This window comes from Alosa pseudoharengus, unplaced genomic scaffold (genome assembly GCF_046254945.1).
Source record: "Alosa pseudoharengus isolate Yale_2024_CS ecotype anadromous, Long Island Sound unplaced genomic scaffold, YU_APseudo_1.1 YU_APseudo_1.1_scf_12, whole genome shotgun sequence".
In the NCBI taxonomy this organism is placed as follows: Eukaryota; Metazoa; Chordata; class Actinopteri; order Clupeiformes; family Clupeidae; genus Alosa; species Alosa pseudoharengus.
The window spans coordinates 19,853,165-19,921,791 of NW_027468587.1; the positions used below are offsets into that span (position 1 = coordinate 19,853,165).

At 41.1% G+C, this 68,627-nt stretch overlaps 3 protein-coding genes across 5 annotated transcripts; 1 reads left to right on the forward strand and 2 right to left on the reverse strand.

The window, feature by feature from the left end:
• Nucleotides 1-3,878: 3,878 nt before the first annotated feature.
• Nucleotides 3,879-12,067, reverse strand: tp53inp1 (tumor protein p53 inducible nuclear protein 1). The gene is made up of 4 exons (XM_076280414.1): nt 11,847-12,067; nt 10,352-10,720; nt 6,888-7,338; nt 3,879-6,523 (listed from the first exon to the last, which is right to left on the reverse strand). Exons 2-4 carry the CDS (start codon nt 10,572-10,574, stop codon nt 6,274-6,276), a joined length of 924 nt encoding a protein of 307 aa, XP_076136529.1. The 5' UTR covers nt 10,575-10,720; nt 11,847-12,067; the 3' UTR covers nt 3,879-6,273.
• A 5,830-nt stretch (nt 12,068-17,897) lies between these two features.
• On the reverse strand, nt 17,898-36,919 carry nagpa (N-acetylglucosamine-1-phosphodiester alpha-N-acetylglucosaminidase). Its single transcript, XM_076280429.1, has 11 exons — nt 36,717-36,919; nt 34,698-35,171; nt 32,478-32,617; nt 31,342-31,450; nt 29,988-30,116; nt 29,481-29,683; nt 29,035-29,082; nt 28,460-28,588; nt 27,731-27,862; nt 24,311-24,392; nt 17,898-18,486 (listed from the first exon to the last, which is right to left on the reverse strand). Exons 1-11 carry the CDS (start codon nt 36,803-36,805, stop codon nt 18,246-18,248), a joined length of 1,776 nt encoding a protein of 591 aa, XP_076136544.1. The 5' UTR covers nt 36,806-36,919; the 3' UTR covers nt 17,898-18,245.
• Nucleotides 36,920-37,177: 258 nt separating this feature from the next.
• Nucleotides 37,178-56,699, forward strand: ndufaf6 (NADH:ubiquinone oxidoreductase complex assembly factor 6). 3 transcript variants are annotated; one of them, XM_076280421.1, is made up of 9 exons: nt 37,178-37,379; nt 40,478-40,577; nt 40,757-40,879; nt 40,990-41,046; nt 41,165-41,267; nt 43,278-43,411; nt 53,696-53,797; nt 54,788-54,844; nt 56,460-56,699. In XM_076280421.1, exons 1-9 carry the CDS (start codon nt 37,195-37,197, stop codon nt 56,586-56,588), a joined length of 990 nt encoding a protein of 329 aa, XP_076136536.1. In that variant the 5' UTR covers nt 37,178-37,194; the 3' UTR covers nt 56,589-56,699. The 3 variants fall into 3 exon arrangements, with proteins under 3 accessions (XP_076136536.1, XP_076136537.1, XP_076136538.1); XM_076280422.1 differs by having other exon boundaries at nt 37,178-37,374; XM_076280423.1 differs by lacking the exon at nt 37,178-37,379 and having other exon boundaries at nt 40,256-40,581.
• Nucleotides 56,700-68,627: the final 11,928 nt, after the last annotated feature.

Consider the following 68,627-nt stretch of genomic DNA (forward strand, 5'->3'; position numbering starts at 1 on the left):
CCGGCTCAACAAATCAACTTCATAATCAGCGTCGTAGTACCGATTAACACCACTTAAGATAACCAGGTTTTGTCAACCCTGGTTTAACAAAGTAACCCTGGGTTACATCTGGGTAGGTTAAGCTCCCTTCGTAGTACAGGCCCCTGGCGCGTGTGTGTGCGTGTGGACACTTTTGCAGTGGTGTGACCTTTTCCTGGACACCCCTCACTAGTTAGCCGGTCCCTTCACTGGTAAGCCTCAGTTCTGTTGTTTGTCGCCCCCTTTGTGTGTGTGGTGTGCTTGAGCTACACTGTATATCAGCTATCAGCTGTAATTTTAGACCTTGTTAATAAAAAAAAATAAAACATTTTACTTGGATGAAACCACATCTGTCAGTTAATGAACCTGTGTGCATATTAGACCAATTCACTATATACATTTCCCTGGGTGCAATTCCCAGGGTGGCGTAGTCGATCTTACCTGGGTCAGTACCTACGTACTACTCAACGTAGGTACTGACCCGCTGTTAGCGCTCTAACTGCAGCAACTCGAGCTAGGTAAAACCGACTGTTTCAGTTTTGTTCATACAGACAGTACTCGGTGACGTTGAGAAATGGAGATCTATGTGAAAAATCACCGGAGTTCTCCTTTAAAGGGACACCAGGCAACGTTTTAGTGTTAATTACTCATCTTCGTAAGTCGGTATATGGTTAAATGACTCATTACAGGGCGAATGAAGACTCTCTTGCCAGCCCCTACTGCCTGTAGGAAGAATATCCCGCTTGCAAGTTCAGTGTATCGTACCCGCCGACCGAAGCAGGATCAGTTTACATCCTGCATCCACAGCACAGAAGCAGGCTAACGAAACGGTAGCGATTGTTGCAAACGTGTGTATAATGCAGAACCGGCGACGAAGCAGCGAAAACCCTTGACTGAAGATGCAAAGAAAAGGAAAAGAGCTTCAGACCGAGCGAGGGGGAGTTTCGTAGAGAAAAAGCATCAGGCTTGCCTGGTGTCCCTTTAAGTTTGAGCAGTAGTTGATTTTCAAAGTTGCACTCATCCTTGGGTCGCTTTGCAGTAAACAGTAATCCAGCACAACTGAAAAGCCCCTCACAGGCAGCTGAGGCAGGCAGGCCAATGTTGAGTTGCAGAGTTTTTTTTTAGATTAAAGGGCGTCGAACTGGGGGGGAAAGTGGGAAGTATAGGGTCCCAATGGAGGAGAGGGCCCTTGAAAAGTGGAATACGGGGGGCACAACATTTTCACCAGACATTTGTAATAACTCATAATCCACACATAAAAAATCCAAACAACTCCATATGTAGAGTCATGTGTAATGAAGTGGCATAACACGGGGAAAAAGTATTGAACACGCTAAGAAAAAGCATTAAGGAAAGGGAAGGAACGAGCTGGAATCTGTAAGTAGTTAGAGAGTAGTTATCCTTTCTATCTGTGCAAATTAATATAAGCTTGGTTAGTAACCTACATATTGATGGGCTATAAAAAGGTTTTTCATTACCAAGGTGTCACACAAGAAACATTTCATGATGGATAAAAGCAAAAGGCTCTCCCAAGACCTTTGCAACCTCATTGTTGCAAAACATATCAATGAAACTGGTTATGATGCAATTAAAAACTTCAGAATCTTCCAGTAAGCAGCATGGGAGCCATTATCTGCAAGTGGAAGGAACATCACTGCATCATCAACCGGCCATGCACAGGATCTCCTCGCAATATTTCTGACCAGGGAGTCAGAAGGATAGTCAATTCCAAGAGCCAAAGACCACTCGGAGAAAGCTCTAGAAAGACTTGAAGGCAGCCAATTCAATTAAATTCAATTAAACAGTTCTGGAAGGATTCACAAAAGGGACCCCTGGAATCTGTTTAGAACAATGGGTCAAAATCACACCTGATACTGTGACTAAAGTTTTGTCATACAGGAATTGTCTTGAAGCTGTCTTTACAAACAAAGGCTTTTCCACAAAGTATTGAATAAATTTCAGTAGGCACATTCAATACTTTTTTCCTGTTAATATAATGTGTGGGGAAAATTTCGAAGACTCATTGGAAGTTTAGGCTAATTACTGGGGAAAAAAAATAAGCATTCAATACTTATTTCCACCATAGCCTATATTTATTTTACTTGAATATTTTAACTTCCAAATTAAATGTCAAAATGAATGTCAGATGAAATTTAAAGCTTGACTGACTGGATTTTGTATACAAAACATAGTGAAAACTGTCTAAGGTCACTCTCACTCTCCCTGCATGATTCAGTAGTCTATCTCATAGAAATAAACGCTGGTGCAATGTCTTTCTCCAAGAAAGCAAAGTCAGGTTACTAAGAACAAAGGCCAAAACAGGAAAAAGAGACATCAAAATGAGGGGAAACAACTGCTAATAAACTTCTTTCCAAAGAAAGGTGAGCACAAACGTCAAAACACGAAATGGTGTTTGCTTGAATATCTCCGCAATCATTAGTGCTAATACGAACAGAGACAACCCATTGAAATAGCGGAAAATACACTTTCATAGGTTAGGCTACACATGTAATCTGATGCATCTCGTGATCCAGCTCTATTTCCATCACTTTCAGAAAGACTGCATAGCGCCAGCTTGATTCATGTCCTGTTGTAGGCTATACATGCTGATCATTATCACTAGGCTAGTGGTTTAGGGCGCGACTGTTTTCGTCTTAACTTCTTTTTTACTCAAGTAATGGATGGGATTTTTGATGTAGCGAAGTATACTTCACTCAAAATGTAATCAAGTAAAATTTAAAATACCGATTTTATAAACTACTTAAAAATTACAAAATACACAGAAAAACTACTCTACAGTAACGTGAGTAAATGTATTTCGTTACTTTCCACCTCTGCTGACAATCCAGCTGTAGATGAACATAGTGAACGGGAGGGTGTAAGTCTGTAGGAGTTCTGTGACATGGAGGGCAGAGGTTATGAAGGGCTTTGAATGTCATCAACAGGATTTTAAAGTTGATCCGTTGAGAGACAGAGAGCCAGTGTAGCTCTATCAGGAGAGATGTAACATGTTGGGAGGACTTTGTGCTGGTGATAATCCGTGCTGCAGAGTTTTGAATGGGTTGGAGGCGATGGATGAGTTTGTTTGGTATGCCTGTCACTAAAGAGAGAGATGGATAGATATCCCCACAAACCTTCCACACCACAGTTGATTATGTACATCAAATCAATACATTTTTGTATTGCACATTTTCTGAAATGTTATGTATAAACATACAGTGGGGGAAATAAGTATTGACCGTGTCAACATTTTTTTCAGTAAATATATTTCCAATGAGGCTATTGACATGAAATGTTCACCAGACATTAACTCAGGAAATCCACAAAAAATCCAAACAGAGAAATGAGACAGGAAGAAATTATTCAACACTGTAAGAAAAAGCAGTACATCAAGGCTAAGATGTTTCTTGTGTGACACCTTAGTAATGGAAAACCTTTTTTTTATTGTATTGATATACTAACCCAGCTGATATTAATTTTAACAGATAGGAGGTATAATTACAGACTAACTATTTCAGCTGGTTCCTTGCATTTAGCCTTGATGTACTGCTTTTTCTTACCATGTTTAATAGGCCTACTTTTTCCTCAGTCTCATTTCACTGTTTGGATTTCTTTATACGTGTGGATTTCCCAAGTTAATACTAATGTCTGGTGAAAATGTCATGTGAATAGCCTCATTGGAAATATACTTACTGAAAAAATGTTGACATGTTTTATACTTATTTCCCCCACCGTATCTAGAAGACCTAATAATTTGACCAGTGTCAATGGATGGCATGCATGTGATTGCTGTCATTACAAATAGCCTGTTGTATGATCATTTCATTTGTCGCCTAAATGGCCGAAAAAATGTATCCAAATTGTATAATGAAACGTTTTATTGAAGACTGGTAGCTTACATGGTTTTACCAAATAATGCATTTCAGTGAAACAGATCAGGCTACATAATTGCATCTGCAAATGAAAATGAAAATACAAACAGTCAATGACATTAGTAATGGTTCAAAATAAGAACAAATACAGATAAATAAATGTGATACTAAACCCTACACTTTTGGCAAAGTGCTGTATAATTCCAGTAAACTATAAAAATCAATTGAAAGCACAGTCTAAACACGCAATGAAAAAAAATGCCACAGAAAATACACTTCACACATTAAACAAAAGAGGTCTGCTACATTTTGTGTATAAAAGGTGTACAGAGCAAGTGGTTCACAGAGTCATTCTAACCCCTGTGCATAGAAATTCGCTTTTGTTTATGGTTTTGTCCTTACTGGACTTTTCAAGTTCTCCGTAAATGCATTGTCATAATGTTTTAACCTGGAAGGCACGTGATCAACACAATTCAAGGCAAAAAAATAATAGAATCCCTGTGATAAACATATGCAAAATTGAGAGAAGATGGGGTGGGGGGCTTGTCCAGCATATTCGTGGAAAATGGAGACAATTCGCAGCTACCGTTCCCTTCGTCTTTTGAACTGAGTAACAAATAAGAATCGGAAACAGCATACACAGCTTACACAGTCATACTAAAACATCACACACAGCCACATACACAAAGACAACTGTCCTAAAGAGCTATATAACATAGTGTCTTGTGTATGCCACCAACTGATTGAAAAAGAAGAGCATAGAAAGTAACAACCAAACAATAGTGAGCACTCAATAGTCCTTTGCACTGGATCTAAGAGCAACAAAAAACAAGTGAATCTGGAAGGTGCATGGTGTCCATAGTCATTCCCAACTGCCCTTTCCTTCAACAGAATTCAGTCTGGGCAGAACAATCATGGCCCTCTGATCTCCACATACGATAAGGGATATTCATAAGGCAGTAAGGAATAACAACAGATAACAGTAGGAAAGACTGCTGCTCTGAGAACTGGTACACTTCTATTGGGTAAGTATTGTATTAAGATTATGAAACCAAATCAGACACACATAAAACTATGAAAAGATCACTGTACTGTAAAAATAACTAAAAAAACACTAACAGTTTCACTCCATCTTCATACGTTTTAACAGTCAATTGAGGAGAAAAAAAAAGAAATAATTTTCACAGCCCTCAAGCAAGCATTTAACTTCTTTTCTGCTTCAATGAAAAACACCTTTTTTTCTCCTTTAAGAAGTTCCACGGATTACAAACATCTCACAAGGCATTGTCCACATTTGATAATTTTAAGAGGTTTTCCAGTATGTACAAGACAATTAACATCCATCAAGTAATCTGCATTTTAGTAAAAGGTGAAGAGTCCTGGCCCTGAGAAGTGTACTGCAGATTTACAAGTTACAAGAAAGATACAATATTCAAAAAGTTTTTTTTTCAACGTTTTTCATCATTCTGGAATCTAGAACTACACAACCATACAATGAACCACATAATTTAGAGATAAAAACTAAAACAAACTGTGGTTTACATACATACACAGAATAACATACGCGCATACACAAATTCATACTGATATGTAATATATAAGCCATCTTTTTTTCCTTTCAAAAAATATTTTTGGAATTTTTTTTTCCATTTTATATATATTTTACATTATTTGTCTACTATTCAAACGAGGCTGTTAGTGAAACACCCATTATTGAACTATACCTTTTCTTTTTTTCAATTCACAAAATAAAAGTGTAAGTACTAATCTATATAAATCACAGCAAAGTTTGCTCTACCCAAGACAGACTGTGTTACTAGCCTGAAGAAGTTATTATGGCTTTGAAACGACACTGAGAATCTACACTGCCATTTTGTGTGGTTCCTGTTCTTCATGGCCAGGGACGATAAGATGTTCACCTGGCTCTTGGTAGTAGAGCACCAGTTGAGGCTTATTATGAAGGCAAAATTCCCATCTGCTTGTCTGCTCTGGCACTAACCAACAAATCACACGTTCTTCTCAACACTAGCATCAAACATGGCAGCTCCATGTTTTTGACACACACACACTCTCACACACAGACACACACACACACAAAGAGTTGTTTGTTTCCACACACAGCTCAAAGCAGAGAAAAGTGGAGTGGGATTGGTGTTGCTCTTCTCTGACAAGCCTCAAAACTATCTATCCAGTTGCGAGCAAACCTGCTATTAATAAAGTGACCTATGGTATAAAGGCTCTGATTTGCAAAGTACTCCATTATTACATCTTTGTGAAAGACATATATTCCTGGCCATGGAGGTGGTGGTGGGGTGGTTTGGACAGCTGATTGTTGGGGCAGAAGGAGGGCAGGTGATGGGAAGGGGGGTGAAAGGGGGCGGCTTCAGTAGTTGAAGTGCCTCTGACCAGGCTGATGGACAAGCCCAGTAGTGGACTTGGCGTGCCGGGCCCGGCCCTCACGGAGCATGTTGAGACGGCGCAGGGCGTTTCGGGAGAGGCTCTGGCGCTCCACGTTGTCCCGGACACGCTGAGCAAGGCGGCCATGTTTGACCTGCGCCAGAAGGCTGGCGTGGGCGGCCAGGGCAGCTGCATAGCAGCCAGTAGAGTGGCTTGGCCGGCGCTGGACCTCCGTCCTGACAACAGGAGAAACAGACAGTTTAGACAAGTACACCAACAAAATATAAATTCCTACACTCAGATATTTCAAACCATGTATAACTCACACGAAGCTATACAACTGGAATTAAATACTTTTTCAGAAACATGGCTTTGGATTAATGCGTAAACCAGATTAATAAATTTAAAAGTCCTGGTTGCGGCCATAAATATATGGTTGCAGAGTGTTGGCTGAATTGTATAGTCAAGGAATGTATCAACCTTGAAGATAAGCACAAAACCCATTCTAGAACATACTACAATAGATGTCACATTGAACAACAAATGTTTCAAAATCATAAAAAATTCAATTCAGCAAAAAACTATTCTCTGGTGTCTTACCTGTGTAGGGATGGCTCATGATGAGAGTTCTCCTTTACCAGGGGTCGGCTGGCATGGCGAGGGTTGTGGACAGCGTAGACGGACATGCTCGGGTGCTCGATCAGTAGGTTCTCCAGGGGACTGGTCTCCAGCAGGACAGGAGTGCGCCCCCCCGCGGTGAAGCACGGCGGTGGGGTGATGAACCAGCTCTCCTCCAATGCGCAGCCCTTAAACTCCCCATCCTCTCCTTCGTCAACGTCGTCCTCCTCCTCCTCCTCCTCGTCTTCGCCTGCCGCATCCAGCCGCAAGAAACCACCATCCTCTGGGTCAAGGTCGGTGTCAGCGGCCGAGTCCAGCGAGGAGCAGGAGTAGGAGCGAAGCGGACGTTCAGGAGAGGGGGCCTCCAGGTCAGCCAGGTCCTCAGGGCTAACCTCCACCAGGCCGTCCCCACAGGAGCCTGCATAGGCCTCGGCTACAGGTCAGGAAGAAGAAACAGGGTCAAGGGTCAGAATGGAGAGTATTAACTACCACTCTGGTTTTTAGGACAAAGAAAAACATCTCAGTCAGAAGCAGAGGCTCTAACCAATAAAGAGGTACATTCATGTTCAAATTTAGATTCTGGTTCAAGTACTAAACCTGGTAGGTGACAAAAAATATTGTAGAGGACGGAAACTAAATTTGAAAGTTTCATCAATGAGAGCTTATGTCATATCATTATGGCACAATGACTTATGAGCATTGTGAAATTGTATAATAATGTCAAAAATATCAGCAAATCAACTCAAACAACTAAACAAGAGAGGAGGAAGCTGAGAGAAACATGGTGAAGAACTGCACTTACACATCCTGCCCTTAGAGGGCGCAAAGGCATCTAGCAAAGAGGTGCCCTGGAAATCTTTCTTAGGAAATCAAACAGTCAAGCGAACTCTTGGACCTTATCTGCCTCTTTGTCCATAGCAGGAGGCCTCATGGGTTTTAAAGCACTCTGAACTTTCAGGTTGAAATTACAGAGCCCAGGTGGTTATTACTTTCCCTTACACAATCTATTTTCATGGTAGCAATCTGAACAACAACCTAGTCAGCTTAGGCAAACCAAACTGTACTGCTAACAGCAGTAGACTAGTCATCATAGGGTGGGACATACCAGGCCAATTTTTGGGTAGAAAATCCCATTCTGATCCAAATTTGCTTCAGAGGAGAATGATCCTCCCATCACACCAATACCTGAGGCCCACATCTTCGCCTGTTTGCTTCGCCCAACAATTTAGTGCTTCACTATGACCTGATCCTCCAACATCCCCCACACCCCGGACAGACAGATGGATGTCTTTTTTTTTTGCTGACAGCAAACATGTGGTGATACTGCCTGTAATCCTGACTGCATTCGCTGACCTCTTAAACAGCTTATTGGGCCTTGGTGGCGTACTGCCCGAAGCCACTTAACCTCTAATCCACTCAATCAGGTGTGGCAGCTGTGGTGACCAACCAACTAACCCCAAACACACATAAAGTTACAGAGCTTCTTTCCTATTGGGGAACACATCACAGTGGACCTGGACTGTCCTACAAATAGAAGAATGTGTAGGAAATTGTTGGTATTTGTGGGGGCCTGCAATAAAGGCTTGTGGTATGTAGGGTTATGTAGGCATTTGATAGCAAAGCCTATATATATATACTACTGCAACAACTTGCAGCATTAGCCTCAAAATGTATTATTATTATTATTATTATTATTTTCTTTTCTATTGTTGTGTTAAATGTTTCAAATGTAAAGCACTTTGAGCTGCATTCTGTGTATGAAAGGTGCTATACAAAGAAATCTTCTTCTTATTATTATTATTATTACAAATAACCAAGACAGTGCATCGTCATGTCATCATACAGCTGTAGAACACTACTGCAAATCTGCTATTCTATTTGGAGGAAGCCTTCCAATGTTTGGAGTGGCTACTGAAAGCTAAATTAAATGTCTATGTTGCAGCCAAAAGCTTTGGATTTGACCATTTCAGATTTATTTAATTCTTCTAAATTGCCAAAGGATAATAGCTGAGCTAGTCTTGAGGTCTAAACTCACAGCAAGAAACCATCAGGCTAAGGGAATTTTCACATTTGGGCAGCGTTTGTATTTTTATCTTCTTCATATTTAGAATAGGTGTTGCCAGAGCTTCTCAGACGCAGCACCATGTAGGCTATCATCTCAGCTAATGGAAACTTTCAAACTTTGACGTCAAGCGACACAAACAGCTGTGCCATTGGCTATGTGTTCCCAAATGATGGGCCAATAGTTACAGCCTAAAATAGCACCTCTCTTCTTCCTAAAGCTTGCCCTACCTTAATAAGAATACCTTAGCTAGTAAATTGACATGATGTGTGTAACATGCCAAGGGCAAGGACTACGGTGGCAAACTTTGCCCTGAGAATCAAGCCCACATTTGACTCACAACACTGGTTGCACTAAAACTTAAAAGCCAAATAAGACTGGCCATGCACATTACGTAACCAGTGCATGGCCAGATCGATTATGTGTTATTTTATCCAGCAATTGGTCAAATAAAAATGGTTTCCTTTCACCAACATCCAGTTCACAACCTGCTGCATAAATGGTTATAGCTGAGTCTATGCACATACATACCCCTCCTACAGCACCGTGCCATAAGCGTAAACAGTAATCCAACCCAGGTGGCGGTCTAGGTGACCCTTAGGGGTCCTTTTGTTTATACGGTCTGGAGAGGCTAGTCATCACTTGTCCTTAAATTGTAAACCTTCCACTCTCCTTTCACCCCAGCCCCCCCATCCGAAGATATGGGTCGGCTAAGATAGCCGTGCACCTGAAATATTCACACGCAGTATAATATGAGACACCCTAACACAGTCCCTTGAACCTAGCTTCACTCAACACCCACATGCCGCCCCCCCCCCCCCCACACACACACACACACACACACAAACACCAGCGAAACACCTTCTGGCAGCAACAAGCCAGCCAACATCCAACATCTTTTTTTAAAAACAGACTCGGGCTGTTTGCCTGGTGTACATTAGGATCCTGGTGTCTGCCATTAAGTCTGTCTTTGGAGGCACAAAGGTTATGAAGTCCAGGCTAAAAGCTGACCCATGACGTCAAACTTAGCTGAAGTCCCTCAAGACCATGTTATATTTATAAGCCTTATGAGGAGAAGTAAACTATGAGCACACTGTTTGCTAGTCTATTTTGGAGAGCCCCCATCCAAGACATGAACCGTAATAACAATGACGAGATGTTTTCACTTTAAATGGACAGTAGAGATAAAATACAGATAAAGACTAGGCTACTGACAACAGTGGCGGTTGGTGTCTAAAGTTGTGAGGCATGGTGCTTCTAGAGTAGGCCTAGTGCTCAAGGGTAGGTGATTCATAGGATGCGTGCAACATTCAAAATATGTTGCATCGTTTCTTTTTAGTAGTTAAATGTGTGTAGGGGCGGGGGGAGGTAGAGGATAACTCACCCAGGCAATTCACTAAGATCCACTCATCGTCATCCTCTTTCTCATCGAAGCCTGGCTGAGCCATGCCTCCTCGGATATCCTCCACGGAGTCTCCGAACAGGATGCTGGTGAACCTCTGGAACATGGTGGCGGTAGTGTCGGCTGTGGACCTGGGGATCGGGGGCTGCGCTGGGCAGGTCAGACCTGCGGCGGGCGGCGGGAGAGGGTGGGGTGCTTTGGTCATCAGCTGCGGGAGCCGCTGCTTGGAGAAGTTTCCCGGAAGGTGCGGACGGGCATGAGGGGCGAGGTGCTCATTTGACAAGGAGGGCACTCTGAATGTCACTCATAGTTTCCCAAAGTGTGCAAAACAAACACAAAATATAGAAAGGCCTAGGAAAAGAACAAAAGGCAGACAACAATTCCCACATTATATCATGTGTAATAATGGCATAATTCACTCAAGTTATAACACAAGTGGGTATATGGAGGCAATATTCATTATTCTCACATCTACAGCCATTTTATCCAGAGAGCATACAATGTGCTGAATATTCTCTCATGTTATTTTGGCATTCCAAATGAATATAGACATGGCTTGGGGTGATTAAAACTTAAAGCAGCACAGGAATTGTTCCCCTAATCATTGTGCCATCAACTAGCCTACAGCAGGAAAGAATGCAAACATTTGCTCAGAGCGGTGTTTGTGCGCAGCACATCTGATGTCAAACAGTAGTAGCCTACCTGAAACTAACAAAACAACGGAACTGCCATTTTTAGACATCGTTTGTAGATGCTCATCACATATAACATAGGTTGATCAGAAAAAACAAACCAGCTGCTTTAACATGACACGATCCTGCCCGTAGAACAGAACAAAGCTGCGTGTGCTCGCAAATTACGTAACCATGGTCTTTGGCGTTTTTTGTTCTGTAGAAATAGGCTAGAGCTATAATAATGGCCAGGTGTTGTAATAATTATTATCGTGCTATAGCCTAACATGAAATCTGATTGCGTCACGTCCCCCTATACTTTGTCATTAGTTTAACGATTTAAAGCGGCCAACAACCCATCAAGTAGCGCTCAGTCTGGAGACGGTTTGTTGATCGCCAGCAAGAGGAGGGGTTGAGGACTCTACGTAACCTTACACCGACTGGGCGGACGCTACCACCAACGTAAATTGTAACGTAGCAAATATTGAATGTCGAATAAAACCATTTTCAGTGGAATAGTCGGATATCTTGTCCAATCCTCTGCATTGCAAAGTTTCAGAAATAGGCCTACCCTACATTTTCGGTAGGCGTCCGTAAATGATGCGATCTGAATAGCATGCCAAAAATAGTCTATTTTAAAAACGTCTGATTGCGTAGCGCATTTAACAATTAATGTTGCTCTATACACAAAGAGTTGTCGAATCCCGACAGTCTATCTTTATCAAGCGACAGTTTACAAGTCTAGACCTACTTTCAAACGAACTTTTTGTTCTTCCTCCGTCAGACAACAAAGAGCTCAAACTCACCTGCGGCGGCGGCAGGAAGAAAACTGTAAACAGCAAAAAAATATCTTGACATACAAAACTGCACTCTGAGGTAGATATTTTCTTCAAGGTATAAAAATATATTTGCTTTTCTTCGCAGAAGAAATTAACGTTTCTGGACCCTGAATTCGGAGCAACGTCGTTCTTTTCACTAGCTCCGTCTAGGTCTCAACTACACCCTTTGTTGTTATTGTTGTGGAGCATTAACAGCTGATCGAGTGTAACGTCACGAAGGACGGCCCACTGGGCGGGTGATAGAGCAGTCAAATCAGCCAATGAAACTCTGTTACTGGCTCTGACTGACTGTCACCAACGCACGTGACTCAGCCTAGACGGAGACAAGACTGGGCAAAGACCTGTCTGGAGGAAGAACTTGTGTTGGAGTGACAGATAGCCTACTGTTTCAACCTCTTCATTGAAGAAATGAATATCATTGAAATTCTCAAAGTTCAAATGGAAATCCTTGCAAATGTAGGGTTATTTCCTGAATCAGTGACAATCACAGGATGTTATTTCTCCTTCAGAATAGGCAACCAGACCAGTCTTGGTTGCCTATGCCTACACTATAGGCCTAGTACCCGCTTAGTTTTTTTCTTTATATGGATTTTTATTCAAACCATCTTGGCTGTAAATAGCAATTACTCTGTATTACCACAATATGTTTTCTCCTGCTCTCCCATGTGACAATGTGATAGAATACATGAGCTATTGATATAAGTAGTCCTACTGCATTTATTTGTCACATACATGAGCGATGAGTATTGATTAAGCCAAATCAGTTATCGCAGGCCTGCAACCATTTGGTGAGATGCCAAATACGAGCAGACTGGCATAGTTCACATAAGGTCCATTCGGGAAATGAAATATATTGAACAAATGTCAAAGCCAGTGAAGCATCCCACAGATATGGGTTCTTCCTAAAAACCTGAGTCTTGGGAGCAGGAGAAAGGGGTCTCGACAAAAGAGATTACAGATTGATCCCCATTCAGTATTTAGGTCACCCTAAACGCAACAAAGCCCTCACCCCCAAATGAGATAAGAGGGAGAAGCAAGGGGCCTAACCAATGCATCGTCAACCTCCCAAAAACAATGTAAAGGACAGGGTGAACAAACACAAAACCCTCTCTGCAGCTGCAATCAGAGAGGGCAACACTGACAGTAATCACTTGCTGCCCTAATAGACTGGGTTATGGTATTATACTTTAATTATTGGGCCTTTCAGGAGTCAATGCAACAAAAACTACTCAAAAGAATTAGTCAAATGGCAAAATGGTAAATTGTAATATTAAAGGCAAAAAATACCCTAAAACTTCTTGCCAGTCTCGTAGGCATTGTTGTGCCCATTTATCTTTATTGCTGTCAGAACTGTATGCACTGTGGTGTATGAATGCAAGAAACCTCATCCTCAGGAGGATTTATTACAGAGCCTGCAAAGCAAACTAACACAAAAATACATGTCACTGAAAGGGAAATGCATGCCGGGGGGGGGGGGGGGGTATCTCTTAGATGCAGCCAAAGGGATCAACACTTCCTGTGTCTGAAAAAGTCAGAGACTGTATTTAGATCTGAGCAAACACATACACAGGGACAGGGTCTGGGAGAGGGTGGAGTGAGCTACCCATGTCAGAGCCACAACATCTGCCCCCTGAACTAACTTCAGACCTAGAGTTTTAGGCCTCAGTAGTGTTTGTGTACAGCGAGGGACAAACTCTTCCAGAAAAGCAAATATTTTCCCTTTTTTTTCCAGATGATGTAAGTATGATTCAGAGCGCTCACATAGCGTCATACTTTCCTCACTCCGAAAATAGAGGAGGAAACAAGGTCACACCTGAAGCACTGCATATGGTGTTATAACACTGATATGTTATCAGGTCTGGAAAAAAGCATTTTCCAAAACAGCAAATTTCATCTGGGTATCATTCAAATAATACCATTTCTACTTTGTACTTTATATCTATATCTATATATATGTATATACATATATATATAAAGTACAAAGTAGAAATAGTATTATTTAAATGATTGTTAAAACTACTTATCTGCATAAACACAATCATCTCATGTGGGAACAGGTTGTTTATCAGTCAAACATGTTAATGGACAGCAACACGGCCATTAACAAATTATTAACTTTGCCAAAACAAAATGTATTTTCCATAATTAGGCTTTTTAATTCGGGTCCATGCCCTGTAACAACACAATATGCACCGTCTCTTGGGGAGTCTGCTGTGACTCTTATGTAATGTTGTTAATGTTTATGCCATGTTCAGGACTTCATGTGCAAGTATCGCAGGTTCAGTGACCAATCACTTAATGCCACCTCCCATTTGGAGCATTTGTTGATGTTCAATCACTGTTAGAGACTGTGATAAAGCTCTGTTGTTTCCTCTGTGTATTTGCAAGCTAATAATGTTCCCTGTAAATGTCCTGTTAATGAAGATGTGTTTGTGAGTCAGTATTTTTAAGAATAGGTGAAGTCAGTGTAGTAACTCTGACTGCACATTTCATGAAGGTTTTAGTTAATTTGTTTCAAATTATACTCTTAGTCTGCTTACACTGTATTGTGGTCATGTCAAAGAATATTAAAATGTGTGTGTTTATGGCCAACAGTCTGTTAAAGTGCTACATACTTTAAGACAAGTCTCACGCAACATGCACCCGGGAATGTCAAGTTCACAGCAAAGTGGAGAAAACATTTGCAGATCCTGTGGCCAGTAGCAACACCCCAATAACAACTTTTTAAAGTAATCATGCATCTTCCAAAAGCTAAGTAAACTGTGAACTGCTTTAAAATGAAGCTGCAGAGATATTTGCAGGAAAAAAACAATGCAATAAACATGGTTAATTTTATCAGTTTTATGACAACCACATTGAGAGGTGAGCAAGGCCACAGGATTGGGTGAGGAGGAAAGGGCGGGGGTGTGTGTGTGGGGGGGGGGGTGGAGTGACATCTGGGTGGAGGATTGCATCAGCTGAACAAGACATACAAGGGGGCAGGACAAGGCAAGGTGAGTCACCTAAGTTTTGGGGTGGAACATCCTGTCAATGAAGTCTAAGGTGAGTGGGCACTTGCAGTTTAATAAAGTTCAGGTTTCCTTTCCTGGTTACGATAGTGTAATGTGGAAATTATCTGGCATAGAATAGACTGATACACCCTGTGCTGAAGATTTGAAATCAAGATGTAAGTGACACTGTACGTATTCTGCTTTCCCTCACATAGATGCGCACCCTGTGGGTTCCATCAGATAACCCACAGGACTTACATTTCACTGAATTTGGCTGAATTTCAATTCAAAATTCAAATCAGGAATGGCACAAACGCCTATTATGTGTGGAATGTGAATGCCTGATATTTATCTCTACTCCATCATCACTAAATAAGGCAACACTTTTCCAAAATGATTTATGGTGTATGTATAACTGCTTTGGTAGAGAAAACAGGTAGATATTGCTGTCTAATAGGAAAGAAAGCATAAAAAAACAACCCACAATGACTTATTGACTAAAGATCTCTGAGAAAATGCAAGACCACCTCAGTTGTTTTCAGTTGTATTGGAAGATTCATACAAATGACATGACAGCAGTTGTTTTCTTCAGGTGACAAAAAAGATTCATCCACTCTAGAAATGTCAATGGCATGGCATGTAGGATTTATTTTGAGAAATTCAGCTTAGTTTTTCTACTTTTGATTATGAAAGACAATGTCCAGCAAAAACGATTTTGTACCCGATAGGACCTATTGAACAAAGTGCACACAGTGACATGATTTATCAGCAATCTGAACACACTGGAATCAACTACTCTTCATGCAAGCTAGTCTAAAATGTATAAATTGGTGTTATTCTTTGCCATAGTCATAAATATTATGACATTAGTATCTGTTCCATATCAAACCTCCTGCCCTGGCACAAGACATAAGTTAACAGGCACACAAAAATAAATATTTAAAAAATGTCTAGAAAGAACCTGAGAATATTTTGTAAAACTGGCTGACCAAGTGTTTCTCTGCATGACACAAAGAAAAAACACTTTGAAACATATATTAATCTTTAGAAAGTCACATTAGCCTTTTAAAAAAAAGAACACTAGCAAACTTCCTTGGGCCAAACATATTTTGGGAATCAGTCAGGCGTTGAATAAGAATGGACACTGCATTGTTCTCACGGTATTTGTTATTAGCTGTGTAAGTCAACTTCAAGAAAAGCTTTCACCCACCCACCAGAAATGGGTACCAGGAGCACATTTGGTTCCTTGGTCAGACTTGGTCCTGCGATCAAAGCCGGTCTCATCTCATAAAAAAAAGTTATACAAAGCTGACCAGATCTTAATGTAGGACACATGAAACCACAGCCACACCTAGGGCAACTGACTCCCAACATAATCTTTCTCAAAAGAACATGGCCATAAAAGACATACGAAGGAAACATCTTACATTAATCATCATACTGTCAAATGAAAATAGCATCATTTTAAATGATAAGCTGGCAAAAACATTCATCAAATATTAACTTGTCAAACCCACATAAAGGAATGCATAATGATTACTTCCCGCCTCAGACCATGGTCCTTTTGGGATACCTCGACACACCTTCCGCAAAATATGACCCAGTTGGCTGCTCAGCAAAAGTCCCTGTGGGCAACAGCAAGAGAGCAGGACTGGCCATGGAAAGCCAGCTGCTTTTGATGGCAGCCCTGGCTTGTGTTTGTATAATAGTCATCTGTGCTACAGTTGACTCCCTGCTGGGGAAATCTCATGCAAAACAGGGTTCCAAGCCAGATGGATGCTTTTAAAAAAAGATTTTTGTCCAAGTGCTGCGAACAAATCCGAGCAGATGAAGAGGAACCAGGTTGCTATGGTAACAGGGGGTGGCTTGACGGATGGAATTGAGGCCTCTTCATTCTTCTTGTAATGCTCTAGAGCCCATGCAATGTCCTTCATATTAATCCTATCCCCCTGGACAATATGTGCTGCAGCCTACGGGACACGTGTCTCTGTTGCATTGTCCTCAGGCTGTTGGGACTAAGAGGGGGACTACAGAAGACCATCCATAACTGCGTTGACATTCAGGTTACCCCACAGAACACAGAGGCTGACTAGTTTTTTTTCTTCCCAATCATGCCAAATCCAGGATGGTGGATAAAATGAATTCCCCATCATGAATCCCATTGCTAGATATCTGGATTTAGTCCCTTCCCACTAAAAATGAGGTCTTCAAAAAACAGGAAAGGCAGGTCACCACAAGTAAAATACACGCCACTGTGCATGATGTCAAAAAAGTGACCTATAATGAGCCCAACATTCTCATGTTTCACAGTGCACTGTACATAATATGGTTAAAAGCAGAGTTTGTAAACAGTAGTTTGTAAAATTCCAACAGGGTATATACTTCGTACACATACCTTGTGTTCACAGAAAACAAAACACCTATACTAGATTCCTAAACTTTTAAAGGGGTAAGGGACAAGCTGTAAAAAAGCATGGGTGCAGTTCTTTTTGTTTGTCTTTTGTTTTCTGTCAACAGAATACCAGTAGCCTTTGTTCTCACCACACTTGCGCAGAAAAAACATACATGATTTGTCGTAAAAAAAAAAAAAAGACACAATGGAAATGGCCTCATCTTGATATGACAGAAAAAAAGGAATGTCATCTGTGATCTTGTCTACGCCAACTGTTTAAAAGTTAGCACTTAAACCTTAAACTTAAATCCTTTGCCAACTTTGGCTTTGGCTCTGTCAGTGGTCCTTTAAACACCCACACACACACACTATTACAAGGATCTTTTTTAGGCTTTTTGGCCAGGCCATTCTATGGGGCCAGCTGGACTGAGAGTGTGGGACTGACAGCTTCACTTCGTCGGCTTTGCCTGTGACCCAGAACGCCGGCCACAATGGCAGAGCTTCACCAGAATCACTGATTATGAGCAAGGACAAAAGGGACTAGCACCAACAAGGACTGTTTTGATACGGCCCTTCTCTCCTCTCTCTCTTTCCCTCCCTCCCTCTCTCTTCTCTCTCTCTCCCTCCCTCCCTCCCTCTCTCTCTTTCTCGCCCTCTCTTTGACTAATGGGAAGCAAGTGCTAATGAGTGTGGATTGTGGACAGCAGGGCTCTCAGTGCAAAAAAAACCCCTCTGAGGCACTCGCTAAGGCAGGGACTTCTGTGGAGTCACAGGACAGCAAGTATAGACACACAGACACAGAGATGCAAGCACACAAAGAAACAATTTTATACATCAACTTCTCTCTCAATTTCTTTCTCTCTCTCTTTCTCTCTCACACACACACACACACACACACACACACACAGACACACACACACACACACATACATACAGATCCACACACAGAAACAAACACACAGGCACATTCTCTGGTGGCTCCTATCAGGAGGAATCCTCATCCGAGTCCTCCAGCTGGAAGTCCCCTCCCCCTCCTCTCTTGCCCCTACCTCCGCCCAGCTCCTCTCCCCGGCTCAAGCCCCCGTTTAGCTCCTGCAGGGGGGTATAAGAGTACCGTGCCTGGCTGGGCCGCACGCTACATTTTCGGCACGCTTGGATCAGGTTACCGGCCACACTCGCCATCAGTAGAGAGGCCAAGACTGTGGCGATAGCGAGCCAGGTCTGCCTGCAGAGAGAGAGAGAGAGAGAGAGAGAGAGAGAAGAGAGAAGAGAGAGAGAGAGAGACAGAGAGAGAAGAGAGAGAGAGAGAAAAAGAGAGGAAGAGAGAGGGAGATAATGAGGGACAGAGAAGAGAGAGAGAGAGAGAGAAAAAGAGAGGAAGAGAGAGAGGGAGATAATGAGGGACAAAGAGAAAAGAGAGAAGGAGGTGGTGATATAGCAGGGAAGTGATACAATTTAATCTCAATCTGTCTGCATATAACATGGCCCAGAGCTGGAATGCAGCTACAGTTACCTCCAAAGATTTGCATGTAAATGTGTGTTTGCATTGCCTGTGTGCCTAAGGCCTAGTCCACACAGGGGCGGAGCTACGTGGTGGCCAGGGGGGGCCACGGCCACCACTGGTCAAAGCTTGGCCACCCTGCTGGCCCCCCCCAGCTCCGTTCAGTGAAAAGTAAAAAAGAACTTGCTGCCGTTTTCGACGGCACTTTGCCAACACTTTGCAAAGCATGGACTGAACCAATTACTGCACTCTATCTACGACCATTGGCCCAGTCAGGAAGTGTAGCCCACGGTTGTGATCAAATCGTGAGTAGGCCTAGTGCAGCAGCAGCAGCGGGACAATTCAAGTCATCTGTTAACAACACTTGACAGTAGACTAGCCTAGCCTACTACTTAACCTCAGTAACAACAGGTGAGTTGATGATGAGTTGGAACATTAATGCTAATAAGATTAGAATGTGTCACGAATCATAGCCAAGTGAGCTGCGTTGGGCTGTCCTTAGGTAGGCTCTTGACATTGACATTGACGTGTGGGGCTGATCAGAAATAATCGGATGCCCGCGGTAACGCTGTTACAAAAATATTTCGATAAAATTCGGGTGAAATGCAAGCATATTAGGCACATATCATGGCTCCAATAAAAGTAGCTAATAGGGCCTAGGCTAGGCTACTTTATAAAAAACATAATTTGCTGACTGCGTGTGGTTCTTGCCATAGCTGGTCAGGCAGAGGCTGCTTTGCCCGAGTTCTTTGTTACATTGCTCCGGAACTGTTCATCGCAGCGAGATGAAACTTTAATTGTGTGACAGAGCAGAAGTAGGGCTTTCCAAAGAGACTAAACTCTTGCCTCTGCGATCAAGTATATAAAAAAAAAAAAATCATGAAATTAAATCAATTGATTCATATTTATAGTTTACCTGCGCACCCATTACTCTCATTTGAATTACTCGCGAACCCGTGATCGCATAGATATGGCAAGCATATCAGAAGAAAGAGGAGACACGGGGCTATCTATTGGTACCAAGTATATCGATGCTTCTGGGCTATAAAAACAGACAACGTGACTGCAAAATAACATCATGTACAAAAACCAACTCTCGTTTGAATTAGGCCCTACTCACGAACCTGTGATCGGATAGATATGCCACGCATGTCAGATGAAAGAGGAGATACAGAGCTATAATTTGATACCAAGTACATCCTTCTGGGTTATAAAACAGACAAAATGACATCAAAATAATAACTTCATATAGCTCCACTTACCCCACGTTTTTGTGTGTTGTAGTGGCAAGGCATGTTCATAATCCAACGCTATCATGTGTTTCTCTATGGCAAAGTATGTTCATAATGCGGTTTTGAGATCCCAGCAAATTCCTGCATGGCATCCAATTCGAGACTCACATTGCATCCCAATTTATTCGACAAAGAAACACCTTTTTGCATTCACTTTGTTCATGACAAGGCAGTAAAAAGTTTTAGAATCATCATTAGTGTACACACAGAACACGCAAACTCGGGTTCAGTCAGGTCAGATCAGTTCATGTCACAGATATGGAGCGCAGAAAGGGCATTTTTCATTACTAAATAAAAAAAAATGGCATTTATTTCTGTAAGGCGCACACCACATGTCTGTAAATTGCTCAGCCCCAAAGCCCCCCTCCACCATGGTTCTTATATTGCCAGATTCAGGACAGTCTGCCCTACACATACATGAAAGTCATGTCCAGCTGACAGAGATACATTTCAAAATAAGAATGGTATAATACGCTTTTTGTCTTTGTATTGCTTAAAAATCAAAATTAAATCAATGCAAGTATTAATATGAATTGGTGGCAGATTTGGGTAGCCTAGACTGTTCTGAAAAAAATATAGCATGTGTAAATGGCACTTACAATGACCAGGTTAAATGCTTACAACTAAAAGTAGTGGAAAAGCCCTTAAAACAGTCTAGGTTCTAAGGGTTCATTTCTTAATTCAGAGCCATGTTACTTACAGCCAAGTACTTAGAATGGATATCAGAAAGAAATATAGTTTGGCCATCAGTATAAGATTAAATATCTGAATACAATATTTGTAGTATTTATTATTGTTCTTTAACATCATTTGAATAAGACTGATTAAGTAAGGTGCATTGTCATAATGTACTTTTTATAGCATTGGCTTATGGAAAATGATTTGGAGTGGACAACAAACTGACCTGTGTATCAGTGTTGGCTTTACACAACTTATTACCATTATTAAAATAGGCTATCCTAATCTTCAAAACTTTTTGAGTAGTTTTTAAATAGTAGTTTTGATTCCCAAGTGCCACCCCAATAAAAAGTCTGGACCCAGCTGGCCCTCCCTATAAAATAATCCTGGCTACGCCCCTGAGTCCACACTTACCAAACCGATCTTTTTTTCCTCCGTCTTCCCTGGAAAGAATATTTGCGTCCAAACGGATCCATCTCAACACGACTCAACACGTTACTTCATACCCCAGGCCTATAGGTGGCACTGTTTCTTTACAGAAATTGACCAAAACTTGCGCTTTACAAACAGACAGAATAGGCTACGACGAAATGGCTAGTGCAAGGAAACCAGAATTGTTTGTGTGGACTGATGGTGAACTGTCAACTGTAAAACTAATAAACTTTATTTTACGGTTTGTGAAGGGTGCAGTCCCGTTCTTTATATGGCTAACGCAGGTAGGATTACTAATCACCTTTACTTTCTTTGGTTGTAAGATAGTCCGTGATTCACATTAGTTTTGGCTATCACCGCAATTAGGCTACTAACGCAAGGCTTACCCAAGTTCTAGGCTATTCTGTCGCCACATTTATAATCAGAGTTGGGTCAGATTACTTTGAAATGTAATCCATTACTGACTACAAATTACATGGCAATGTTTGTAATCAGTAACGTAATCAGGATTACCAAAAACATGTAACGTAATCTGATTACTTTAGGATTACTTTTAGATTACTTCAATAAATATGTCCCTTAAGTAAAAGACACCACCACTGAATTGATGAAAGAATTCTCATTCTATTTTTCTGTTTATTATTTTATTACATCTAAGAAATCTCTTTGCTCTGAGTAAAGCATTCCTGTGTGAATTAACTGATCTTTTCCTCCAAAAATCTTAATGTAGCCCCTTGTTTTAGTGTTACCATTTACTTTGAGGTCACCAGGTCCCATTGTCTGAAAAACACCCAAAACTAATACATTTTTATAGCTATTCTTCACTTTGGGGGTGGTATTTTGGTGGTTGAAATTTCCCCCAAAATTGATCACTTAGTCATCATGGATGTGATCATGGATCACTATTCTCCAAACATGCACAACTCATCTTAACTTTTATAAGGGCACACCTGGACAATGAATTTAGCTTTCGCTGGATTTTTTTGACCCAGGGACATGGCCTGAGATTGAATGACACCATGTCCATTTCAATTGTGGGGGGAGAAAATGATTCCTTTGGGATGTTTTTCAACCAGGGGGACCTGGTGACTTTCTCAAAGTAAACAGTAACACTAAAACAAGAGGCTACATTAAGATTAGGAGGAAAAGATCAGGCAGTGTGCCGAGAGACCTGCCCCAATAGTAAATAAGTTAGTAAGTAAGTATAGATACTTTTTTGATCCCGTGAGGGAAATTTGGTCTCCCAATCCGCGAATTAGTGAAGCACAGTGAACACACAGTGAGGTGAAGCACACAATGAGCACACAGTGAGGTGAAGCACACACCAACCCGGAGCAGTGAGCTGTCTGCTACAACGGCGCTTGGGGATCAATGAGGGGTTAGGTGCCTTACTCAAGGGCACTTCAGTCGTGGATGTGGGCATGGGAGAGCAGTGCTCAACCACTTCCCCCGCCCACATTTTTTCTACTGGTCGGGGATCGAACCGGCAAGCCCGAAGCTTGTCGAATTAAAAGATAACTAGGCTACCATTAAAAAGTTGCATTGCTTGCATGATAAAATGTAATCAGGTAATCCCGAACAATGTAACTGTAATCTGATTACACAATTTTTTTTATTGTAATCTGGGCTGATTATAGTTACTTGATTTTTGTAATCTGATTACGTAATCCAGATTACATGTAATCCGTTACTACCCAACCCTGTTTATAATATTGCTATAAAACCTTCGTTAATAACAGTCAATACGTTTGCCTGCATCAAATCGCGCATTTGCATTCAGTGTGCTACCATCGGCTTAACGTGAGTTCTAAGCGTCTTTCTGATTTCACTCGACTGTGAATGCATGTATATGTTGTAAGACATGTAAAATAAATGAATGACACTGGCACTACGCACAAATTAATGTAGCCTAAACTTACACCGCACTTTCCTAATAACTTAAGTTCTCTCGCGTCACTGACAGTAGCTAGAATGCATAAAAACACCGGGAAAAACAGTGTTCAGTCCACCAAGTCATAAGCTATTGGCGCTGCGCAGTATGAGTTGTGATATTTATCTTAACGGAGTGTAATCGTAGGTAATGTCATGTATGATAACTAGTATTGTTGGCAATACTATAAGTGCAAATCCAGGGCAGCTGAGGCGTGGCGATGACATCATCGATACGCAAGCAGGATGTGCGGTTTCGCTGTCTAAACGAATTCAAACGGGCTACGGTTTCAGATTTTTCCACTCTGGGACCAGGTTTCAGAAAAGTGCGGTTTCGGGCAGTGCGTTTACAGGATTCGTTTGGACGAAGCAAAACCTCTGCGTTTAACCTAAAAAGCGCCTCCGTGTGGACAGGCCCTAAGAAATGTACAAATGGCTTGCACTGTGCAGCTTTGTTTACAAGGTCACACGATCCGCAATCACCATAAAAACAGAGTCCAATGGAGGAGCCATATTCCCATGGCAATAATCAAAGTGTTGTGCTCCTCGGTCCAAACACAGCACTCAGGTGCCCAGATAAAACACAACAATTACCACTGTGGACTTTTCCACTGTCAAGTCCACAGACGTACAAAGTAGCCATGTTGTTGTGCAACTCACACTGTTGTTGTATAGGACTCAAGAGGAAAGCGGATGATACACAAGGCAACTTTCTGAGCAATGTAGCTTGGTAGTGTTCCTGAGTATTGCGGACATTTATATTGGGGAGGTTTTTTTTTCTTCTAAACTACTTTAATCATCAGTAAGCAAATTACCACGATCATCCAATCAGAACACATGGAATTTGTTGTGTGGTTGCCGAGTAACAGAGCTCAAAAAGCTGCCCTGTGACGTTAAGAAATGTGTAAAGGCCAGAGAGGTATTGACGACGGGAGTGACTCCAGCCAAAGAGGCTGTGTTGGTATGAGGAGGAGTGAGATGGAACAACGGTGAGGACGTTGAAGGTTACTTCAGCTGAGTGGGTTTGGGGCACTGGTTAGGGCTGTGTGTGTGTGTGTGTGTGTGTGTTGCTGGTGTGCGTGTGGGTGAATGAGGCGATATGGTTTGTGTATATGCTCAGGGTGAGGTAGGGTGAGGGTGTGCTGTGTATTTGAGGAGAGGTAATGTGAAGCTGTAAGGTGTGTGTGTGTGTGTCTGTACACTGGGAAACTACTTACTCAGTAAAGTAAGGCTTTGGTGTGTGTGCGTCCTCCTCTTCCTTCCAGTCTCTCCACAGCCCCACGGCAAGGCAGTGGCCAACTGTAAGAAGAACAAAATAAACATGACCACACACAGAAGACCATATGGCTCGCTATCTAGATAGATAAATAGATAGATAGACAGATATGGAGAGATTGAGAGATAGAGAGATAGATAGTCTTTATTGTCCACAGGGGAAATTTGTTTTCATACTCTGAACCACATAACACAGCGTAATTCAGACAGATCAACACCTTCACCCCAAGTGCCTTATAGTGCACAACTACCACCAGCCCTTAATTCACATTCGCCCCGGGTACCGTGCACACACATACACCACACACACACAAACAATAGTCACTGCCGGGGAGCTTCATTTAATGTTATAGCGAAGGACACATACATGGAAACTTGCATGCACACACAAGCACATCCAAGCGCACACACAGACACACAGACAGAGAGAGAGAGACACACACACACACACACACACACAGACACACACACTTTCAAACAGGTGTGCAAATGCACAGAAATATATACATACAAAAGCAGCCACAGCCCTGTTCTGCAAAGGTCACTGAAGTCACACACTGACACACATCTCTCCACCTGCATGCAAAACAGAGGCAAAGTACAGCCCTGATAAGCCCCGAGTTTCCCTCAGCCACCACACACCTTGGGATTCACGTGGGGAACAAACGCTACATGGACAGCAGCAATGTGAGTGTGTGTGTGTGTGTGTTTGTGTGTTTGTGTGTTTGATGCACGTGTGCATGCATGCATGCATGAGTATCTGTACGGTGGATAATCTTCTGCTTTGATAATTCCCAAAATGGACCCTTAAAAGGCCAAGGCAGGTCCCTGATAAAGCGGGGGTTGGGGGGTGGAAGGATAGGGTGGACGGCGGGGAAATAGGGACGAGTCTGGATGGGGATGAAGGTTGGTGGAGGGGGGGGGGGGGTCTAATTTTAAACCCTCCATCTGTGGCAAGGGCTCTGGTAGGACAGGAGTGGGCCATCTCTGACTGGCAGGTCGGTCCTGCTGCCAGACAGATAACAACGAGGCCACTGAGCTCTCGGGCAGACTGCAGCCAGAGTCCAGCCAGAGCAATCAGCTGGGGACTCGCCACAGATGCCACCGGGTTCATTATCAGCTCAGCATGAGAGGGCTAAAGGTGACCATACCAACGCAGAGAGAGAGAGAGAGAGAGAGAGAGAGAGAGAGAGAGAGAGAGAGAGAGAGAGAGAGAGAGAGAGAGAGAGAGAGAGAAAATGGAGAGGGAGGGAGAGAGAAGGAAGGGAAAGGAAGGGAAAGGACAGGAGGACAAAAAAAGTGTCTTTTTATTTCCATTACAGTTTGGGAAAGGTCAGGGAGACAATTAAGTGTTCCTGAGTGTGAATGTGTGTATGGGAGTATGTGCGTGGGAGTATGCTTATGCCTGTGTGTGTGCGCATTCTGTAGTGGTGGTAATGTGCATATTCAAGGCCAACTGAGTGGGGAGTGATAGCTGTGTGAGATTCTGCAAGGTCTTCTTTCTCTGCTGCCCTGGCTCTCACTCACACACACACACACCACACACACACACACACACACACACACACACACACAAATCAGGGCCACCAGAGCCCCCCCACCAGCTTTGTTTATCACACCAACAGACTACTTACTGGGGGAGCTATCAAGTGTCAGCAGAGGGAGGACGGGACGGGCAAACAGAGTGAAAGCAAAAAAGAGTAGAAAATACTAAACAGGCTTAAAGAGGGAAAAGGAAGGGAAAGGAAGAATGGCACAGAAAGACACAAAGGGAAGCAGATGTCTGCAGTGGGAAAGAAGAAAGGAAGTGGAAGACTGCGAGAGAGAGAGAGAAAGAAAGAGAGAGAGAGGGAGAGAGAAAAGCCACGAGAAAACCTCAGACAACAGCAAACTGAAAAGGATGACCAAATCCTACAACTTCAAAACAACAACAAGCAAACACTGGCTAGCTGGGACAAATGTCATGCCTTACAATTCTGAGTTGAGGTGAAATTCTGAATGCAAAACTGATGATTTCAAACATTATGTTCAGATTATGTTTGTAATACATTTCATTGAATTTGTTTATATTGACCACTGGCCTGAGACAGAGAAGATAATGGTAAACATCTCTTTGGGAAATTATCCCTTTAAACGTCTGGAACCGCAACACAAGATGAACAGCTAGATAAAACCAAAGAAACAGAGCAGACCAGGAACAAACACTGAGAGAGAGAGAGAGAGAGAGAGAGAGAGAGAGAGAGGGAGAGGAGAGAGGGAGAGGGAGAGGTGGAAAGACAGAGGTGGATAAGGACCAGAGATGGAAAGTCAAAGATTCAAAAAATAAAAGCAATTTCCTGCCTATCTGTTCTCTCTCTCTCTTCACTCACACTCAGCTGTGAAGACAACAACATTCTGACACGTAGCAGACTCGACACTTTATACCTGCATATTACATTTCCCAAGAAAGTAAACAAGTATTTCAAGATATTCTACATGCTTATATGGTGGGCCAGCCGTGGCCTACTGGTTAGCGCTTCGGACTTGTAACCGGAGGGTTGCCGGTTCGAACCCCGACCAGTAGGAACGGCTGAAGTGCCCTTGAGCAAGGCACCTAACCCCTCACTGCTCCCCGAGCGCCGCCGTTGTAGTAGGCAGCTCACTGCGCCGGAATTAGTGTGTGCTTCACCTCACTGTGTGTTCACGGTGTGCTGACGATTATTTTCTTGATTAATCAATTAGTTGTTAGTTGATCGATGAAATGCCAGAAAATAGTGAATTTTTTTTTATTGTTATTTCCCAAAGCTCACGATTATGCCTTCAAATGCCTTGTTCTGTCCACACACCAAAGATATTTAGTTCACGGTCATAGAGGACAGAGTAAAGCTGAAAATATTTAAGTTTAAGCGGCTACAATCAGAGATTTTTTATGTTTTTCCTAAAAATGACACAAATCAATTAATCGGTTATCAAAATAGTTATTAATAGCAGTTAAATTTGATAGTCGACAACTAATTGATTAATCATTGCTGTCCTAAAGTACACTTTACAAACCACTCCTGGGGTCTTTTCAGTGCTATTTTAAAGATCTACATTTCTGACTTTGGATGGTTGTCTTTTTTCTCTATGATGCATCATTTCATTTATATAGCAAAAGCTGCACACAGTGCACATCAACAGAAACAGCTATTTTATTATGCTTGGGGGAAAACATTGACTTCATTTACCCTGACAAAACTTCCTCATTGCATGCAAACAAGTTTATAAACACACACACACAGCACATCGACAGACAGACAGACAGACAGACACACACACACACACACACACACACACACACAGACACACACACACACACAGACACACCACAATCCAGAGCCTACCTCTGTGCATGGTGTGGTTTTGCTCTCTGTGGAAGGTGACGTTGCAGCTTCCCGTGGCAGGGTCACAGGGACACATGTCTGCGCACTGGCACGGCATCAGACAGCTCAGTCCGTAGAAGCCTAGGGGGCATTCTGGGTAAAGAAGCAGACAGACAGACAGACAGACAGATGAACATTTATGGTCTGACGGAGATGTGTTACTGTCAACATGCCAAAATTGATCTTTGGTTGGTCTTTAGCAAACAGGTAATAGATGAGTGTTTACAAGTCTACTCCATCTCAGAAGGACCAAATAAAAAAATGTTTCTAATTCATTTGTTATTCTCTCTCCATTTACACGTGAGGTTTCTGAACCTCAACTGTCATCAGCTGTAATCTCTGAGGCTGTTAGGGCTGTAAAAGTTTGCAGTAAACAGCCCAACGCTCCCTAACATCCCTCTGAGTGATGTCAACTGCACAAAGTACATGTCTGTACAGAATAAACTGTTCAGGTTTAATATAGAAGAGGGAAGTGATACAACAGGCATCTACAAAGACAATAATGAGGCCTCAGTAAAAAGAGCAAAATGCTGAGCCTGTGGTTCACCACTCACATACATGGTATGGGGAAACAAGTGCGTTTTTAAAACATCATCATGATGCATGCCTGAAGAAAGCCTAGACACACACACACACACACACACACACACACACACACACACACACACACACACACACACACACACACACCTTGTTCACACAGATCACCATGGAAACCGGCCAGACAAGAGCAGCTGCCGTGGACGGGGTCGCATGTGCCTCCATTTGCACATCTGCATGTTTGATTGCAGCCGTCGCCATAGAAACCCATAGGACACACTGCAGAGAGAGGGGGAGAGAAAGAGGAGGACAAACAGCCTTTGGTTAGGAGGAGGGAGGGGGAGGGGGGCAGCTGTAGAGGGTTAGAGTGGGAGCAGAGGGCAGGGACAGAGAGTGTTAGCTGCGTGGCTGATTCACTACATAGTGTCCAAGTGAACATTTCGAACACAGCATATAGTAATGGACAGATGAATAGATTGATGAATGGACGGTAACGGTGCTCAGAAGAAGAGCGGTCATTGGGGTCATCTTTCTACATTTCTGACCTGTCTCTTATCTGACGTGACTAACGTGTGACTACTGCTACCTCTGCGGTCTGTCAAACCGCAGCACTCAAGTCATCTCTAACAGCCCTCAAACAGGAACTGTGCTTTCCTTTCTCACATTCTAGGGATAGATGGGATAACAAGTCACGGCCGACACGCCTGACGCTCCTGCGCGCTTACCTTGGCTACAGTTTGAGCCTATCCAGCCGGCATAACAGGCACAGCCACCTGAAGAGAAACGACAAGATGATAGAGTGGGAGGCGAGTGACACCAAGATACAGTATGATCTCTCCAGACATAAACTGTGAACTAGAATACATTACAACCTCTGAATATGATCAGGAATGGAATTTGGTTATTAGTGTTATTATTATATATTATATTTTATTTACATAAACACTGAAAAGAAGCATAAACAAACAAGGACACACAGAGTTTAGTAAGCACTTCGGTCACTAGAAAAGCTTCCTGACACATACAGTATTTTGCTGACTAGTTAAATGCTCGACCTATTTTTCAGGGGCGGCATATTAGCACCTAAGGCTGAAGGGATGAGCAAGCCTGGCTGAGGCCAACCAGCGGTCATTAGCACAACCACGACCATGACCCTGCTGGGCTCACTCACCGTCAGTGCACACCCCGTGGTCACCGCATGCCGGGGGCTGGCACACTAGTCTGGCACAATCTGGGTCTCGCCACCCTGGGTGGCACTGGCAGTGCCCCTGGACACAGGTCCCGTGTGCGCTGCAGTCCTCGGGCTGGCACAGGGGCTCGTGGATGCACAGCACGGTGGAGACGTTGCGCGGGCATCGCCACATGGGCAGCTTACTGCAGGGGGAAAAAAGGGCAAGGACGCACAGGTCAACATAGCATCATACAAACAACATCCCAGATATGTCCCATAGATATCTAAAGGAATTGTTAATAAGGGTTAATTAGTAGGAATTCTTAAAGCAAAAAAAATTCTTAAAGCAAAATGTAAACCATCTATCTATCATATAATGTTGAAGTTATTGTTCATTATTCATTTATAGAATATGATAAGATGACAAATATGAAGTAAATCATGTGTGTGTGTGTGTGTGTGTGTGTGTGTGTGCGTGTGTTTATGCTTGTGCATGTAATAGCCAACCAGTGGTCAGAGGGGTAGCTGGCCAGGGAACCGTTGACCACGTAGGTGGCGGAACCTCCTCCGTCCAGGTTGATGGCGTTGATGACCCCCTGACTCTGAAGGAAATTGGCCACTTCCCACAGGTTCATGCTGCACACAAACACATGTCAGTAAGGACATGTCAGCACAGATTTTGCCTCTGGCTCCCGAGGCTCTACACAGACACACACACACACACACACACAATCATTAAATATTGTTTCAATAATGCCCAACTCTGGTTAATGTTAACCGAATGTTATTAACTGATGTCAGTAGAGGGAAAGTGTAAAAGAAACATTTGAGTAAAAATAGTATTTCAGCATCTGCGATGAAACAGTGACACACACAGCTAGTGTAGTGTGGTCAGGCCGTCCTGCTTTACCACCCCACTGACTACAGAAAGCCCCATTAAACCCAAAGACCATTAAGTCACTCCCTCACTCACTCACACCCCCAACCCCCTCGCGGAACAAGGAATCAATAGTGAAGCAGTACTGCTGCCTTTCGCCCAACCTTTCCTTCTTCTCTCTCTCCACCCCCCGTTGTCTTCTGCTCTAGCCACCCCCCACCCAGTAGCGTGCGGTGACCATTTTAGTAGGGTAGAAACCCCGGTCTTTTTTTTTAATAGCCTATCATTTTGGGCTACATTAAGATGACATATTTTACAGGACTTTGCTGTATGCTTAAATCATTTCACAGTCAGAAATGAAGTGGATTAAAATTGTAGGTCAGTAGAAGGCCATCAGTTGATTAAGTCTGCACCATTCTCATCACGTTAAACCCATAGGTTAAACCAGCGAAGCATACAAAACTAGTTTTCTGTGTTCTGTCTGGCCTAATTGGCTAACTAATGTATCTAATATTTTTTAAGTAGTTGGGCTTTATAACTGCAACTGAAAACAGTTGGGTGTCATGTCTGACCACTCGTTGTAGAACTATGTGGCCATACCTTTGAACACCGTTGCCTTCTCGTTTTTGCTCTGTCCAAGGATGCTATTAAATCTACCAGCTGCTAAACCAAGGAAGACACCAGTGTTAACTTATATTCTAATTTAATGCGATCGTCGAGGTGCCCTGCACCAACATTGCATGACACATTAAACTCAACGAGAATCACCAAAAGTTGATGTCAATAGACCAAAAATAGTTGGAAAGCCTACAGAAACTATAGATAGTTAATGTGACTATCACATTATTAAAAATAGACTTGGAGCAATGATTTGCTGAGGAACTATTTTTTGTGGAGGATGCTTCAGGTAGTTCGCTGCCCCACCTGCCCATATGGACCGCACGCGCCTGCCCCCACCCCCTACTCTTTCTGTGCATTTCTCACCCTCGGGTCTTCGTCTGGCCGTCAATGTGGAAGAGGACGAGTCTGCCCTCAGCATCATGACCCACGGCTGTCCTGGCCGACAGCACATTCACAAACTCCCCAAATGATCCTGCAAGCACAGAGACACATGCACAAGGGAATAAGACATACGAGACCACACGACCACGGGCATCAGAAACAGACAAGCATAAGTGGTACAAACCTTTCAGCTTTTATGCCAAAAATAAGTCTTCAAATAGCATATTTGTGTCACCACTGAAATGTTATGTAAACAGTTCAAAAACTATAAACTGGCTCTGACCAAAGTTTAATGAGTCTGTAATTGCTTCACAATATGAAGGAACTTGCTTTGAAATCAAAAGTTGGACACTCATTTGCGTAGAGGCCCTATGTTTCTGTAAGGATACCCTCATGTAATCATTTTGCAACTATCTTTCATAAACAAAATTACAGACTTGTCTAGAGGGGCAACTGAAAGTTGTCTCCACGGAAATCACAGAAATTTCTCAGTTTCCCACAAAAACGCAATGAAACCTTTTCAACTATTTTACAGTTTCAGACAATTCTTTACTTCTCAACAGGGTCAAACTTGTACAGCTGTCAAATTCTGCTAATGGCCATTCATCAGGTCATCACCCTGCCCACTGTCACTACTTACTTATTTGTCTATTTATTATTTTTAACATTGCATACATTGTATGCTAATGCACTTTTTAACCTTTAACCCTTAATGGATGGGTTGGCTCTAAACCGAATGGCCCGTCTGGGACTAATAAAGTTATCTGAACTGAACTGAACTCTCCTCCTCCCCAGCTTTACCATCACTTCCTGTCTATTAACCAACTTTGATTTTGCAACATTTCTTCAGATATAAGGTTAATGCTGCTGATTGGATCATAAACGGCCACAGCAATGAAGAAAAGTGAAAGTGATTGATAATGACTGACTGACTATTATTGTGTTGTAAACGTAAATGTAAAGCAAATGTAAAGCACTTTGAGCTGCATTCTGTGTATGAAAGGTGCTATACAAATAAAGCTTATTATTATTATTATTAATAAATAAGGTCATTACACATTTTTTTTTTATTTGCACAAAACACTGCCATGCCGTTTATACAGAGGATATGAAAGTACCTGTCTGCTGGGACTTGCTGCACTCGGCCTCCATGCTCTCATTGATGTACACCTCCCCGTTCCTGAGCAGCCACACCACCCCGGAGAGCAGCTGCACAAATGGGTTCTCTCGCTCCAGTACGTCCTCCTCAGACAGGTACCTACGGCCAGAGAGCACAGAGAACCATCAGGAGGACACGCACGTGCTCATGGATCATAAACACACTGATGTGCTTGTGGAGGGACAGTAACTCAGTGTGCACTAACTCAATTTTCCCAGAGAGCTGGTGGTCATTAGCCTGGAAACCAGTACGTAGGCAGGCCGAGGCCAGGCTAGGTGGTCATGTGATTAACTTAGGTTCAATTACATGTTAGGCCCTAGACCTACATGTTAACGCCCAGAGCTACATGTTAGGCCACAGAGCAAGGGAAAAACATCCAGTAATATAATGCCACATTTTCTCTGGAAAAGAAATTTATTCAGTAAGACACAACATGTTAGAAATGGCTGAAAAAGTCACATTAAAAAGCATTAATACAAAATGTATGTTTAGACATTATGTTTAGACCAAACAACAGTGATGGCCCAAACACATTTTAAACACATGCTTGACCAGAGATTTTTGGCAACTACAAAAAAGACCATTTCTGTTTTTTTCAAGCAATCCCACTCACAGGAAAGACGGGCAAAACATCTTGCATAACCACAGAGATTGCTTTAAAAGGGGTAGATAACAATTGGCTGTAGATCTCTCAATGGACCTAGCCCACTGCAACGTTAACCCACTGACAGAAGGTCAGTTTAGGTGTCAATTGCCCAACCCCGGCTCCACTCGCTGTTCCAGGTAGCTGACGTTATCATTTTACTTAGTTTGTTATAGATTCTGGTACTTCTTGAATGTTTTTTTTTTTTTTCACCTTCTCGTGCAGTGAAAATTCCGAGCTGGCCCATAACTTTTACTGGTTGACAGCTTGTCTAACTTAAGTGGACACCAAGTGCTGTTTGTTGCCTGTTTTTCCAGGGAACACCAGACACATTACGCAATAGTGTTTAGGTGCTGCTGCTGTTGTGGAATAAAAGATTGTGTTTCACATCCACTGTACAACTCCGTTTAGATCAAACAGACCTTACATACTTAAATTCCCCTCCTCACATGACATCCTGAGCAACATTCACACTATACAACTGTGACTGTTCAATTCAATCATCTGACATGCTATTTGGGGTGGCTTTGGAGCAACTATGGATTTACACCACGCAGGAGTTCATAAACGTCAGCATAAACAAGCACGCTTTGTCCCAGAACCACAAAGAAAAACTGCTTCAAAATAGCTTTCTCTCTCCGAAGGATGCCGCCTTTTTTCGCAGAACATGAAAATATCATGAGGGTCATTTGAGGTCAGAGATCTCCCGAGGTTCTTAGTTCCCACAGTTTCTACACAGTTCCTGAATACAGATTCTACTCTAATTCCCATGTAGCAACAGACTGGAACTCCACAACAATGACTGAATGTGGGGACAGGAATAAACCATGTCACACCCAAAGAAAGGCAGCTTAAAAGTCTATTTCTAATTTCACTCAGCAATTTATATTTATTTTTCATTCTAGAATCTGTAAAAAAAAGGTATAACCAACATCAGAGAACCTGATGACCACAGTGCTGTGGTCAGCTCTAGCCTCTTCTGGATGTATGCTTAAAGATGCAGTCAGGGATTGCGCAGGAAGTCGTGTTTGTTTATGTTTACGTTTGTATTCAAAATTATTAACAGATTTTTTTGTCCAAAACAATGTACATTATATTTTAACCAATGACCAAACGAAACACACCAGAGAGGGAGCTCACTCCTACCTAAGCATAGGGAGAAACTAGGCATAGGGTTTCATTTTTGTTAGGAGGACAGGCTGCCCCTACTTTGTTTCCAGTTTTCAGAGCCTGGGCTGCCTACAGAGACCAGTACGCAAAATGGGCAGCTAGCAGATCATGAGGAGATTATTGCTGAAAGTGACATAAATGGTATGGGCTTGAAATCATGTATGATCGCTGACTGCACCTTTAAGTGTCCTTGAACACCAGTAATACCCAACTACTCCCTACAGCAGCACTAAGCCAAATTGACCATTGTTTGTGGTAAGTATGAGGCATGAAAAGGAAATTGAGTCGGTTTGCCATTTTTTATACTTATCCAGTAACTTAAACCTCTAACTTCACTGAGTTCACTGAAGTGAATGTGTGTCTCACCCAAAGACCAGTGTGCCATCCTTCCTGATCCCAAACTGGGCGTTCTGCACTCCTCGACTGTCCTGCACCATTTCTCCATCGCTCACCACGTTTCCCAGACAAGAGAAATTTTTCGTGTCAAAGAAACCTCCGTTCTGCGCGTACAGGCACTTCTTCGGTCTGGCTGTCTCTGACACCTGTGTCCTCCGGCGCTGCTGGCAGCCCCCCTGGCCCCCGGGCTCCAACACGGACACGGTCCTCAGGGGTTCGCTGACCACCGTGATGTGGCCGCTCACCCACCTGGAGGATATGGCTGGCACAAACACCCTGGACTCGGCCACAGGGGATACCTTGCGGTTGTGGGCAGGCCAGGTTTCGTGGGTGACGTTACCATGGACAACAGGCTGGCAGTCTCTCACGTGCCGGTGGGAATGTGGAGAGCCATGCTGGGACCCAGCGGGGTAGGGTAATAGAAGGTCATCGCCCAGAGAATATCTGTAGAGATTATGGGAAATTAATAAACTCATGGCTAACATCTCACAGTAGGTAATAATAGAGACAGACAATAGGTAATGACTTGGAACACTTTCTGGAGAAATTAGCTGTAAAGTTGACATTGTACTGAAAGCTGATATACATTGCTGTGCATAAGTTAAGACCCCCATGCTAAAGCTGACTAAAAAGAGGAATACAAATCATCTTTTGGAAATTGATCTTAATGCCTTAATTAAAGAAATGAGGAAAGATCCAACCTTTAAGGACACCAATTTTCTTTGTGAATGAATCATGTATCGTAAATAAATAAATGTTATTCCTTAAAATACAGGGGGCATAAGTAAAGAACTCCCTATGTTAAATTCCCCTAGAAGCAGGCAGATTTTTATTTTTAAAGTCCAGTTATTTCATGGATCCAGGATACTATGCATTCTGATAAAGTTCCCTTGACTTTTGGAATTAAAATAATTAACATAGCCCCACATAATCACATACCTAGAGATTGGCATGGGCTACTTTCCATAAGATCAACTCTCAATGCAAATCAAACCAGCTATTAGGCTAACTGAAATAAAACCATGCCAATCTCTAGGTATGGTGAAGGGTGGGGGTATTTTAATTCCAAAGGCCAAGAGAACTTTATAAGGATGCATACCTGTATTTTAAGGAATAACATTTATTTATTTACGATACATGATTCATTCGCAAAGAAAATTGGTGTCCTTACAAGGTTGGATTTTTCATCATTTTTTTTTAATTAAGGCATTAAAATCAATTTCCAAAAGATGTTTTTTTTATTCCTCTTTTTAGTCAACATTTTATTGCAGAGAACAAATACAACACATGAAAAACAACCCACCAGGTGAAGTATCTCACATGGGGTCAACGATTGTGTAACTGTTATGCAAGGCCTGACGCGTTTAACTCTGGTATCATATGACCATATTGTACACATCCTTCAACGTGGGCACCCAGTGTCAAGGTTCCCCAACCCCTATGCTTTGCCTATTTCTTGAGCAGACTAGACATGCACTCCCCCACCACCGTTCCTTATGTATGTTGGTCAACACTACCCTCTTGTGGCCGCTAGTAGCCTAGTTGGTTCAGTCCTGTCGAATACTGTTTCACAATCAATGACAACTGTCACTAACGCATTCATAAAATTGAGCTTCTGTCTACCTGCACCAAAATGCATTGATTAGACTACAAATCACTGCAATCTTCTCAAAACAAAGGCAGTGAAAGACTGTTGGTTGGCTGACTCACGGAACTAAAACTAATAGGCAAGTGTTCGTTTCGTTTGCGCCTGATCACGAGGCCACATGCAACAGGACAACGTTAACATTTCATTTTGAAAAATGTAAACGACTCAGCTAATGTAATCTTTAATTGGACATCTTAACTAACGTTCACACTTCTCATATCGTTCCCAAACTAACTCTCCAAGCTCATGTAAGTCTGTCTAAATGAGACATTTGTGATTAACGTTAATACTGCCCGAATAGCAAGAAAAGTTTCCTTTAGTTAACAGTTCATTGATCTTACCGTGTATTCACACCTTCCGTTGACCCTACAGCGCATAATAGGAGAGAAAACCATACATAACAGTACACACAGTTTAATAATATTGCCATAAGATAGAGACCACGAATTAAACGTCGTCCTAGCGAGATATCACACAAGCTAAACGTTTATCATGTTAGAAGCATTCGTGTTTGCTTATCCGTGTCTATCACATGATGCCCCAGACTAGCCAAAAAAATATTCTACGATGAGTAGTAGGGAAGTAACGTTGGCTTCAACGTCAGCTACGTTAACTACTACGCGACTTCACCCCATGCAAAATTAATTTCGCACGAAAATGTAATTTAGATAGAACATGCAACATGCATTCAATTTTTAGAATGGTCCTAAACTAACACAATGTTGCCATAATGTTACCAGAAATATACTAGGCGGAACACTTTTGTGGTGTCGGAGTGATAAGTGTGTAACACAAGGGAAAAGGTGAAAGTTGAAGGGTATGCGGCTTGTCAACATGGCATCCATGAGCGTTAAACATGGGCTGCTCTCCACCAAATCCTCCCTTCATAATAAGATATTACCATATTTTATTTGCATACAAAGACCGACAGAAGTGAAGTGTTTGAGGGCATCAACAAACTCAAGTAATCAACACAACGAAAAATACTGCATTGATCTTGTAAGGTAACTAGAATAGCTATGGCCCGGAGCTTGCTTCAGGTTCATGACGCATGCATGTATGATGTGAAATGTGTTTACATTACTAACGTAAACTTAAGACAAAGCTTGATAGAAAACGCTTGACAGCTGAAGGTTGTTTACCGATAGCTCTTCTTACTCTTACCGTTGTGGGTAGGCTACTCACTGTAGGTGTTCGGGTCTGTGTGGGACCCGTTTTCAATGTTAAACACTTTTATCTTTTATAGAAAAATTATGCTATTTATTTCTTCTAACTCAAACTCATTGGCCTTGGCTCATTTTCTGTGAACCCCCCCCCACACACACACACACACACACACACACACACACATACACATATGAGGTGTTCGGGTCTACTGGACACGAGTGTAATAATTGTAGGTGCTATATGCTACCTATGTGTTCTACTCTTAACTCGGCCTGCTGTGTGTCTGTGTGTGTCTGTGCGTCTGTGTGCGTGTAGGTGTCTGTGTGCGGAAATGTTGTCTTTCGGAACCCGCTACTCCCACACAAAGTTACAAAACTGTTACATTTCAAGCACTTTCACCTGTTCTGATTAAGTTCTAAGAAATAAGCACCAATACCAACAAATATGAACCATAAATGATGTCTATATCACTGGTAATTGAGCTAAAGTAAGTAAGTAAAGTAATTCTGTTAAGGGTCATTCCGTGTGAAATCACCCAATTTCAGCGCAATTTGGCAGGTGACCCTCTCCGAAAAAATCTGAAAAAAATCACAGGTGTTTGTAGACCAAATCCATGCATAGATCTTAAATAGTATATCTGTATAACTAATCGTTGGAAAACTACAGCCCTTTGAAACTTCAAGTCATTTTAAGCATTGTGGTGAACAATCCTTTTTGTTCAACTTCCAGCATAATTGGCTCTTTTGGTATTTCATACACATTAGTGAAACTATGTGAACAGAAGTACATTTTCCTGTTGAATTAAAAAATCCAATCGGATCAGACGTATCTTGTATACTTTCCCCTCTGCAAAGCTCTGAAAATGGCTATAAATTCATAATGTGAAAAGACATCATCACCTTTGAGGGCTTCTCGTTCAAAAAGTATGTGACACAAATTCATCAGATTTTTTTCTTACACATATATGTATTATAAGGTCCTGTCCATGCATTAACTTTGGTTGTTATCATTTTCATATTTTCAGAGCATTTTTTTAAAATTGGGCTTGATTTTCAAAAAGCCTGTTTTCATCTTCTCATTTCACTACGTGGACAGTTAACAGGATTTTTTTTAATTTTACCATATATCATTCTGTATGTGAGGATCATCTGCCCAAAATTTGGGCTTGTTGCTGAGTTTCTTCATTGAGATAAGATTTTTTTAAAATATTGTCTATAAATCCACTGAATTTGTACTGGATCTGCAGTACCACTTTGCACCACATGTGGTGCTCTTTTAATACAATGGAAGTCAATGGAAGAGTAAGAGAGTCACTTGTTTGCTGCACATATCCAATCTAAACACACAGTTTATGGTTCATAGTTGAATTGGTCCAAATAATTATCGCAACATGAACAACATACTACTCATACATAAATCTTATTTAGAGAAAATAAACTAATCAAGTAAATTATACACACATAAGACTGACTGGTCATCACCATCTTTGTAATGAGTTTTCTACACCAGCTTCAACCTATCAGTGCCTATGTGAGCACTTTAATAATTTTTAGCCAGCTGGTTAGGCAAAGTCTATATTCATCGTCATATGCTTGGGATGCAGTCCTCTGTGATACATAGACAAAGAGCATCAAGATGGAGATCAGTGCTTTAACAAACAATCAAACAATGGGTTTCTAAAATTCAGTTCCTCAAGGTATTTCACTTGATGAAGGTGACCATGTGTGTTTCCATCACAAGTATTCATAACAAGGTTTGAGGACTCGTGGATCCAAGAGGCATTTGTAAAAAGATGATAAATCTTTAGTATTGATTTTTCTGCATCTGACAATGCACTGAATTTTAGAAACCCCTTTTTACTTGAACCATATGAACCATAAACTGTGTGTTTAGATTGGATATGTGCAGCAAACAAGTGACTCTCTTACTCTTCCATTGACTTCCATTGTATTAAAAGAGCACCACATGTGGTGCAAAGTGGTACTGCAGATAAAGTACAAATTCAGTGGATTTATAGACAATATTTGTAAAAAATCGTATCTCAATGAAGAAACTCAGCAACAAGCCGAAATTTTGGGCAGAAGATCCTCACATACAGAATGATATATGGTAAAATTAAAAAAAATCCTGTTAACTGTCCACGTGGTGAAATGAGAAGATGAAAACAGGCTTTTTGAAAATCAAGCCCAATTTTAAAATAATGCTCTGAAAATATGAAAATGATAACAACCAAAGTTAATGCATGGACAGGACCTTATAATACATATATGAGTGGGGAAAAAATCTGATGAATTTGTGTCACATACTTTTTGAATGACAAGCCCTCAAAGGTGGTGATGTTTTTTCACATAATGAATTTATAGCCATTTTCAGAGCTTTGCAGAGGGGAAATTACACAAGATACACCTGATTTGATTGGATTGTTTAGTTCAACAGGAAAATATACTTCTATTCACATAGTTTCACTAATGTGTGTGAAATACCAAAAGAGCCAATAATGTTGGAAGTTGAACAAAAAGGATTGTTCACCACGATGCTTAAAATGACTTGAAACTTTAAAGGGCTGTAGTTTTGGAACCATTAGTGATACAGATATACTATTTAAGATTTATGCATAGGTTTGGTCTACAAACACCTGTGATTTTTTTCAGATTTTTTGGGAGAGGGTGACCTGCCAGCCACTGGGTGATTTGACACGGAATGACCCTTAAGTATTTTCACATAAATTGTTATGGCTGTATTGATTTTAAAGCCTATTAATGTGGTGGGTCCACCAGACCCGGGAACATTGGCAGTGTAACAAAGATATGAACACCTTACAAGAGTTAAGTGTAAACACATGTTTAACCTCTCTTATGTAACATTTTAACTATGATTCATTCCATGGTCCTGAGGTTCAGTGGTCCGTTTATTCAGCTGTCCTATTATTTGTTAGGTCGCGGGACTATGATGGATTTCTGTCTGCACTACTCTTACCTGAGGCCGCGCGCCGATCCGCCTTGGCCCTGAGGGCTTTTAATGTAGAACTGGCACAGGCAGGTATTCCAACTTAAGCAAATTAAACAGCAACAGAAACAAGTCGTAAAATAACTTGTCATGTCGCTCAGTGTTCCCGCTGTTATCAGTTGCATGCTGGTCATGTTTGCCTGTATTTGGGAGAGGATTTGCTGCTGTGTTGGAACTGTTAACCTCGGTGGGTTGTTTCCTGTTTTAGGTGAAGGATTCAGTTTCTCAGAAAACGATTGGTTTAATGCGTATGCAATTCTGGAAAACAGCAGTGGAGGAAATATACAGGGATGACCCGCCACTCCAACCAATTAGCACTGAACTATGGAAGGTTGGTGCAACCTCTTTTGTTATCTCTTTGGCTTTCTGCACCTCGAAATGCCTTTATTGTTTTGTTTGACATAATATGGCACAAAACATTCATTCTGCTTATATTTACAGGCTGTCCGTACGCATACGCTGACCAAAAGGTGGTTGTTGAGAATCATATCTGAAAGAGTAAGGAAAAACTCACTAGTCCATGACATGTTTTCAGCTATTTCACCCTACATCACTTTATTCTTTACCAAACATGTACAACTGGACATACTATTATGTGCTTGTTTGGTGTTCACAGGAGAAAGACCTAGAAGACAGGGCTTACAGGAACCTTCAAGAGCTGGAGGCTTACTCTGAGAACACCCAGTCCTCACTGCTCTACCTTCTACTGGAGACCATAGGTGAGCTGGCAGTCCACACACTGATTATTTAATTGCTTGTGAGCCTTTTCAGACCTTATGTGTCACAGTTCAGTTGTCTTCGAACACCCTCAAGGATAGACCTTTACATCAAATATGTAGTTGTTATTGTCCAAAACAAAAGTGCTCTTTGACTTTTAAAGTGATTACAAAAACACTGTCCTAGTTTCTCTGAACATTTGTCCACATTGTAGTAAATTTCAAACTGTTGAAAGTAAAGTTAAATGAAATGCACAAGGGGGCGGGATTCTCCCATTTGCGTAAGGGTGCATAAGTAAAAAAAAGCGCCTAACTATGTGCATTTCACTCTGCACGATTTCTCCCCTTCGCTTAAATCTATAATTTACGCGGGATAGAGGGAGTTACGTGTCTTGGGAGGAGCAACCCCAAAATCTGGGCGTTTCTTATGTATACAACTCTTGCGCGCATTCTGCAAGCACCTTTCCAGCTATGCGCTCCGGAAAGCTGTATTAAGGTCGAGCGCCACTACAAGGTGAAACAGCATATTGCTCAATATCGGCAGTAGGCCTAGTTCTAAATACATGTAGGTTACACAGAACGTTACAAATGAATATTACAGTATCAATTTTGGTGCTTAATATGCTGATACAGCTTCATGTTTTCCCCTATTACAGCGTCACACGGTGGCATATTTCCCGACATTACCTTATCCATGAGGCTACATTGTTAAATAGTGAAAACCCTGTTATAATCACCCACTTTGGATATTGGAGCTTACCCACTTTGGATATTGGAGCTTACCGACTGTGCATCTTCAGTTTTATCTTGACGTGAAGTCATAATCCCAGAGCCTACTTCGTTCAAATCTGTCCATTTCTTTCCAATTTGACCGAAGTCATCCATACATTTGCACAGACGTCTGGACTATTGTCGAGCAGCGTTTATATTTGCCTGTCTCTTGATTTGTTTGTAATAGAGGCTGATATTGTTATCCCAGTCTCTCTACTGTATTCGAAACTGCAGGTGTCAGTCGACAGCTTCATTAGCATAGATACATTGATATTATGAGAAGCAGCTGCCATTGAATCTCAACAGTGAGTTTTTAAATTATGGATCTACTGTACACTCCTCAAGCACGTCTTGACTCTTTATAAACAAACCTCAAAGCAAAAGTGACATTTCGTGAAGTCTATTTTTTGCCAGGCTATGTGATGAAATGTTGTGATAATGACATGAAATGAAATGTGCTTCCTTAATTCTAAAGATCACGCTTTGTCCATGTTCATTCATGAATCATGCATGAAGTGAACTAATGTTATCTAATGGAGAGGCACAGAGTAAACTATGACCTCACTAGGGATATGTACAGTGTTTGCTTGGATTTTATTAGCTTGGCAGTATTACTCTGTGTTCTCTGTTTAAAACAATTGTTGTCCATTATTAAACCTTTTGGCAAGAATTTCATGTAACTCTAAAGAGACGTCATCCCGTCGTCGCTGGTTGGCCTTTCGTCCTGATGGCTGAGGGAAACGTAAACGCATAAAGAGGAGCTAAAACTAGTATCTCAGTGAAATGAAAATGAGTGGAGATACAAGGCGGGGTGGGGCCAGGCTGGATTTTCTTAAATCAAGTCTGAGATGATGATGATGATGATGATGATGAAAGGCAGTGGCAATTCAGAGAGTGGAGGGGAAATATCTGATGGTTACTTTGTTGTTGTTTTTTTGTAAGAGTTGATAGTCAAAGTGTTTCTCCTCCAAAAAAAAAATAATATAGAGGGAGCAAATGAAAGAGAACAAATGAAAGGGAAACCGTTTCTTCCTTCAAGTTCAAAAAACAATTATGTCTGTCCAGATCAACTTCTCAGGCCATCATCTATCTGAAGGTTTTGGATTTGTTCAAACAGTCATGTGTGTTTTAATTATTTTTATTTTATTTGTGGCATGTTTTTCAAGCTGATATAACAATCCCAGTACATTTCGGCTGTCGTGTGTTAACGCTGTATGATGCACTCTTTACCACTCTATTCAGGGATAAAAGATGTACATGCGGACCATGCAGCCAGCCACATTGGCAAGGCACATGGCATCGTCACGTGCCTGAGAGCGACACCATACAACAGCCGCCGGAGAAGGGTCTACCTCCCTATGGACATCTGCATGCTAGTGGGTGAAACATTCATATTCAACAACAAACAGTAGCATATGTAGTGAGTAGTGACTATGTGAAAATTGCTGTTAGGTCATATGAGCCGTGTTTATTAATTAAAAGCTTTTATTGCAGAGATGGTGACTTGCCTTAAAAATGTGTGATTGATTCAGTGGGAATAAACTGCAAAGTAGTGTTGCACGGTGTATCGATACTAAAAAGGTATCACGATGCCTTCACGCAAAAAACGATACGATTTCCGACGTTTTTAGAATCGATACTTTATTAAAATAATAACGGTCTGTGTGAACTGCTGCTCTCACTGCTCCTTGCACGCATTTGGCAAGTGGGCGTGTCAAGCAGGCAGCTCTGAGTGAGTGAGTGCGCAGCAACGTCAACATAGTTCTTTGCCGACAGTCCTCGGCCTTGTGGATAAAACAAAAGGTGATGTGAAATCTGGAACTATTTCGGATACATCGCGAATAGTGAAGGCAAGCCATCAGGTACACAGAGGTCCGTTTGTAAAATATGTTTCAAAGTCATTTAAAAGCAGTATGCTACACATGGAACTTGGCTAAACACCTCGCAGACATATCCCAACATTTTTAAAGAGTTCAAAGAATGAACAAAGCTGAAGTTGGCCGCACATTCAGAATGCGGTGTAGTCAAGTTTCCATTCCACCTTAAATATTGCAATTTTCTACCGACGGGGCAGTGCTGACTGCAAATACGTGATGACACTGGCATTTGCCTAGTAGCAGACGAACATATAGGCTACTCCTCACAGACGAATAAAAGCCTTTTTTTCTGGTGACTCCATTGTCGACCAATCTTTAAGTAAATGAAGCTTTTGAAGCTTTTCTGTTCTTTACATGAGCTATATTTCATATTTTACAATTTATGCACTAGATTTGATACCCATTGCTCACACATGATTTGCCGTGAGATATTACACCACATCGCGATACTACAGTCTCTGAGCTTTCATTTGACACCATGTATGGCCAATTTCGTTGTGAAAATTCACCCTTTTATATTACAATTGAAATTCCATGAGCTGTTTTTCATATTCCACAATGTATGCACTAGACTTGATACCTATTGCCCACACAACATTTGCCGTGAAATATTACACCACATCCCGATACTACCGTCTCACAGCGTTCATATGACACCCAGCATGCCAAATTTCGTCGTGGAAAATGGCCATTTTTCTTACATTTATATTACATGAGCTATATTTCATACTCCACAATTAATGCACAAGATTTAATACCTATTGCTCACACATCATTTGCCGTGAAATATTACACCACATCCCGATACTACAGTCTCTCAGCTTTCATATGACCCCCTGCATGCCAAATTTCGTCGTGGAAAATGGCCATTTTCCATAGATTTAACTTGCATGAGCTATATTTCATATTTTACAATTTATGCACTAGATTTGATACCTATTGCCCACACATCATTTGCCGTGAAATATTACACCACATCCCGATACTACAGTCTCTGAGCTTTTATTTGACACCATGCATGGCCAATTTCGTCGTGGAAAATGGGCATATTTCATAGATTTAATTTACATGAGCTATATTTCATATTCCACAATTTATGCACTAGATTTGATACCTATGGCCGATACATCATTTGCCGTGAGATATTACATCACATCCCGATACTGCAGTCTCTGACCTTTCATATGACACCCTGCATGCCAAATTTAGTTGTGGAAAATGGCCATATTTTATAGATTTACTTTACATGAGCTATATTTCATATTTTACCATACTTAATACCTATTGCCCACACATCATTTGCCGTGAAATATTACACCTCATCCCGATACAGTCTTTGAGCTTTCATATGACACCCTGCATGCCAAATTCTATCGTGGAAAATGGCTATTTTTCATACATGTAATTTATATGAGCTATATTTCATATTTTACAATTTATTCACTAGATTTGATACCTATTGCCCATACATCATTTGTCTTGAGAAATTACACCATATCCCGATACTACAGTCTCTCAGCTTTCATTTGCCATGCATGGCCAATTCCGTCATGGAAAATCCCCATTTCATTTCAATTGAAATTCTATGAGCTATATTTCATGTTTTACGATTTATGCAGATGTGATCCCTATTTGGCGTGACATACAGCACATCCAGATACAACAGACTTTGCCTAGGCTACGCTACTTGTAGGTCTCTTATTTGACACTCCTACTGTGAGTCATAACTGTTGAAATTGTAGAATTCTGGGGTATTCTTACTGTATTCTGATGGGTTCATATGTTACTTCTGTGTGTAGTATACAACAGGGAGAGGTCCATATTATTGTACATAACTGTGCCTTAGGCCTGTGTACCAGCAGGAAGGTCATACAGGCCAATGTTTAGGAACATCCGAGGAACATCAGTGATAACATGGGCCGAGGGAGACAGCATGTCTGCCTATTCGGGCTAGTATCTCCATCTGGCCAGGGCCGGGTTTTGTACACTGGTTGGCACCTGCCACGTTGGCTTTTATTTGACACCATGCATGGCCAATTTCGTCGTGGAAAATGGGCATATTTCATAGATTTAATTTACATGAGCTATATTTCATATTCCACAATTTATGCACTAGATTTGATACCTATGGCCCATACATTATTTGCCGTGAAATATTACACCACATCCCGATACTACAGTCTCTGAGCTTTCATATGACACCCTGCATGCCAAATTTTGTCGTGGAAAATGGCCATTTCTCATAGATTTAACACATGAGCTATATTTCATATTTTACAATTTATGCACTAGATTTGATACCTATGGCCGATACATCATTTGCCGTGAAATATTACACCACATCCCGATACTACAGTCTCTGAGCTTTCATTTGACACCCTGCATGCCAAATTTCGTCGTGGAAAATGGCCATTTTTGTCACATTTATATTATATGAGCTATATTTCATATTCCACAATTAATGCACAAGATTTAATACCTACATAATTTGCCGTGAAATATTACACCACATCCCGAAACTACAGTCTTTGAGCTTTCATATGACCCCCTGCATGCCAAATTTCGTCGTGGAAAATGGCCATATTTTATAGATTTACTTTACATGAGCTATATTTCATATTTTACCATTTGTGCACTTGATTTGATGCCTATTGCCCACACATCATTTGCCGTGAGATATTACATCACATCCCGATACTGCAGTCTCTGACCTTTCATATGACACCCTGCATGCCAAATTTAGTCGTGAAAAATTGCCATATTTTATAGATTTACTTTACATGAGCTATATTTCATATTTTACCATACTTAATACCTATTGCCCACACATCATTTGCCGTGAAATATTACACCTCATCCCGATACAGTCTTTGAGCTTTCATTTGACACCCTGCATGCCAAATTCTATCGTGAAAAATTGCCATATTTTATAGATTTACTTTACATGAGCTATATTTCATATTTTACCATACTTAATACCTATTGCCCACACATCATTTGCCGTGAAATATTACACCTCATCCCGATACAGTCTTTGAGCTTTCATTTGACACCCTGCATGCCAAATTTTGTCGTGGAAAATGGCCATTTCTCATAGATTTAACACATGAGCTATATTTCATATTTTACAATTTATGCACTAGATTTGATACCTATGGCCGATACATCATTTGCCGTGAAATATTACACCACATCCCGATACTACAGTCTCTGAGCTTTCATTTGACACCCTGCATGCCAAATTTCATCGTGGAAAATGGCCATTTTTGTCACATTTATATTATATGAGCTATATTTCATATTCCACAATTAATGCACAAGATTTAATACCTACATAATTTGCCGTGAAATATTACACCACATCCCGAAACTACAGTCTTTGAGCTTTCATATGACCCCCTGCATGCCAAATTTCGTCGTGGAAAATGGCCATATTTTATAGATTTACTTTACATGAGCTATATTTCATATTTTACCATTTGTGCACTTGATTTGATGCCTATTGCCCACACATCATTTGCCGTGAGATATTACATCACATCCCGATACTGCAGTCTCTGACCTTTCATATGACACCCTGCATGCCAAATTTAGTCGTGAAAAATTGCCATATTTTATAGATTTACTTTACATGAGCTATATTTCATATTTTACCATACTTAATACCTATTGCCCACACATCATTTGCCGTGAAATATTACACCTCATCCCGATACAGTCTTTGAGCTTTCATTTGACACCCTGCATGCCAAATTCTATCGTGGAAAATGGCTATTTTTCATACATGTAATTTATATGAGCTATATTTCATATTTTACAATTTATTCACTAGATTTGATACCTAATTGCCCATACATCATTTGTCTTGAGAGATTACACCATATCCCGATACTACAATCTCTTAGCTTTCATTTGCCACCATGCATGGCCAATTCCGTCATGGAAAATCCCCATTTCATTACAATTGAAATTCTATGAGCTATATTTCATGTTTTACGCAGATTTCAGATTTATGCAGATGTGATCCCTATTTGGCGTGACATACAGCACATCCAGATACAACAGACTTTGCCTATGCTACGCTACTTGTAGGTCTCTTATTTGACACTCCTACTGTCAGTCATAACTGTTGAAATTTTAGAATTCTGGGGTATTCTTACTGTATTCTGATGGGTTCATATGTTACTTCTGTGTGTAGTATACAACAGGAAGAGGTCCATATTATTGTACATAACTGTGCCTTAGGCCTGTGTACCAGCAGGAAGGTCATACAAGCCAATGTTTAGGAACATCCGAGGAACATCAGTGATAACATGGGCCGAGGGAGACAGCATGTCTGCCTATTCGGGCTAGTATCTCCATCTGGCCAGGGCCGGGTTTTGTACACTGGTTGGCACCTGCCACGTTGGCATGATTGACGTTTGTATGTTTTAGTATAACAGGCTTTGTCTTGACACGGAGACGGATCGAGGAAGCAACCCGAACAACAACCACAACTGTTACTCTGCACAGTTTTACTGTTTGAGACAGCCTGTGTTCTGTTATTCATTGTTGTACCATCTACAATAAATCATCATCTAATCGCCGATCCTGATCCCGCCGTCAAGCTTTATTGACCATCTTCAATACAGACATTAGAACTAAAACACAACGCAACAACCAGAGAATCCAACAAAATCTGACAATGATCACGAGGAGCGTGTAATTACATCCATTGTGCAGTTATTCTTTTTTTCTGAAATATAGCTCATGCAAGTTAAATCTATGGAAAATGGCCATTTTCCACGACGAAATTCGGCATGCAGGGGGTCCTATGAAAGCTGAGAGACTGTAGTATCGGGATGTGGTGTAATATTTCACGGGAAATGATGTGTGGGCAATATGTATCAAATCTAGTGCATAAATTGTAAAATATGAAATATAGCTCATGCAAGTTAAATCTATGGAAAATGGCCATTTTCCACGACGAAATTTGACATGCAGGGGGTCATATGAAAGCTGAGAGACTGTAGTATCGGGATGTGGTGTAATATTTCATGGCAAATGATGTGTGAGCAATAGGTATTAAATCTTGTGCATTAATTGTGGAGTATGAAATATATCTCATGTAATATAAATGTAAGAAAAATGGCCATTTTCCACGACGAAATTTGGCATGCAGGGTGTCAAATGAAAGCTCAGAGACTGTAGTTTCGGGATGTGGTGTAATATTTCACGGCAAATAATGTATGGGCCATAGTTATCAAATCTAGTGCATAAATTGTGGAATATGAAATATAGCTCATGTAAATTAAATCTATGAAATATGCCCATTTTCCACGACGAAATTGGCCATGCATGGTGTCAAATGAAAGCTCAGAGACTGTTGTATTGGGATGTGGTGTAATATGTCACGGCAAATGATGTGTGGGCAATAGGTATCAAATCTAGTGCATAAATTGTCAAATATGAAATATAGCTCATGCAAGTTAAATCTATGGAAAATGGCCATTTTCCACGACGGAATTTGGCATGCAGGGGGTCATATGAAAGCTGAGAGACTGTAGTATCGGGATGTGGTGTAATATTTCACGGCAAATGATGTGTGAGCAATAGGTATTAAATCTTGTGCATTAATTGTGGAGTATGAAATATAGCTCATGTAATATAAATGTAAGAAAAATGGCCATTTTCCACGACGACATTTGGCATGCAGGGTGTCAAATGAAAGCTGAGAGACTGTAGTATCGGGATGTGGTGTAATATTTCATGGCAAATGATGTGTGAGCAATAGGTATTAAATCTTGTGCATTAATTGTGGAGTATGAAATATATCTCATGTAATATAAATGTAAGAAAAATGGCCATTTTCCACGACGAAATTTGGCATGCAGGGTGTCAAATGAAAGCTCAGAGACTGTAGTTTCGGGATGTGGTGTAATATTTCACGGCAAATAATGTATGGGCCATAGTTATCAAATCTAGTGCATAAATTGTGGAATATGAAATATAGCTCATGTAAATTAAATCTATGAAATATGCCCATTTTCCACGACGAAATTGGCCATGCATGGTGTCAAATGAAAGCTCAGAGACTGTAGTATTGGGATGTGGTGTAATATCTCACGGCAAATCATGTGTGAGCAATGGGTATCAAATCTAGTGCATAAATTGTAAAATATGAAATATAGCTCATGTAAAGAAGAAACAGAAAAGCTTCAAAATCTGCCCCCCCCCCCCCAAACAAGTGCAATATGAACCGATTTATTTGACAGAAAGCATGTTGTATCATTTACTTAAAGATTGGTCGACAATGGAGTTACCAGAAAAAAAGGCTTTTATTTGTCTGTGAGGAGTAGCCTACATGTTCGTCTGCTACTAGGCAAATGCCAGTGTCATCGCGTATTTGCAGTCAGCACTGCCCCCTGTCGGTAGAAAATTGCAATATTTAAGGTGGAATGGAAACTTGACTACACCGCATTCTGAATGTGCGGCCAACTTCAGCTTCGTAAAGCGCAATGTTCACGCCAGAATAACATTACCAACCCTACCAAACAATCTATTTCATGTTCAGTCAGTACTACTGGTAATATTTGTCATGGCATGTAGACTGCAATTTGTTCAATAATTATTGCCCAGATGTAGGATAGGCTACCCGAAATGCGCTAATTAAAGCCCACAGCATATTACCATCAAAGCGTGTTGAGTCCTAATAATAATAGCGGCTTATTGTTACGTGGTAGCAAATCATGTTATCAAAGAAATAGACGTAATGTAATGCACACAGATATATTGCAACAGGTAATGGTGTAAGCCTATCTGACGAAGACCTGAGTGGTTGGAACGTCGTATTTGTACACTGGGCGCAAAGAAGACTATCCTCACATTTTCCCTTTGCAACTGTCAAAGAAATCCCATGAACACGGGAAGGCCTAGGGTAGCCTATCAGATGGCCTAAAGATTAGGCCCCTCTGCATAGCATTCAGTGATTTGCATGCAGTAATTTCAACACTGACCTTGATCTAGCCTAGTTTGGCTATTTAAAGCTACTTTATTGCCAAAACACAATACAACAAATGAACTATAACAAGGACTTAATCACACAAAGTAGGCCTACTATTTTACTGACTATAAAAAATAATAATTATGTAGGAAGTTTAGAAGTTTAGAACCCAGAATTGACCTGCACACTACAAAAGTGCACCGAATTCAACACAAATGACTCAATACACTTGGAGGAGGTATGAGTCCTTTCTTTTCCAGATATCTTAGGATTTCGCCGTAGTATCGTTTCAGTATCGAGCATCGTGATATTTATGGCAGGTATCGTATCGAAGTCATAATTTTGGTATCGTGACAACACTACTGCAAAGCCATGGGTTACATCAGCTCATGGGTTACATCAGTGCCTTTTCTATCGGAGAAGTGAGCTGCTGGCCCTGGTGTTAATGGTGTCAGTGGGGCCAGGCTATTACAGTTGTGCAATGGGAAGGGAGCGGAGGAACCACAGCAGCAGGAGGAGGCAGGCTGCCTGACCTGCTGATCTTCATGCACTCATCCTCCCAGCATACAGCTGTGTCACACGCATGCACGCGCACACACACACACACACACACACACACACACACACACACACACACACACACACACACACACACATTTATACACACACACACACACACATTCATACACACACACACACACACTGATTGCACCATAGGTTTAAATAGAGGCAGAGGCAGAGTAGAGTAGGAGAGAACTATATGGTGACGGTGGTACAAATAGAGGTAATGTGTGGGTAGGAGGCCATGCGCTAGCCTGGCCCCGCCCACCTAGATCTTCTTTCAGGGAGATCTAGTCTCGAACACCATAGTTCATAACCGTTTCCCTCAGACAAGAACAATGTCAATCAGCGACGAGAGGGTAAGACGAAACCGAAACTTATTGTGATAAACGCAAGCATGAACACCTGCAAACGTCAAAAAAAAAATGCAGTTGTTTATTTACAGTAAAGGTAGACCCACATACATTGTTTCTTGACTGTTGATGCTGTTTATTGTCAGTTTGTGAAGTTTAGGCAAAGTAGGGAGAAATGTTAGGAATCTATGATCAATGTGATTGTAAAGCTGGACCAATGATTTCAAAGTTAGAGCCCATTGCGATGCAAGTGTTGGAAACACTTCCCAATCTAGTCACCAGACTCTATTCACATCGTGTATGGATTTTTACAGGCTACCAGTGTGCAGGAATTAAGCCATAACCACTGCTTTGGTTCACACCATCTGTCAACCTAAATGCATAAACCTGTCATTGCCTGAGCCAGAGACCTGTGCATTTGTCTGGAGGGTCATGATCTCTGATGGGTTAAAAATTAGAAAGAGATGTTCTATTACCCACAGAGTAAGCAATCATCACCGCTGGTCGCCCATGCCATGTGAAAGACAATTGGTTAGGTGTCAGGCAGCTATTTAACAGCAGGGGGCACTGTTGTAACATTGTGTCTATTACAACTGGACACTGGTGAAGTACGTAAACGTACACTTTGGACGCTGTCATTAGTCGATGGAGAGTGCTATTAATTGCCCGCTCATTTCCTGTCAGTTTTATGTAGAGGTCAGTTCTGAGTGTTCCCCCACAGTCTTTCTGGGACTCTGCTAAATGTGTAATAATGACAAGGCTCTGGCAAGCACAGCAACAACTTCAAAAGGTGCATCAGAGTAATGACGTGACTAATTCCAGTTTCTTTGTATTAGTCGTAATTGCTCTGCATGTTATATAATTTTACAGACATGTTTTTTGTATAACACCATTTTTTGTAAAATGGTTTTATAACAGCAAAAACACTGCGTTTTGGGTTTTTGTCCTCCTGGAATATGTTGTTTGTTGTTGTTGTTGTTGTTTTTGTTGTTGTTGTTGTTGTTGTATGTTGTTGTTGTATGTTGTACAGGTTTCTTCTAAAACAGACAGTTAACAGTATTCTCAGTTTTCTGTTGTTTGAGATGCCCATGAATAGTGAGAAATCCCTTGGGCAGTGTTTGGTATGTCAATATTATTTACCCAGACACTCTCGTCAATATGTTTCTTGATTTGTAAACACACCCCAGGCTGTCCCTGGGCCAGTCTAATTTTACATCAATAGCAGGCGACCCTGTGAGACACCACCCTTAAAAGAATAAAATAAGCGCTCCTCCAGATCGATCAAGACAAGCTTCTCTGCAATTATTCTCTGGGGCTATTTTGGAAAATGAAAGCCATTGTTCACCTCGCACATTTTTGAGAATCTGTAGCTATTTGGAAGGTTAAGGGGATTGAGTTTTTAACCACAAGCAATGTGTGTAAATGTAGGGTGGCATAGCTATCAGAGCTTTTGTGTGGCTTTCAACAGAAACCAGCGGATTGTGTTGAAAGTCAATTAATAGAGATTAAAAAGGATTTTTTTTTAAATGAAGCACCTTCACAGTCTTGCAAAATGCTTTTGTAGTCTTCCTAATGATACAGAGCAGTACTGGTTGATCCCTGCAGACGATCAACTTTGAAGAAAGCATGAACATGTAACTGTTTAATGGATATTTCAGTTGATTTAAAGATGGCTCAAACAAGTTGGTGGCACAAACATGCAAAGACAAAGAATCGAGTGACAAAATGTTTTTGTGTGAATGTGTGTGGAGGAGCGTGTATTGAACACAAATGGTGCCTTGGCCTCATTTCTGGTTGTGGAGAGGAGATTGAGTCTGGAATAGTGGCAGATGATGTTTACTGTCGATGTGCTGGAGATGCCGGTTGATGCTCATCTTTTGTGCTCAGCACGGAGTATCTCAAGAAGACTTCATCCGCGGGAGCCGGGAGCAGAATGTCAGGGATGTGGTTTATGACATCGCCAGTCAAGCTCATGTACATCTACAGCATGTAAGTACACACACACACACACACAGACAGACAGACAGACAGACAGACAGACAGACAGACAGACAGACAGACAGACAGACAGACAACAGACAGACAACAGACAGACAGACAGACAGACAGACAGACAGACAGACAGACAGACAGACAGACAGACAGACAGACACACACACACACACACACACACACACACACACACACACACACACACACACACACACACACACACACACACACACACACACACACACACACACACACACACACACATACACACATACATAATCATTTCCTACCCAGATATTCAACAGAGTGCAAATGTTCACAGTGTCAGAACAGACTTTGATACCAGTTAACATTTTGCATTGCCACTCACTAGTAATTACATTCATGGCATTGTATTATTCATATTGTTCCCGTAAAGTAAGTATTACAGCATGCGTGTCTCGTTTCACATTTTTGAAAGACAATCATTTAGTTAATCACAGAGAATTAGTTGTTGCCAGACAAGTGCCAGTAGCTCAATGTTATACAGACACAGACGGGGACATTAATGAGCCCCCATTACTGGAATGCTATCAAGTAAGGCTGGCACCAAATGAGGGCAGTGCGGGTTGAGTCCAATCTGTTGCTTATGGTTCGAATCAAGCCATTGTTTTATCTCAGAATTGGACTCTATGGACACCCATTCTCTGTTGGATCACATGAGTAGTTGAAGGATGGACCAGAGGGTCAATGTCTGTTACGTTATTGGAAAGACTGGCTGGAAACAGCTTCCATCTCAACCCCTGGTAAATAGAAGCCTGTCAAGGTTTACTTCTGTTTGAGAAACCTCTGTGTGTGACTTTTGTTGCTGTTGCTCCCTAATCATAGTTGTGTTCTTGATGTCCACCCACGCTGCACTAGCAAACTTCCTCTTCCTGTGTCACTGAGCGAGCTCCCTCATTCATGTCTTAACCATTAAACCTGTGTATTGATTTTTTTGACTCCCAGGCCAGATCATTCAGCAAGAGTGTTCCAGCTGCTGCCTCGGCCGCCTTCCTGCAAACTGTGAGTGTTTACTCCACACTGATCACCTCTCTCTCTCACCTCTCACACCACTTGAGCAGTTATTTTTTCCCTTCCTCTTCTTCTTCATAGGATTCCGTTCAGATGTTTTTTTGCCTCACATCAATCTGAACCTTAACACACATGTCTTACAGGGTTAAAAGATAGAGTTACACTTTACTTGAAGGTATCTACATAAGAGTTTATGTCGTGAACGTGTCATAAACATTATAAACAAGTCATAAACGTTGTTTGTCATTAAGTGTCATTCGGTTTTCGTCATGACAAGTTATGGTTAGGATTAGGGTTAGGGTTCATGTGTCATGACAGCGTCATGTGTTTATAACAGTGTCATGTCACTCTTATGTAGATACCTTCAAGTAAAGTGTTGCAAAAGATAGTTATGTTAAAACTGCTTGTCTTGTGTGCAAACAGCCTTCCTAACACCTCACGTCGCCATTGAGCGTTAGGCTTACAGGGGGGCTACACCAGGTGCGTAACTGTAACGTTCCGTTCGCTACACGTAAAAACAATTTAGAAGACTGGTCTAATCTTTTCGAATGTACACGCTGCTATCACGTCTGGTGTAGCTACTTCCATTGATTGTAGTGGAAGCTAAGTGCTGCAGCATCCGCGTCACGAACGGAAGGATTCAGTTACGTGCCCAATGTAGCCCCCCTTTTAGGGAAGGAAAAAGTATGCCCACCAAACAGGTGGATGTCAGGTGCCAGAAAAACTGTAGGTTAAAGAAGGAGAAAGGTCTGCGCAGTGTGGCTTCATGAGGATTTTTTATTTTCTCTTTTGTAAGGGTAACGTTTTGATCACAGGGACCTTCTTCAGGGGAAGTCTATAGTGCCACAGTGTGCAGACCTTCCTTCTTTATTTGAATCAGCCTGTTTTGTGGGGTCCTTGGACCTGGAGGGTACATGGAGTACAGAAAATGCCTTTATTTTTACTTTTCCTGGCAGAGTTTGACAAGGGCATAATCACTCCAAGCAGTAAATGGATTTTGCATCTTTACAGTCCCATTTTACCTTGATATATCACAGCTGATGTTTTTTTTATCCTTTGTGATGTCCACAGACATTTAGTCCTGCATATCTATAAATATCCAAACACAACCTGCTCTTGTGCTGATGCACTGAGGACACTCACATGTTTTTTTTTTTTGCTTGGCTCAAATTTAACAGCACTTTTCTTTGTCCACCTCACCTGAACTTCTACAAGAAGTTTCAGGTATAAGGGCAAAAACTTTCACTATTTGCAGGGCGCATTAGGACTCTGTCCAGAAAGATAAATAATATGTGAAACACCACTCAGACAGGCTCGACTGTCTCTGTAACAGGTTATTTGGTTGTCAGAGTGATTCCCTTCAAAGAAGAATGAGTATGCTGCAGATATTTGCCTGTTCACCTCATAGTATTTTTATTTCCCTTTTATTTTTTAAGAAGAAAGGGCTTTTCACATGGAAAAGACTCGGTGTAAAAACTATCCATTTTCCTAACGAGGCAGTGTTGCACTTTGCGTTTCACAAGTCTTATCTCATGGGAGAGTTGAATGTATCTGAAATGCCATGTTGAAGATGAAAGCATGCTTCTTTTGTCTCGTAAAACCGCAGGTTGTTCTGGAGGACTACCTGCAGCGAGTGAGGAAGGTCGACTTTGACGTGTTCCACCCCAGTCTACAGAAGCGCAACCCCCTGCTACCCTTACAGCTGTATTTCAGGTCGTGGAAAGAGACGTACTGATGTTAAACCCAGGCTATTTTTTTTATAGCAGATATTAAAGAATTCACTCAGTTCAGATGAAGTCATATCATGGCACTGATTCAGTGAGCATATACTGAAATAAATCATATTGACCACGGTTGTATTTTGTTGTTGTTGTTATTGTTACAGCCTCTGTGGTCATTGTAGTATATGATCAGGAAGTTTTGTCGTGCCCTCACACAAGAGTGATGTTGACACAGTTAGGTTTGCATGAAGCACATGTATCTAGATTACCATTTCCCCAAATGACGAGCATACCATTAACTTGGAGGTAAACATGTTTTGCTCATGGCTTACATGAAGCGCTTTCAGATATACGTGTAAGACCGGAGGTTCTGCCGATGTTAAACGGTGGGGCCGTATATCTGAACGACATAACCGGTCATGTGGAAGTCCGAATTCACCCGGTGTTTATACTACTCCCCCCCTAGTATTTCCTCCGGACATTATGTAAATGTGCTGTGTCTGAATGAAGCGTAGAACATGCGGTTAAGATCAGTGGTTAAATTGGCTTTTGTAAGGAGGGGGAGCCCTTACGGTGATGGTCATCATTCAAAATCGCGCCGTAAAATGACAATGTGTTTTTACACCAAATGGGCTCTTTTTCCAGTATTAATGTAAGGTAGGACTACTATTGTTGAGGGGGGGGGGGGTGATTTCCTGTAATCTGGTGCATTTTGGGGATGGCCAATACTAAATTCAATCAGATTCATAGCCTATCCTGATTTGTTGATATTGAGGCAATGATTCCGTGCAAAGGCTTGGGCATATTTTAACGTTTAAATGCATCAATCTGGTGCACTTTCAAAAGAAATTCAGAGGTTAGACTTAATAATTACATAATATTATATAAAATTATTATAAAATATATGGATGGAAATATTTGTGCTGTAGCCTAAAGTATTTTGCGGTTCAGAGTTTTAACCATGCACACAGAATAGTTATGATACTGCAATAAATTCACAACCACAAAGCATATTTTCAAAAATAGGTCAAAAATAGTGTACATTTCAGCACTCCATGAAATTATGCAGTAGCCTGTAGCAAAACAACCTGTGTTGTTCAGCTAGTTAATCTAAGGCTTAAGCTAGTCATATTGGTTATTGAGTTATATTGGTCATTGTAATGGGCATCTATACATGCTATATCTTCCTTTTTTTCAGGACAGTCTGGGCTACCCATATCTGGGAAAGTAGATGTGATAATATTTGTCTTAAATGCAATATGTCTTATGTCAGCCTTTATATCAAGAAAAAAATATTTGCGTCTCATGATTTTTTCCCTCATATTTTTGCATTCATTGCATTAGGAAGCAGTATAGCCTATTATATTAGTATATTATATTATATTAGGCTATATTATAGCATCTGGCAATATAACAAACATGATGGTTGGATACTCTGGCTAAGCAATTTACAGAAACGTTTCTACTGACATACTGTAGGCTAAATAGTTTAGATGAGAATACATTATAATTTTGGCCCAAAGTTGGAGACCATGTAGAAATGTATTGCAATTTAAAAAAACGGATCACTCGGGAACCGCTTGTTGTAGCCTACAGATGTATGCGTTATATCCTCGTATTCGGCAAGGTCTGCTGTTTATTGTGATATACGGTTCGCCTTGTGTTGAGTGAATAGTTTGTGCAGAGATGTGTGCAGAATGCAAATATGACTAGGTCTACACATTTCATTACAAGTCCAATGTTAAGTTTTTCGCGAACCATTGATCACAGCCACTTGGCGTTAATATCATTGGACAGCTTAGATTCCGCTCGTTCACGTGATAGGCTATGTGTGACGAGTACACCGCGAGAAATTAAACCTGAACTAAAGATTTTACTGGGCCACGGAAGTTCAATATTAGGCTAGTCTTGCTAATTATTCAGTCTCATATGCCATGTATTTGCCAGGAGATGAAAAATAATTCTAGTGGAATAATAATATTTGGTGCTGAAGGAGACGGAGCTGAGCTCCGGCAGGGTGTGTTGTGGACCTGAGGAGACGGAGCTGCGCTCCGGCCCAATTTAACCTCTGGTTAAGATCACACCTAGTGAGAGCGTGTTGGTGACGTTTCTTTCGTGCGTCCATGTGGTTAGATCTGACTTAAATGCCAATGTTATGATGGAGTGGCATAATGCTGTCCAGAAAATCTCCGACCTGGAAAGATGCAGACATCACGGAGCTACTGCCCATGAGGGCATACAACATTTTGATAGAACACATGAAGGGAACGGCAAGAGACGTTGTAGCCTACAACTGCATGGCAAGGCCAAACGAATTCAAAAGACTGAATCACCAAGCAGAAGGCGCTGAAAATGCAGTAGCCTACAGCGACGTCGTTGACGACAATAACAGGAGTATTTAATAAATTGTTAGCCAACACTGTTTTCTGTTCATTGATACCTCGCAGAGCTCGCTGATATTTGTTGAGCATAGGCTATATGCCTAGAGAAAATGAAAACGAAGAAAAGCCAACTTTGTTACAAGCTCCTTACGTAAAAGCAATAGACACATGGGGAGAGGATGCTTTTGGAAAAAATAAACCATGAAAAAACGAACAACTTCACTGTTATGTTAGTATTTTGTTTATTGCTTAAAAACGTTGTATGATGGCCTTGCAGTCTTGAGTTAGCCTACTGAATTGGCTGGTAGCCTACCATAAAGTTTGTGCATGCTCTCTCTCCAACGCAAACCAGATGTGGGGTTCTATAGCCAAGTAATTCTGGTACATAACGTTGAAAACAGATAAATGTGTTTATTCGAAGCACACATACAAATACTGTTTGCTTACTTGACTAGCTTACTTCAAGTATTAGCCTACGCCCAATAGATTTGTCTTCTTTAGCCTACATAATGCATAGGCTACACGTTGTAAACAAAATGCAGCTGTGACAGGCAGCGGCAGCATATATTCTGCGTCATATCTCGCATCTTGTGAACTCTACAAGCCCCCACCCCTCACTCGACAACCACACGGAGATTCTGTAATGTGCGTGTATGTCGTTCACACATACGTCCGTATAAGGTCAGTATTAGGTCCGCAGGTTAGCATCATATCTGAATCATCCGAAGGGTAGGACCTCCGTTTGACAAACCTCCGCATGTACTCCGGAGGTTATATCTGAAAGCGCTTATGGATTTCCAATCAAACCTCATGCTCTCAAGTCTAGCCTCACAACATGCAGCCATTAGTTCTATCACGGGAACATCAATCAAGCTTAAGCAGGCCAAGAATCTGGGCATCCTTCTGGTGAAAAATGTATTACATTTCCGAGAATTAACTGAAGAGAACTTGGCTCTTCAGTCTGTCAAAAACAAAAGTTCTTGTGCATGAATTATAGCTGTCGTGTCAGATGTGCCAGTATTAACCTCCTTCATCAATATTTACACTTAAGGTCTTGCTCATAGTTTTAAATTAGCAAGTTGATTTTGCCCAGTGTTACACCCCAAAAGACAAGACAAAATCCCAGGCTGAGAGGCAGCAAGACAGCCGAACACACCCAAATAATATAATTGAAAGTACAGTCCATGATTTTCAACTTAAAATCTGCTTGTCTAATTCAGTGAATTTCACTTTGGAGTCCTCTAGTAGTCCATTCTTTGCACTCTTAAAAGAATCCTATGGTTGAGGCAAGCCATAAACTCCTTTACCCAATCAACATGCTTCTTCAGGAGCACAGGGGTGTACTTTGATTGGCTGTTTGCTGTTGAGCATTACAGGTCAATGGAAAGGAAGAAGCACTCAAGGCTGCCCTTCTTTTGCTGATATTAGTTCACAGATAGGTGAAAAAGCAACAGAGGCGTGTTGATTGTCATGTTATTTTCTTTTCCTTTCAGTGCGGCATTAATGTTAGATGGTGAAAGCAGCCTAATACAGAGTTGCCCATACGTCTGATGCAAGTTGTTGGGAGAACTGTTGTTGAATAATGTGTTCTCCATGGTTGTTTTGACATGCACTCTGTCTACACAGTCATTATAGTCTATGTTTTGTTGTTTAGGCCAATGCTGGTTACACACATCAAAAGTTTTTACTTCATGTATCCTTCTCCTCTTCAAGTCTGAGTCTGTCAGCTTTAAACATGCGCTCCTTCCATTAATGCAATTTTGATTTAATTATTTATTTGTTTGTTTTTGTTTGGCGTATGCTTTTATCCGAACTGGATCCATAAACCAGTTCTTACATTACATGCCGTTATAACTACCATCCAACACCTCTGTGATAAATGTCTGAATTTACAAAGCATGAGGACTTGCTTTCAGTATACAATGCTTTTAAAGGAAAGATGTGGTACACAGACAGAGTGTACGCCAGCTGGCACCTTTATGCATGGTTGTAGTGGCACTGGTAGACTGTCAGGACATAGAACATAGGGCAGTATGTGGAGCATGGTTTGATGTTTTACGTACGTAAACTTTCCAGTGCAATGAAAGAGATGACCAGCACAGAAGAAACACATTTCAATTGCTGTGAAAAATAATCACAAGGCTTTCTTTTGCTGCTTTTGTATCTAGCTAATTATTGCATTCAGTCCGTGCTCTCAGGCCTGTGTGTCGGGAGGGCAGGTTGTACTGGAGATTTAATAATATGAACACGGTACAGATGAGCACTTCTTACCTCACCATTCAAACGGCTGGACGTCACAAGCTTGTGATTTGTGGTGGGTAGATGCTGTTCTTTCCAGGAGTTGTTTGAATGCAGAAACAGCATTAAGTGGTGCTGAAGGCCAACCGTAAGGACTAGCATGTAACACCTTACGTGGATTATGACCTTCTAGCCTATACTGGAGGTCAGATGTTTCTCTTGGTCACTGTGATTTCTATCGGGTTGTTTAGCTATACTAAAAGGTTACACTATAACCAGTTGTCCTTTATCTGCCTAATCTTAAATTACTAGTGCAGCAAGGTAGGTGTCTGTGTTGTATATTTTGGTAGCCTAGAACTACACCTAGATCAGAATATTTTTTGTGAAGGCATTGTTCCTAAATTTGAAGTCTTTCAGTTGTGAATTTGAAGGAAATCTGAAAACATTTTACAACTTTCATTTAATAACAATAGGGCATGCCAATCAGGAAATCCATCCGTTATTATCACAATCCAAAGAGAAAAACAGTTATGGCATGACACACCAGACCCAGGAGGAAAATCACCAAAGTAATTTGTGAGTTTGCCGTGTTTGGAAGTACACAGCTCAACTAGTTCTTGTGGCGCTCACAATTATCACTCAGGGCTGTATTTTGGGCACCAGCGCATGGCGTAAAGGTGTCAGATGTCATTCTCATCCAGTTCACATTGGGAGGGGGTTTGTTATCAAACGTCGAGCGCATGGCGCAACAAGGTGGTTTTTTAATCAGTCATATGGGTGTGTTTGGGGCATAACATCATTTAAACCAATGAAAATGACATCTGTCATTCCCTTTAACGGCGCAAAACGCGATGTCAAATAAATGCATCGGTATTTTGACATTCAACGGTGCATTTGAAGGAGGCTGAACTTCACCAAGGTGTCAGTCAACGACAAGACAGTTATCAGTTACTTTCACTATTGACTGACAATGGGTTACCATCGAAAACATAGGCTGAAAAAAGCAACATTACCCAAATATTGCTCAAATGACTGAACAAAACAACATTTATTCTGCAGAGTTGCTTACAGTAGGCTATATCTCGTGACAGTGCGTCTTCAGCTGTGCTCCATACGTGTCTCTGGCCGCTCTCCTAATCACTTTTAACCGGCATTACCAATTCGCAAATAACTACTTATAACTACTAGGCTATTTATCATGAGATAACCACTTATCATGAGATGTACAGTATTTCGTAATATCTTTATTCTAATTATGTTTTCCATTGCAATCGTGCAATTTGTAATGTTTTGCATGTGCGCTGGTGTGCGTTCATGGATGATAGAAGGATTGTGCGTTGTGCCCCTGCCAATATGACTGTTGACAATGCGCTCTTAAAATAACATATAAACAACTTGCCATAGACTTCTGACTATGTGTACAATAGCGATTTTTAGACAATGCACCAGGCCACTCCCTAAGTTGTTAATTGTCACACCCCTGGGAGCATTGTTTAAAAAATAAACGTGCAAAATAAGGAATTAAACTTTGCGGGTGGAAAACGAGTTTTACGCCATGCGCCAGGGTGCAAAATACAGCCCAGAGGGTACTTTTTTTTACTGCAGAGAAGATGACAGGTAAGCTTCCCACCTCCACCTGTGTCACAGACATAGTGTGATGCTAATTGTGCTTTGGCATCAAAGAGAGGCTATTCAGAGAACGGTGAGATTAACTGGAACAGATAAAACACCATCAGGATCCATAGAGACATGTGGAACAGGCCGCAAGCCCCTGTGCAGCTCAAATTTTAGACAAATGTGGTTTTTGACAGCCCATTGCAGACCACTAACCATAAGCTTTTATCAAAGGCTATGTCGGGAAAAACATCATTGAGACTTAAGTATTATGCTCAGATATGTGATCATGGGCACATCTGTAAAAGGGCAGGCATAGTCTTAAGTTGGAGATAAAAGGCTGCCTTAAAAGGGAAAAATTAAATGAATTTCAGAAAAGATGGCTGATCGAGCCTCTGTCAGATGAAGTTCTGTAACGTCAGAGGATTAGTGAAGCTTTACAGAGATTTAGGTGGTTGAGTTCATTGATGGTGTGAAAACTGATCGTAAAAACTCATAAAAGTTGTATTCTTAAATCACTACCAGAATTGCTTGTTGCCACAGAATTGGTTTCTTTGTCTATGTGTATTGTGTAAAGATGTGTATTGTATACAATTGCACTGGCTTTAGAGGTACAGAAATGTTCAAGTTTATTCATTTTTATGTTTTTTTCCAGTCCAGATATGAAGGTCAGACACAAAAACTCAGTTGACATAGCTTACAACTGCGTGGTGAGCACTGCTGTTTCACTGTCGCAATTTGGCTGTTTTATTTTTCCAACTCCATGAAAACCATGCAGGACAACAGAGCACCATAAATCATGAACTGAACTGAAGAGAATTTTCAACACTGCACAGTGAGTTGCAATCTCACTAGTTCCACAAATCACTTGAAATCCTCACCATACTAGTCTTCACGTTTTCATCTGGAATTCACTGACATTCAGTTACAGCCAGGGATCAGGGACTTTAAGTGAAGTGTTGCCGCACTTAAGTCTGTCAAATGGGGCCAAGGGCATAAGGGGAACTTCCAGTGCTTCAACTCCCGGCTACTTCTGGCATCAACAATGCAGTCACTCTCACCCAGAAAGTGACTGAAAGTGATCTGTATGCATTAGAACTGCCCTCTCACCCCTCTTGAAAGCACATACACTCAAGTCATCAAATCTTCCATATGCCTACTTTTCTCGGCAGAACAAACTGACATTCAGTGACATCAATACATTATTATCTGCCACTCAATGAAAGCCCATTGAGTGAATGAGAGTTTCCACTTTGGGTCATTTTTTTCCTCCATGATGATTAATGCTATTGTGCATTTGATTTCCTGTTCTGCAAAGCACCTGTCATTATACAGTAGCCTGATGATGCCCACACATAAAGCCTTACTGGATTCAGTGGGGGTGTCTTAAAGGACAATGGAAAGCATCCCACTTCTGTGACTTTTGTGTGGCAAATGGTATGAAGAACTTAAGCAGCTGGTAACGTCTGAAAGCACATATCGGTATATGATTTTGCAATGTAATTGGAGGTGTAGATTCCTTGGCTAAATTGTAACATGAAATGGAGCTCTGGAGTGATTGTGATTATTAGATAAGCTTCTGAAAATGTTATTGAAAGACTGTCAGCTTTCCTCAATCAGTGCTTATAACTTAAAGACTGCCGCTGAAGGAGGCAGTAAAGTAGCCTGACGTAGTCATACTCGGGACTAAGTTCGGAATGGCACCCAGGCTAGCAGTAATGTGGCTCAGCATCTTAAATAATATATTTTACTTTGTATTTGACTCTGCAATTGACTTGAGAGTCACCGACACTAGTTGTTTTGTTCTCTGCTACCTTATCTTAAGCAAAAGGTTGTTAGGTATCTTGAAATGTTGTGCTTCTTATAGCATTGTGGTGTGACTGTGAACCAATTCCTTGACTTGACGGGGAATGTTCGTGCTCTGAATTCTAGAGAGGCTTGCCCTAGCTCTAGTTTAAAAACGGACAATTTTAACTGGAAAATAAGTAACACCCCACACACACACTATAGAATTCAAGTTAGTAGGCTACACTGCACTTTGCTACCTTACTGCTTTACAGCTATGAGTAAATCATATCACAGTTAGACAGCTTTGACATTTATTCCAGTGGGTTTCACATGTGCAACCTGTATTTTATAAGTGGCAATGGCTGCTGCCATCCACTACCTCTGCTGTCATCAGCAGATATACATTTTAAAACATGCACACCAGTCTGAAAGGTCATCAATGCAAAGTTAATGTGAATGACGTCCATTTCAGATTTGCTCTTCTGCACAGTTTTGGGCATGATTTTGACATGGTTTGTCCTTAGAGTTGATGGTTGATTAAATGGCAGTTATAGATAATCTCAAATTATATTTGGTTATTTATTTCCTAGTTTGCCTTTATGATTAAAACTATGAGAATCTCCTGTATGAAAGCGAAATAAGTTGTGTGTGGTATAATCATTTGCTGTACCAGAAACTAGATAGATATTAGCCATTTTATCCTTGTCTTCCATTATACTGCTTGGTCAACAAGTACACAAGGTTTGTTTATACCATGGTGGACTAAGAGACAATAAAAGACTATTTCCAAGAACAAACATGAATGTTTCTTTCAGTAATGTCAATAGAAAGGAAAGAGCTGAATCTGACAACAACATATCAACAAATTCAGTAGTGCACAAGACAATGCTGGCACCATGCAGCACATATTGCACTTCTATGCGAGTTCTGTGTCTCATATTCAGCGGGGGAAAGAAGTATTGAACGCGTCAAAATTTTTTTCAGTAAGTATACTGTACTTCCAGTGAGGCTATTTGTGTGACATTTTCACTAGACATTGGCAGGCTATTAACTCAGGTAATCCATCCAACTCAGGTGTTAACACATATAAAAAAAATCTAAACATTAAAGTCCATACATTAAATTATGTGTAATAAAGTGGAATGATACAGGAAAAAAGTATTGAACACGGCTACTGAAATTTCTGAAATACTTTATGGAAAAGCCTTTGTTTGTAATGGCATCAATACATTTCCTGCATGACAAAACTAATCAGTTGCAGTATTCATGTGTGATTTTGGTCCATTCTTCTAAACGGATGGTCTTTAAATCTTGAAGATTCCAGGGGTCCCTCTTGTGAACCCTGATCTTTAGTTCCTTCCAGAAATGTTCAATTGGATTCAAGTCTAGGCCTTGATTTCCTTTCTCTGAAACCAATTGCCTTTGCTATGCTTTCGATTGTTGTCTGGCTGGAAGACCATCCATGTCTCATCCTCATCATTCTGGTGGATGACAAGATTCTCCTGGAAAAAATGACTCCATTCATCGTTACTTCAACTGTAAGAAGTCTGCCAGGGTGATGTGCAGTGCCATTTCTCCTCCAAACATGTTGTACTATCTATGATATCCAAAAAGCTCTCATCTGACCAGACTACTTTTTCTCAGTATTTCATAGACTTGTCCAAATGTTGTGTATAGCAAACTTTAAACAAGCTTCGACATGTTTTTCTTCAGTAATGGAGTCGTGCGGGGTGAGCGTGCATAGAGGCCATGGCGGTTGAATGCATTACCTATGATTTTCTCTGTAACAATTGTACCTGCTGCCTCCAAGACTTTTTGGAGCTTTCTTCAAGTGGTCCTTGGCTCTTGGACTACTCTTCTGACTATCTTTCTGACTCCCTGGTCAGAAATCTTGTGAGGTCCTGTGTGTGGCCGGTTGATGATGCAGGGATATTCCTTCCACTTGCAGATAATGGCCCCAATGCAAGATATATTATCTGAAATACAAGGCTTCTTACAACCTAGTCAAGCTTCATTGTTCTGGAACCTTTCTTCAAACATAATTGTGACATCTTGACAAGACTGACAATTAATATTTATTCCTTGTGGTTAATTAATAAGGATTCTTATAACAAGACAGATACTGTCAGCTAGATAATTATTAATTTATATGCATATAATGATTATGATGATAACTGTGTCTTCATTTTCTACATGGTAATCTTCTTATGGTCTATACTTATGGGCATATGCATTTTCTTCTTCTGGTGAGTATTTGTATTTGGTCATCAGAAATTCAGCATAAACAATCAGTCCAGTCTGGTAAAAAAGGAGACACACGGTCTATAAATCGACGTGTTTTATTTCTCCGTAGTATAAATTGCCCCAGATCACTGAGAGCAGTGGAAATAGATTAACGTAATCTTCCTTCTTGTTGGACTGTGTTTCATGGCTTTACATGGTTCCATCAAAAACCCAAGGTCACATGTCTTGTATCCAGGGAATGACTGCCTTTCACTGTCTAGTGACAATGCTGTCAACATGTTTAGCTGGTTTCTAATCATGGCTATAAATGACATACTGCATCTATTTTTCAGGTGTTTTTAGGTCCATCAAATACACCACTTTCAAACTGCAAGAAATACATGCTTTTGGAATTCTGGGAGGGAGAAGATGCCATGAACTGAGTGAGATTGACCAAATATTGTGCTTTACACTGTGTGCTTTTGGATCCAATAGTAATAAAATTTTTCCATCTGTGAAAGGAGTCTATTCAGAGGTTAGCTTCTTCCAAATCCAAACAACAAATTCCACAGTTGTGAGAGGAAAAAAACATGTTGCTGAGCCAAACCATTTGTTACACAAACATAAATCCCTATTTATCTTCAGCTGCATATCATCACACACATCACTCAATTTCTTTGTGATTGTAGACATTGCTTACAAGTCTATATACAGTATATGAAGCTTACAGAACATCTGTTCAACTTCAAATGTCTCTTCTTTGTAAATATCTTTAGTTACATGTCTAGAAAGCATCATGCATAACTGCACTTTTTGATTCTCAAAATGTTTGTTGATTTATAACCGATAAAGGGTGACAGACTTATGCTTTTTAAAGAGGACAAAAAAGAGTGGAGGTCTAGATGTTACAGACTGAGATAAGCGAATAATTTATCAGTGTGTGCTCAGAGTAACCTTTCATATACTGCTGTTCTACTCAGCGTGGGCTGGAATGGGGAATTCTTTGTATCAAAGAATGATTAAATAATTCATCAGTACGTAGTACTATGTCCTAAGGAGAGTACTTTGCATCAATCAAACTCTTAGGAATTTATTTGGACATGTGCAAAATCTCTCTGGAGCGATTGTTTGCATTTCTTTTGAAGAGGCATTTTCAATAGTGCAGAATGGCAATGGTGTGGCAGCCAGAAGTGTTATAGCTGACAGAATCAGTCACAAGTGTGGGGTATTGAAATGTCCATCACAACGCCACTGACAACCACCATGTGAGTGTTGCCACAGAGAAGAACTTTTGAAAACCTTTGGCCCCCGAAAGAACAGATGAGGTTACAAAACCACCATGCTGTCCTCATATTTGGGTCCAGGGAGAAAAAACAAAACATGGAGTAAGACAAGCCCTCCCACATGCCTGATCTGAGGCCATCTGCACTGAAACGTGACTGTACAAGTTCTCGGGAGGGTTTGCCTTTACTCCAAACGTAGTGAAAAAAACAAACATGGGATGGAGAGAAATGGATTTGATGTAGGCTCTCTGAGAACAGAAATATCCTGTTTTTGCTGACACTGCGAAGACATAGTGAAATTACAAAAAAAGAAGAAATGGGGAAAAGAAAGTAAAAAACAAAACAAAACAAAAGCCAGGCCATCTGTCTGATGACTGTGGGCTGATGGGGCATTGGCAGTGTGGCGTTCTGCACTGACCACTCCAGGCCCTATAGCATCAGAGGGACAAATGATTGGACACTCATCTATCCATAATCCTCAAACAGGATTAAGCGTGGGTTTAGAAAATTCAGACTCAAGATTACC

Excerpts from the sequence above, each read along its gene's own strand:
- nagpa (XM_076280429.1), bottom strand. The coding sequence starts at position 36,805 with ATGGCAATATTATTAAACTGTGTGTACTGTTATGTATGGTTTTCTCTC. Across the intron at positions 28,589-29,034 it reads AGGCTCAAACTGTAGCCAAG|TGTGTCCTATGGGTTTCTAT; the intron begins GTAAGCGCGCAG and ends CTCTCTCTGCAG. Across the intron at positions 27,863-28,459 it reads TGGTGATCTGTGTGAACAAG|AATGCCCCCTAGGCTTCTAC; the intron begins GTGTGTGTGTGT and ends TTCTTTACCCAG.
- ndufaf6 (XM_076280421.1), top strand. The coding sequence starts at position 37,195 with ATGCGGCTTGTCAACATGGCATCCATGAGCGTTAAACATGGGCTGCTC. Across the intron at positions 41,047-41,164 it reads TGAGAATCATATCTGAAAGA|GAGAAAGACCTAGAAGACAG; the intron begins GTAAGGAAAAAC and ends TGGTGTTCACAG. Across the intron at positions 41,268-43,277 it reads CCTTCTACTGGAGACCATAG|GGATAAAAGATGTACATGCG; the intron begins GTGAGCTGGCAG and ends CACTCTATTCAG.
- tp53inp1 (XM_076280414.1), bottom strand. The coding sequence starts at position 10,574 with ATGACCAAAGCACCCCACCCTCTCCCGCCGCCCGCCGCAGGTCTGACC. Across the intron at positions 7,339-10,351 it reads GATCTTAGTGAATTGCCTGG|CCGAGGCCTATGCAGGCTCC; the intron begins GTGAGTTATCCT and ends CCTGACCTGTAG. Across the intron at positions 6,524-6,887 it reads CATGAGCCATCCCTACACAG|GACGGAGGTCCAGCGCCGGC; the intron begins GTAAGACACCAG and ends TCCTGTTGTCAG.